Genomic DNA, 70,317 nt, shown 5'->3' with positions numbered 1-70,317 from the left:
TTTCTTTTGCTTTATGTAATAAAACTACTCCTTTATCTTGAGCCTTTGCACTCATTATTAGCATTCTCTGTTTTTTATTTTTCAAATTTGAATCTAATGGAGGTCTTGAATTTTGGTATTTAGAATCTTCAGTTATTCTTACATGAGTAATGTAGTTATCGGGAGGTTCAAAAGTATTTGGGTTTGGTTTGCTAAAACATGTTAGAATAATATTCTTCCTATCTCTTTCATATTGTTCGGCAAGGAAATTCGTAGTAGAACTTTGTGAAGATGTATTTGATATAACTCTTGAATGAGAATAATTTTGGCCTGAAACGGGTGGGGTAGGGCCTGTAGTAGACGTATTAATTGTTGATTTATTCGTTTGATTAATTGGACTTCTTTTTGGGGTAGAAGAATTTGAAGAGTTGATATGAGTGAGAGGGGTAGTATTACAGGCACTTCCAGTAACCTCATTACCAATATTATTGGTAGTGGATATACCCGAATATCGATTATTAATTGGTTTTGTAGATGATGCACTTCCAGTCATTACCGATGCGTTAGTATTCGTACTTGTTCTAAACGCCATAGATTGTGATTCTGCATTTGAAAATCTCATTGCGGGGTTGTTATTAGTAGATACAGGAGTAACAAATTGTTGCTGGGAAGTATTAAAGTTTGGTGTTTTATTTAATGGGTGATTACTCATGATCGGTGGTATAGAGTGTTGGGTATTCATTGCTAAATTGTCTGGACCTGCTGGCAATAATTTCATTTGTTGTGTAGAATTTGGTAATGACTGAAGCACAGGATTAGAAATAGCATTCTTTGGAATCAAATCAGCATGTGTATTCGAAGTAGTGTTTGCATTATTAGAAGAGGCGCTTCTTCGATTGAAAAAGGCATATCTACGCTCCGAATTGGTTGAATCAGCAGTATCTTGGGATTTGTTTTCCCTAGATTTTCTTTTGAACGGAGAGTTGACGCTAACCATTGTTAACTGTACGGTATATTTGTCTGTTTTTTATTATTTAAAGTATATTATATCAATAATATTACTTATCCTATTGGTGAAATCTTTTTAATAAAATAAAACAATGGATATTAATAGAAAGATATTTATATATATATATATAATGTTGTTTTTCTTAAAATTATGAGAAGTTTATTTATATCTTAGTGTATAGTGGAGTATCTTCCTTTCCTTAGTGCAATTTAAATTTTTTGAAATATAAGACAATAGACAAAAGAAATTTCGGATAAGGGAGTCCTTTGGCATTCAAATACATACATATATATATATATATATATATATACATATATAATACAATATAATAAATCTAACAAATATTATCTCCATTATCTAAGATATAGCTTTTCTAAAAATAACAAGAAAAAAAGTCCTATTTCTGCAAATCCCCCTTTAAACGGTTTCGATCCCGCATTCTAATACTGGGAATCTTGTCCTATTTGCCACTTCTAATAACCCTGACAAATTCTCCTGGCAGTCCGTGGAAAGCCTTTTTACTTATAGGCCGACTACCCCCTAAACGCAACCGGCTGTGCATGTGCCGTGGTTCCTTTGTGACTCCGTGGTTTTGCGATGCCTTCTCCAGAATGTTCTGTAGGGAGACCGGAATTATGAGATTGCCGTCGGAGATAGCCTGTAGGGTGAACAGATGGCCCGAAAGGTATATCCGTCGGATATACTTGATTTGGAAAATATATGGGCGGATATGAGGGCAGATTATTATATTACTGTGCTATTATGTTATTATGCTCTCTGAGACTGTTTTTTGCGAAAAGTAGCTTGGAGGTCTTTCAAAGTGGACATGCTAGTGTTGGATTTAGAGTGTTCATTTTTTGCCTGTTGGAAAAGGGCTCTGGAAAGAAGAACAGAGCTAGACTTGTCGTTATTGTTCAAGTCATTAGCTAATTGGTTCATTACTTCCTCATTTACATCAGATATTGATGGGTCAGGTGAAAGATCTTGTTTCATGAGCATGTTAATATCATTAGCAGCTGTACTTTGGGGGTGGCGCGTATCTCCCAGTTTACAAGGTTTCCCATCGGTTTTAAGATCATATAAATACTCTTTATTGGTGCCATATCTTCTACTAGTTGAGAAATAATCATTATCTTTGTTGTAGGGATCGCCCTCTGCTATTTCTTCGTCATATTTCCTTCCATTTTTAGTACTGGAGATAGAATTATCAATAGATCTGAGATTATGGAAAGATTTTTTACTTTCAACAACTTCTCCATTTAACAGGTATTCTGCAGTGTTGACATGACTCAAGGGAATACTATTTGTGTCAATACTTTTGGATTTTCTCTTTTGGACGGATGGAGATCTTCCTAAGGAGCTTGCAGGTAATGTATTGGTTGGTGATACATAATTTTCTTCAGTTGTTTCATCTTCATCGTCACAATCAGAAGTACCCACTGAACGGTAGTCTCTTAAAGCATCTCTTTCTTCAGATTGTCCTCCAGGTATATATTCCATCCCATCAGTATTATTTATTGATTGTTCTTCGTTAGAAAAGTCTTCATTTCCGATTAAAGATTCTGGCTTTTCATAAACATCATAATAAATATCCGGAGAAATATTGGCTTTTTTTATGTTACCTAGCTCAATTCTTTTTTCTGCCTCTATTAATTGTTTTTCAATAACATTTTGTTTTTCAAGCTTTAGTCGTTCGATCTCAATTTGTTGTTTAAGTAATTCTTCTTTTTTTTTCCTTTCTTGTTGAGCATTATATGTCAACTTTTTTTCTTTTAATTTTGTCTCTTCATGCTTTTGAGGCTTCTCTTTCCCTAACTTAGCAAGCTTTCGGTCCTTTTCAATATTGGCTTCTTTTTTCTTTATACGATCAATTCGTTTTAGGTTAGTAAGTTTTTTTTTATTGATTTGCTCTTGATATTTTTTCAATTCTTCTTCAAATTTTTTTTCCTGTATTCGAAGTTTTTGTTGAGCTATAAATTCTTCTTCTAGACTCTTTTTGTCCTTGGGATCATTTTGTTTTTTTCTCTTTGCCATCATTTCAATTTGTTTGGTTTTTCTGGCAATTTCAAGTTCTTCCTGTTTTTGCATCAATTTTAAGGTGGCAAGTTTCTTTTTACATTCTTCTAATTCAATGGCTTCCTTAAAAGTGTCTAACTTCTTGTCATTTTCTTTCTGTTTACTAGTTTTATCTATTAGTCCTAATGATCTATAACCTGTAATCTCCTTTTGAGAAGCAACTTTTGCGGTATATCGAGGTATATCAAGATTTCTAGCATCATTTTCGTCACCATCATCACCATCATCATTCTCTAAAACGGTATTTTCAACAGAATTGGTTAGCAGCGGATCAATAGAAGATGGTATTCTTGATCTATTTATTTGAGCCTCATTAGTAGTCGTAGTAGTAGCACTTGGAAGGAAACTATATGAAGATAACGAGTCATGCTGGTTAGTATCAGTAGGACTCTCAGAGTCTTGTAGGTGTTTGATATAATTACTCCCGCTACTAGAACTGTTTGAATTAGGTATATATGCCGAGGGAATAGGGTTTTTTAAATTAGATGATTCGTTTACTGAGTGCATAATACTTGGAGTTGCCCTTGGAGAATTTTTCTTAATAATTAGTGGAGTTGTCTTTTTCATTATTGGAGAACTATTTTTGGAAGGTTGGATGGTAGAGTTAGTTGAAGAATAATTACTATCACTACCCCCTTTGATCAGAGCTTTTTGGTATGTTCGTTCGTCTAAATAAAATGTGGAAAGATCCCAATTTATTAATTCAGGCACATGGCCATCAAATGCCTGCATATAAATGTTTACTAGAGATTTAACAAATATTGTGCGTTCTCTTGAACTATTTGTTTGCCAATGATAATTTTTAGACAATCTACAAATAAATCTATTTTCTGAGTCGACATCTTTTTCAATTGAAGTTAATTCAGCTAATTTCCAAGTTCTACCAATTCGGAAAACTCCAGATTGGATTTCTTTAGCCTTATGTACTTCTACTATTTTTTTATCATATGGCTTTGTACTTATAATTATTATTCGGTTTTTTCTATATTCAACTCCTAAGTCATGCGGAGGTCTAATATTTGGATAATTTGGGTCTTCCGTGATTCTAACATGTGTAATATATTTGTTGGGTGCTTCAAAGGTCTTTGAATTAGGTTTGCTGAAACAACTTAAAATAATATTTCTTCGATCTCTATCGTATTGGTTGGCTAAAAAGTTAGAACGTCGACGAGGCTCATATGCTTCAGACTTCCTTCTTGGATCAAAATGAAAGTCTCCTATGACCGACGAAGGATATCCCCAAGAGCCTCTATTAGGATTATATTGGATTGATGAGTTTCTAGTTTGAATAGGAGTGCTGCACACGTATGTTATGGGAGTAATACCAGTAGCACTATTAGTTAGTCCAGATATAGAAGCAGTATGTGCCGGAATGTAATACGTAGGTTGTCCATCTAGCGCTGGTGGGCCTTCAATTATTGGTGGTATAATTTGTTGTCCATTCAATGATACAGCTCTTGTGCTTGGTGGAACAAACGAACTTGAATTAGAGGTGGCTCGTGGATTAGGCTTTGTTATCGAATCGCTCGATATCTTTTCATCTTTAGACGAGGTTTTACTTCTTCTTCTAAAAATACTATGTCTAGGTTCTCTTGGATTTACATCATTATTTTTAATTTCATCATTGGATGAATTCTTGGATTTTTTTCTGAAACTAAATTTTCGTCCAAACATAAATATTTATACTTATAAGAGAGTTGCTTTGACTGATATGTCTGTTACTGATTTCTTTTTTAGTTATAAAAGACTAATCAACAGAAAAAACAAATAAATGATAAAGAAAAAAAATTATCATTATGTTAATGGAAGACAAATGAAATTCCAGAATAAACTAAAAATTATCTTTTATAAGAATTACTCTTGCTATTTCAAAACATAACTGAACGTAAATCAGCTTTCCCACACAAGTGAATTTTAAGGTCCCTAATGGTAGTGGAGATGGGTTCCAGAGCCACCCTTAATTTTTTATTTAATTTAAGGATAGATACTAGTTTGATTTCCAAAATTCGTTCCACTTAAGATTCCTCTATAAATTAATACACCTCTCTATATGAGTTAAAGGGAAAGTAAATTTATGAGCAAGAAACATACTCAAATTAGTCTCTTAAAAAATAGAAATCATTTCTGGGAATTTTTTTTTACATTCCAAAGAGGAGAAGAGGATATATTTGTATTGAAATTGTTGCCTTTTCTCGGAGTTTGGTAAATGAAATAAGGTACATTAAAGAAGGCGAATTTCCAAATCAGGATAATAGCTAGCATTCATATTAGGGAATAAAATGTTTAAATTTGACCATCCAAAATCGCCTGGTCAAGTTATTCCTATGATGAATTTAAGGCCATTTTAGCACAAGTACTTATTATTAAACCTATTTGGCATCAATATCGACTTTGAAATTTATAATTTCCCATTGTAGCTATAACCAATTAAAATTATTATATAGATTAACAATTCCGGGTAAATAGCACGCTGTGGCTTTCTGTCAAATATCTACAATAATCACTTATATATTGAACAAAATTATTTTAAAATATTTATTGTTCAGACAATAAGCTAAATGGAATAGTAGCTGATCTAAGTCACGATCATAATATCATATAGCGTATTATATCTAGTTAGATCATATCTTGTTTATGTTATCTATTTAATTACTCTGTGTGCCAAATCACGCACAAATGTTGAGATAATTTGTAGTCGCATAGGCCTCCGAAAATAGTTTGGTCACAAGTTTTAACAAGATATTTTTTATTGAGTAGCATTGCCTGTATCTTATTATAGTAAAATAAATATGCAAATTAACGAAGTCTTTGGCGGTTCATTTTTTTTCACTATTTAGAAAATAGCCGGCTATAATTCCCTCGGATGCCAGATTCAAGAAGGGAAAGTAGGGATAAGAGCGAATAAGTGACAATTAGCAAAACTCTACAGAAAAAAAAGATAAAACCTTAATAATATAAAGAAACTTAGCCTCGCGACCTTTTTTCTCCCTTCCATTGAAATCAATTTTGCAATAGATCTTCCAATACATATCTAACAAATTTTAAAACTGATTCAAAGTTTAAACTTCAATATGTCATCTGAACAAGACGGCACACCATTAAATCAATCAAATACATTGCCAATACCAGATGAGCTAAAAACTCCGGCACCTACCCCTAATGATGGTATAGATTCAGTCCCAGTCATACCTACAAGTCGTCCACATAAGAGACAAACGCTAGCTTCTATACCAGTATCAGAAGCTAAATCGGGAGATAATGTGGAACCACATCCATCTTTACCAAAAGGCAGGCCTGTTAATAGATCCAAAACCTCAGCAGATTTAGAGCCAGAGCAACAAAGAAATCGTTCATTATCTCCAAAACTACCAGCTACTAGGCCAGCAAAAAAAATGTCTACTAAAGACTTGGATATTTTAGTCGATAACGATAGTCAGAAATTAAAGGAAACAAATATTCAAAGGAAACAGACAGGCGATATTAGCCCAGAAACCGAACCAATTGTACCCAGTAGGCCTAAGCACGCAATAACAGAAGTGGAACCAATTCTAGCTAAAGAGCCAGTTGTTCCTCAAAGGCCTAAGCAAACAGTTTCAGAAACTGAGCCAACTTCTATTCCTGAGCGTACTATTCCTAGAAGACCAAAGACAACTTCAGATTCGAACACTATGGATCCTGACACAAATATTGAAATAGAAACTCCACATATTCCATCAAGACCCTCAAGGGAATCAACAACTGTAGTTTCTGAAATAGAACGCCAAATACCAATCGAAGAAAAAGCAGCTCAATCTGAATTACATAACCAAATTAAAGAACCCTATATTCCTCAGAGACCAAAAAGAGAAAATACATCAGTTATTTCCACTGAAGAACTAGAAGAGTCAGTTGCAGAAAAAGTTCAGGAACCAGTTATCCCTACGAGACCAAAAAGTCCAGTTAAACTTAATACACCAGAATCAGGGTTCCAGAAATTGAATAAAACAGTTAATGAATCATCTGGTTCTACACATCAAATATCAGAAAACGTTAATCCAATGGAAGGTAACTTAATAATTGAACAGTTAAAAGGTAAGTTAACGAAAATGCAAAAGCCAGCCTCAGATGTTGAAAATACTATAGAAGATAAGCCAACTGAAGACGACCTAATTATAAGCGCTTTGAAATCTAAGTTAACTAAGCATGAAAAGCATGAGGATACAACAAAGCCTGAAAATGTAGGACGTGAAAAATTAGAGACAAACGAATCGCTGGATGAACAAATTGCAATTGACCAGTTGAAAAATGAACTAGTAGAAACAGAAATGCCTAATATGGAAGAGAATATTGAAAAAAATGTGTCTGAGAAAGTTGAAGCGGCAAATTCTACCAAGGAAAATTCTACTGATGAAGACTTGACCCCCAAGTTAACAGAATTTCAAAAGGCAGAAGTTCAGAATGAGATGTCAATTCCAGAGAATGAAGAAGCAAATCTTGAAACAGATAAGATATCAAATGAATCTAAAAGTACTATTGGAGATAGTATCCCCGATGTACCATCTAGACCATCCCATCGTTTTACCCAGTCAAAAAACTCTGAATTAGATAACGGTTTAGAAATTGACGTGAAGAAAGAATCTCAACCAAAGGCAAGTGCAAGTTCAGAAGAGTTAGAAGTAAAACTTGAGGAAAAAAATAAGGATGACGGAGTAGAATCGCCAAAAGCTGTAAAAAGGGAGGAACTTAAAGACGAGCCAAAAGTCATCGAAATTTCGAAACTAGAACCAAAGGAAGAAGTAGTAACAGAATCTACCCTAAAGGCAGAAAATGTAGGTGAAGAAATTCCAACTACAACTAATAGGCTAGAACCTAAATCTGATAAGTCTGAAGTTGTGAAACCAAAGAAGAAAGGTCCTCCACCACCACCAAAAAAGCCATCATCAAAGATTGCTGCCTTACATGAAATGCTAAAGAGAAAGACATTGCAAGAAATTGATGACACTGACGAAAAGCCTGCTATTAATGAGATAAGTAATGAAGTGGCACCTGATCGTAAAGAAGCTAGTAGGTCACCGGTTAATAAATTTACTGGCGCAAAAGCTCAATTTGCAAATAATTTAAACGGTCTATTTGCCCTTCCAGGTATGACTCCTCAAAACTTGCCACCAGCATTAAGCAAAAAATTAGCGCCTGCATCTGAAAATGCTGGCACTTCAATCGCTACACAAGATGAATCACCTAAAACTGACTCAACAGTTACATTGACTAAGCGTAGAGCCAAAGGGCCACGTGGTCGTAAACTACCAACTAATGTGGCACAAATTGAGAAAGTTGTCGTTGAAAATAATACAAATGAAATTCAAGTGTTTTCTACTTGGAAAGTTACTTGGCCAAGAAGTAAGTCAGAGCCTACAACAATTGAGCCTTCTAATATAGAGGAAGCTACTGAACAGATTACTATTGCTAAGCCCTTAGCGGTTAAAAATCCTCCATTAGAAGCTTCTATTGAAGATGAATCGTTGGCTTCAACTAATATTGAAAAAACTTCGAATTCTATTGATAACTCAAAACAAGAACCATATGCAAAAAGTGATTTGTCTGAAAAAATTCAGGAAGATGAAGTTGAAATTTCGAAGCATAATATTGAAGATGAACAATTTACCATCATCGATAACCAGACTATGAATCCTACAGCAAAAAAACCTATTTTAAATGAGAAATTTGAGACTGCAAATAATAATAAAACACAAGTAGATGATGATCAAGTTGCTGGGGAGAAGGATAATGTAACAAACGATTTAACAAGTAGATTACAAAAAGTTATAAGTCAAGCGGAAGAAGCTAGAGATTCATTGATATCAGAAGAGAATCTTTCAGTATTGGATGCGGTCGATTCCAGAGATCAACAAGGTATTGCAGAAAGATTTGAAAGTGAATTAGAAAAAACAGTTGAAAAGCAAATGGAAGCTGAGTTTATGAAAAGTGATCAAAACCTAGAAAATTTACTCAATGAAATGGAGGATCATTTGTAATTAGTCTTTACATAATATATACATATATATGCATGTATAACGTGTTTTTCTTTTGTGTTATTACTCTTGTTCTCGATTATTATTATTTCCTTATTCTTTTACATCATTTAATATTTTATAATATTAGTTTGCCTATGTTTATTCACTAAATTTTAGATATTATTCCTACCTGAAACATGTCTGTGTCCCAAGGCCTATATTTCATTTTAGAGTAGACGCGCAATTGAAGATCTTAATATGTGCTATTCGCTAAGATTCCCGATTAAGAATTAAAAAAATACGGTCCCGCTGAAGATATTAAAAAAAAACGCCTATCAAAGAGAGGCTTTAAAAAAAAATAAAAAGAGTAATAATTTTTTTTATTTTTTTTTGGCTGTAATTATTAATTGGATATAGAAATTAAGATATTTGTTGAATTTCCACCATATATATATAAAAAAATTTGCATAATAATTCATATAAAACACGATAGCTATGGTGGTAGACACGACTTATTATGATATCCTTGGGATAACACCAACTGCTACTCAAGCAGAAATTAAAAAAGCCTATAGAAAGAAATCTATAAAAGAACACCCTGATAAAAATCCAAATGATCCTACAGCTACAGAAAGGTTTCAACAAATCTCTGAAGCTTACCAAGTGTTGAGTGATGAGCATTTGAGAAATAACTATGATCAATTTGGTAAAGAACAAGCTATACCAAAGGAAGGGTTTGAAGATGCAGGAGACTTATTTTCAGTTATATTTGGTGGCGATGCATTTGAATCATATATTGGTGAATTAAGTCTAATGAAAAATATTCAAAAACAAGAAGAATTAAGTGCAGAAGAGGAAAGAGAAAAGGCAAGAAAAGAAGGACAAGAGAGTTCGGAAAATACAGCAGATAAAGAAAAAGATTCTAAATTAGATAAGAAATCAACAAATCAAAGTAGTACTGGTGGTGGTAGTTATAGTGGCAATAACTATAAAGAAGAAGTTCATGGTGATATCTTCCATCCTGAACTTTCAAAATCTAGCACAAGACCAAACACAGATACTAATTCTACCAATCATAGTAGTGATGAAAAATTACTTCATGGTAGTACGCTAGAATGTTCTTCTTCGAATGTAGATAAATCGGAAGTTGAAGAAGAAAGGAAAAAAACTAAACAAGAAGAATTTGAGGAAGAAAATCGATTACAAACACAAGAAAAGGTAAATAAATTAAGTCAAAATTTGATCGAGAAATTATCTATTTTAACTGAAAGTGTATATGATGACGAGTGTAAAATCTCGTTCGTCAAAAAATTTGAAGCAGAAGCTAATATTTTAAAGATGGAATCATTTGGACAAGAAATATTGCATACAATTGGGGACATATATGTTGAAAGATCTCGAATTTATATTTCTAAACAAAAGATGTTTGGCATTGGTAGTGTTTTCCAATCTATCAAGGCCAAAGGTGGGTTATTTATGGATGGTGTTCGTACAGTGAGTGCTGCTTTAGATGCACAAAATACATTAAAAGAATTAGAGAAGATGAAAGAAGAAAATCAAAGTGAAGTACCTATAATTGGTAAAGATGGTAAAGAGAGAATTAAGCCTACAATGGAGGAAGTTTCTAAAAAAGAGCAAATATTAATGGGGAAAGTGCTATGGGCTGCATGGCATGCCACTAAATTTGAAATCACAGGGATATTAAGGAAAGTATGTGATAAAGTGTTGTATGATGAGAGTCTTGATTTAAATAGCCAATTTAAAAGAGCAGAAAGTTTGAAATTATTGGGTAAAGTATTCCAAAATACTGTGAGAACTAAAGCTGAAGAAGAAGAAGCTCATGTATTTGAAGAATTTGTAGCAGAAGCTATTAAAAAGCATAGTAAGCCTGCACATGCTAATAAATAGGGTGTGCTGTGATATACGGATGTAAATACTTTTGGAGGGTGATTGCAACAATTTTTTTTAAAAGTAAATAAATCCATAAAAAAATATTTATATAACAAGCATAATTTTTTGTAGTATTATATGTGTTTCCCTGTGGTTTCCGATATGTTTCCCAAACCGCCTCGATGGGAAACGGGGGCACGGCAATAAAGGATTCTGGGCCAAAATGCAAACCCTTTTTTCAGTGTGGTACAAAAAGAAACAACGAGAAAATGCGGGGTGACATTAGAGAATTTGAGGGGTAGTATAGAATAAAGGGAATTAAAAAATTTTTCACTGCATAAAAAAAATAATTACAATTAAATATATATTTATAAACGAACTTCATGTAATATACAAACTATTTATTATATTGTAGTACTTCTTTTGAAAGGGAAAAATGTGTATAAGAAAATCAAATCATCAAAAATTTAATAATGCGTAATAAAAGTTTAAAATCTTGTATAATGAGTAAGGCCAGCCTATAAGAAAAAATCAATTATGAGATAAAAATGGGAGAGGGAAGGAAGGATAATTGAAAGTTTCTTAGATCAACATAGCAGCGACAGCTAAGACACCAGCACCCATACCGGCAGCGACCTTACCAGCACCGTTACTGGTTTGTTGAGAGATGGTAGCTTGGATTTGACCGTCAGTAATTTGAGAGACAGCATCAACAGAAGACTTGGCGGAAGTAGCTTGAGTGGTAGCCTTGGAAGTAGTTTCAGCCTTGGTAGTGGAGGCCTTAGATTCAGTCTTGGATTCAGTCTTGGTAGTTTCTGGAGCCTTGGAAGATTCAGTCTTGGATTCAGTCTTGGTAGTTTCTGGAGCCTTGGAAGATTCAGTCTTGGATTCAGTCTTGGTGGTTTCTGGAGCCTTGGAAGAGGTTTCTGGGGCCTTGGTAGAAGTGGTTTCTGGGGCCTTAGAAGAAGCTTCGGCAGCCTTACCACCGTTGATGGTAGCCAATTGTGGTTCCAATCTGGAAGAGTACCATGGTAAAGCAGAGATCAAAGAGTTAACTTGGTTCATGTCCAATTGGTCGTACATGGTGGTGTAGTCCTTGTTACCAGAAGCGTAAGCAGCGTAAACCTTCATGACGGAGTCTGGAATGGTGATATCTGGGTTACCAACCAAACCAGCATAGTCAGTTAAGTGATCATTGATGTCTTGAACAACAACGTTGATTTCAGCGGCATCAGATTCAGAGACAGCGAAGGCAGTGGAGGCAATAGCAGCGGCAGCAACGAAGAATTTAGCGAAAGACATTATTAAAATAGTTGGATTGGTGGAAGATATTTGAGAGAGTGTGAATTGATTTGATTCTGGTTTCTTTGTAATTGAAAACTGAGAGAGAAATGAATATTACTTGGAGTATCCGGACCCTTATATATGAGAGATGGGAGACAATTGGCATGGCACCCACATAAGAATAAAATACAATTGGGCAAAAATACAAAGAAACTAGCAATGTTGGATTGCTTGTTGACAGTTTACTTGTTGACTGTTGATTGTTGATAGGAGGTTCTAGATGATGGGTTGACAGTAGTAGTGGTGGCAGCAATAGAATGTAGTGTGTGGAGACCATATTGCAATGGCAAAAAAGAAAAATGCCCTCCACCAAGAGAGTAAACCAGGCAATTGGCGGCATAGAATTGTTGGGTAATAGCAAATCTGACACTCCCGATGAACAAATAAGCGTACACTAGAAGCATGGCAATAGGCATATCACTTCTACAGCCAAGGACCGCAAACGGCAATAAGGAGCGGGTACAGACAGATACGGGCAGAACTGGGCCGAGATCCACAGAGATCCCCGCAGCAAATGTGACTCCCGTACACCCGCCAGGTGGCAATCACTCTACCGCAAACGGTATCAATACCCGGATGTGTTTATGTGTGTGTTGGTGGGTTTGTTGGGTGGATTAATTGATGCAAGAGTAAACAGCAAGAGTGAATAGCAAGATTATAGTGAAGATTATAGTGAAGATTGAATGCAAGAAGGTTCTAGTAAGATTGGAGAGTAGATAGTCTGGCAGTAAAGAAAGAAAGAGTTTAGCAGTATGGCTGGCCGTCTGCTATCGCTGCTTCAAAGGGAAACTTCTCCGTCGTTCTCTCCTCTTTAAGCCGCATGCTATCCCTTGTGGCAACTTTTGCAGAGGATCTATTTTTGTAGTTATCTATATTGAGAACAATAGACTATCAAACTATCTACATTCATGGTATGAATTCACACCCCATGCATACTCTTGTATATCCTTTGTCTTTTGTGGCATTCGAAAAGCGATGACCTTTTCCCATTTGAATTTTTCAGATTTCAATTTTTCAATTCTTTTTCCATTCAGAATTTCAAGAATGCGGAAAAGTATAAGTAAATAAAAAATCCACCAATTTTAAAAAACCAATTTTTGAAAAAATGCCGATTAAAAGAATAAGTAAGATATATATATCTTCCTATATGTATTTCCTAATGCGTCTATGTGTGCCTACTTGCATGTCCTTGCCATTCCGGTAAATATCTACAAACTAGAAAGAAAAAGTAACAGAAAAAGAGAAAGAAAAGGAAAAAACCAACAAATCCACCTGCTATTGTTTCATTTCTTTTTCGTCTTCAGTTCTTTTTTTCGTCCTGTCTATCAAAGGGTCTACGATTTACCCTGATCCAAGATTTACCAGCATCACACTTGTATCCCTTTTTAAAGTACGATCCGTACAAGGCAAAAAGTGAAACAATAAATATTTAAAGTGTAAAACTATAACTGCTTTGTTTGTCTGTTTGTTACTTGTGCATACTAATTATCTTTTAACAGGTGGCATATTATGGCGCCAGTTAGTGCTTCTATTATAACCTTATCACTCAATACTGTACAAAGAAAGCTCACCTGTTATGTTGTGAGTTCTATTTGGAACGGCATTATGTTATAAGGAAAGGAACAATTGTTTGTTCTTCCACTCTTTGTAGGTATATCTTGGCATTACATAGAAGTAATAGTATTGCGCCTGAATGTGTGTATTGTCTTTGGGTTAGAGATAACAAAACCCTTGGGTATTCCTATATACAATTCTGTGTTGAAGTCTTGTTTTATATTTTATATTAAATTTTTATTTCCTTTTGATTTACTCAATTACCTACAGAAACATAAATAAACAAAACATTGATAGATGAAAGAAACATCAAATAAAGACCATTCCAATTGAATGACAATTTCCAACCATGATAATATCAGCTATTTCGCCTTTTTCACTATCTTGTGACTGCCCAGGCTATTTTCAATTCTTGACATAAGTGTTAAGCAATGCTACTAAGGAAAGAGGCCAAGTTCAAGTCTTTTGTATAAGAGTATCGATTCTAGGTCTATTGTAATAATAAAGTTTTACGATTTCTTCACAGTATTGATGTCAATAGTAGAGGTAAGGCAAAGTCGGAAAGGAACTCGCAGCTATCTTTTCAACTATTCTTCAAAATTTAGCTTTGGTTTATGATTTTGTTTAGCAGCATAAAGAAGTGCCTCAACTTGCGAAGACTCATTAAAATAAGTAGGGAGCCAGGGTATTGTTACTGCTGGGATTATTTCAGCCATTTATGCAAATGTGAGAGAGTTATGCCGAATATTACAAACTAGAAAAGCGTTTACAAGGAGAGAAATAGTGGAAAAAAATTGTTGCAGTTTGTACTAGCTACAAAACTGGATTCGCTAAAAAAGAAAGAGTAATGGAAATTGCTGAATTATAAGGACCATTCCAAGATCCAAGCTAGTCTACCAATGATAAGGCTGCGAGGAAATTTATGTGCAGTGCACACGGCAATATTAGTGGTTAAATAAACTTTTTGTAGAATACGTGAAAACTTGGTGAAAAAATAAGAGACGTAACTGGTATTACACTAGAATAGTCGGGATGAAAGAAAATGAGAACTTTCTTTTTTTTTTACTACTAGATACCGTGGTTCTAGATCATCAAATCTTACAGAGTAGTAGAAGTTGTAGTGATGCTATGGCTTGTCATGGATATATTTTTATTCTAATATATTTAGAAAAAAATAATGTCAGGACTATGTGATAACATTCGTTGTCATATATGCTCTCCCATAGCTAAATAACGAAAAAAGATCTACGTGGGTTCAGTAAAACGGGCTCTATTTATAATCTAAGAAATACAATTTGCATGCAATATCACTTAGTACATACATGTATTCCACTTAGCATACTGTACACAATCTAAATCTTCTTGCTACAAATAATTGATTGTGTTGAATATCCTTTGTCTCACACTTTCTACTTCATTATCTCACCTACCCAACCACCAATGCCAGCACCTCTATTGCATTTTAAAAACTTAAAGACATGTGTCATCTCCTACGAAAACCTATTTTTATCACTTCCCTTAACGTTTTTCTAGGGGGGGAGGTTATAACCTACTATTATTACCCTCTGGCTTCTCCGTTCATCATTATCCGTTTTTGTTCATATACCGAGGAAAACTTTAGAAAAATTCCGTCTTTTTTTTTTTTTTTTTTAATCCTATTTTCTTCTGTTTGTTTGTTTTCAAACTAAGCCGACTTTGTAAACTATTTTTTTTCATATCTTATACGGATAATATACACAACCTGATTCCATCAGATCAGATATTAGCAATTAAAATCACTTCCTTGTATATAACATATTTTAAACTTTAACTACCAAACATTAAAAAAATACAAAGGTCTCTCTTAACATAATCGTTTCCTTATTTTAAGGTTCCATTATTTAAACCCCCTTCCAACAAACTATTACTTGTTGATATTTACACTATTACTTAACACTTACACAAACATTTACCTCCCCTTCTTTAAGCTCTTTTTTAATTTTTTTTTAAAAAGTATTGTGTTTTGTTATAGATATGTATAATCCATATCAACAGCAACAAGGTGGCGGTATGCCGCAACAATGGAACCAACCTCAAAATAGCTTCCAACAGCAACAGGGTGGGTACCCACAGCAACAACCACAGCCACAACAAATGCAAAACCAACAACAGTGGAATCAACAGATGCAAACAGGATATAACAATAATCCACAAATGCAAGGAGGGTTTAGTAATCAACAACAAATGCAACCAAATTACAATACTCAACAATCCATTAATACCAACTCTATGCAATCTGTTCAGCCTCAGAATAGGGACTATTACTCTCAAATGAACACTACAAATTATCAACAATCTCCTAATTACCAATCCCCTCAACCACAAATGCAACAACCATTCACTCAGCCTTTACAACCACAATTAACTCAAGGATTGTTACAACAACAACCACAACAGCAACAACAATTTACCCAACCTTTACAGCCTCAGCTAACTCAAGGCTTACAACAACAACAGTTTGGTCAGCCTTTACAACCTCAATTGACCCAGCCTTTACAACCTTTACAACCTCAACTAACACAAGGATTACAACCTTTACAACCACAATTAACTCAAGGTTTACAGCCTTTACAACCTCAATTGACACAAAAATTATTGCCCCAACAAACTGGGTTTTATGCTTCCCAATTTAGCCAACAAGGTGCCATTGAACCATTAAAACCAACCGCTACCGGGTTTGTAAATTCCTTTGCCAAGAAGGGTGTCAATACTGATTTAAAGATCCCACCAATTAGATTAACTTTTATTACTGCTCATGATCAAGCCAAGTTTGAAACATTGTTCAGATCTCAAGTGAAACAGGGCAACAACACTATCTCTGGTGAAGATTGTAGAAAGATTCTAATGAAATCAGGTTTGAAACCATCTCAATTGGCAAAAATTTGGACTTTATCAGATACAAACAAAGCTGGCCGTCTAATGTTTCCAGAATTTTGTTTAGCTATGCATTTAGTTAATGATGTTTTATTAGGTGGAACGATTCCTTATGATCTGGATACTAAGACTAAAAATGAAGTCTCTAGTTTTATTGATAGAATTAATGTCATGCTCGCTTCAAAAGCTGAGGAAGATTCAAAACCAAAGACTCCCTTTGATAATTTAATTAATGGATTACCAATAATGCAGCCACAACCAACCGGATCAATGCCATTAACAAGTTTCGGTATGCCAGTGCAATCTACTGGTGGTGGTTTCATGATGTCTCAATTAACTGGTGGAGCTTTAAACCCACAGTCTACCGGCTTTATGCCCAAGACCAGTTTTGGTATGCCAATGCAAATGACAGGTGGTCTTCAATCTCAAATAACCGGAGGTTTACTAAATCCTCAATCAACTGGGTTTATGCCACAGACATCCTTTGGTATGTCCATGCAAATGACAGGTGGACTAGCAAATCAAATTACTGGTGGTGCTCTTCAACCTCAATCCACTGGTATCTTTGGCAATAACTTCTTACCTCAAGCCACAGGTGGTATGAATCCACCAACTACTTTCATGCAATCTCAAGCTACCGGTTCAATGATAAATAATACTTTTCCAAATCAGCCACCAATCTCTTTTCCACAAGGAAATCAATTACAATCCCAATTGACCGGAAATATGAATAATAATATGGGAATGAATATCAATATGACAGGGAATATGAATAACAATATGAATAACAATATGACAGGGAATATGAATAACAATATGAATAATAATATGGGGATGAATAACAATATGACTGGAAATATGAATAATAATACTGGTGGTAATACCAACATCAATTCTCAGTCTCCTGTAATGCCATTACAACCAAGTGCTACTGGTGTTTTACCTTCAAGCAATTTCAACGCTACAAAACCTCTTACTGCACAAAAGACAGGGTTTGGTAATAATGAGCTTTATAACAAGGCTAATTTTGGTGGAACTACCCCAAAAGTTGAAGAGGACACTATTTCTGATGAAGAAAAATCCTTATTCTATAAGATTTTTCAAACTTATGATACTAAAAATACTGGTTTACTAGATTCTCCAACTGCTGTTGAAATCTTCAGAAAATCAGGATTGAACCGTGCAGATTTGGAACATATCTGGAACCTCTGTGACACAAATAATAGTGGCTCTTTAAACAAACAAGAATTTGCAGTTGGTATGCATTTAGTTTATGAAAAATTGAATGGTAAGACTTTACCAAATAGATTACCTCCAAGTTTGGTTCCTTCTACAAATAAGATATTAGACAACTTAAAAAATCAATTAATGAATACTGAACAAGAACAAAAACCACAATCAACAAGAATGAATGCATTAAATTACAAAAACAATGACGAACAAAATAGCTTACCAAACTTCCGTAATAGAAGAAGGACAACAACCGAAGATTTATCACAAACCAATACGACCAATAACAATGCACCTACACCAGCTAATAATCCTCCCCCACCTCCTCCACCGCCTCAAGCTGCCCAAGTCTCTCCTGCTTTACCCACTACTCCTGCCCCATCATCCTCTCTATCTCCTGCTCCATCTTCTCAACCTCAATCGTTAAAGGATAATGGATCTCCAGGCTTGAAAAGTGTTCCTCAACCAGCTCCTGTACAACCTATTGCTATTGAATCAGAGAGAACCAAAACTGAGAATTTGAAATCTGTTGATCGTATCAAGAGTGAGATCTTAAGTCTCCCCGTTACTTATTTAGTGCCATCGACTTCTCTTTCCTCAGATCTTCAAAATAGAATAGAAGAGATTGTTAAACGAATTCCAAACTTGTTTGCTGAAATATCTGACATTGAGAATGCCATTAGTGAATCAAAAATTAAATTATACCGCGCTAAAAACCCAACCTCTATTGTCGGTACTGGGCCTAAAGGTCAAATCACAGAAGAGGATAGAAAAAAGGCTAAAAGTAGAGCTGTACTAAAAAGTAGAATGGCAGCCCTAACAGGGAAGGGCTCAGCTTCTAGCGATTCATCAGAAGAAGATGAAAGACGTTACAATGCAGCTATTAACCAGATTAATTTGGAAGCACAAAAAAATATTGACATTATTAGCGATGTAAGAAGCTCCATTTCTGAAATTTGTGCATCCTTAGTATCCACATTAACAAATGGAAATATTGGTAAGAACAAGGCAGATTTTGAAAAATGGGAATTTGGTATTGGTTTAGAATCTGAAATTCACAACTTCATTGCTACTTTGAAATCCCAAAATAGCTTATTCGCGAAACCTTCTAATTTGCAGGATGGAAGAGCAGAACTCTTGAAACAACAAGCTCATAAAAAGATGGACCAAAGGCTGGCAGAATTGGGTATGACTACTAATAGCACCACAAGAACTGATAACCAATCACACTCTCTAGATAATGTTCGTGACATTACTAGACATGAAGCTCCAACTAGTACTTCACAACAATACGAAAGCAATACTGTACCATCTAATCTACAAGATAGTGATGAAGATGACGAAGAGGAGAGGAAATTACGGGAGGAGTTAGATAGAATAAAGTCCCAGAAGAAGAGTGCAAAAGAAAAAAGATTAGCTGAATTGCGTCGACAAGTTGAACAGGCTCAATCAGAAAGTGGTGAAGATAGCAATGACCCATTAAATAAAGAAATTCAAAGCACCACAACCCCTGTACATACTCAAAATAGGGTTGACACACCTGCAACTCATAATCAAATGATGATGCCGCCTTCAAATCCAGGTTATCATTCTAATGCATCAACACCAGTCACCCATCCGCCTCCAATGGCGTCTAATAGTGCTAATAACTATGCAAGTCCAAATGTTAATAAATCTACGAGCACCTCATACTTTGGTTCTCAGTCTTCGGGATCAAGTTTTAACAAACAAGCTGCTGAAGCTCAAAGAAGATCTCAACGTGGGCTAGACGATAGTGATAGTGAAAGTGACGGGTGGTCTGATGCCGAAGAAGAAACATCTAGTAATAAGGCTCCTTCTGCAACTACGTACGTCTCATCTTCTACTAGTGGCCAAATCCACAGTTCAAACACTCCAACGATCCCATCGAGTAGGCCAAGCACAAAAAATAATGTTACACCACTTAATTCCCCATCTATCCCAGTCTCATCTCCAATAGCACAAGTTAACTCTAATAACCCATCACCTGCTGCAACTATACCTAGCAACTCAAATGAACAGGTTGCACTCCCACCTATTCCTATTGCTCCACTATTACCGGAGGTTCATGAAGAAACAGTTACATCGCCTCCAATTCCAATAGCTCCACCTTTACCTGAAGTACATGATGAGAATATTACATCCCCTCCAATCCCAGTTGCACCTCCATTACCCCAAATTCAAAATGCTATCAACTCTGCTCCACCGATTCCGGTTGCTGCCCCTATTCCTCAAATACATGATACTGAGCCTGCATTGCCTGCTCCAATGGAACCACCTCTACCATCTTCTCACACTGAAATAAGCTCACCTTCTGGTATTCCTCCTCCCCCCCTCTTCAGCCCTTTCAAACGAAAGTACATATTTAGACGCTAATTACGATAATGATGATGTGCTATCAATTCCTGATTCTGTTGACTCTTTTGACAATTCATGTTTCGCTGAAGAGCATTCTGAACAGGCTGCTATCTCACTACCACCACCTCCTCCACCACCTCCCCCATCTGCACCTGGTGGAATCCCACCCCCTCCTCCTTTACCTGGTATGTAGACTAGAAGCATTCTGACCTGTTTAAGTAGAAACAATTTTATATAAATATCATTTTATATAGTGTGTCTACTATTGCCTCTAATTTTTTGACAGAATATTTAACAATTATATATCGCCCTGCTTAACTGCATTAATTGAATCATTATCAGGCCATAGAAAATGCAAAATAAAAATGGGAAAATTCTTCTAAAATTTGGGAATCTTCAAAGCTCATCATATGATTAATAAAGTATATATATAAATATAAAGTACCTAAGAAAAAATAAATCAAGTCTTACTTTAGGTACAGTATCTATAATTATAAAAAGAAATATTTAAGTAGATTATAATAACAATGCAACTACACCCAAAATACAAGCACCCAGATCAACCACATCTTTGGCAACACTATTTGCAGTTTTTAGTTCAACAGAAACAGATGGGAAAGTAGAGTTCGGAGTCTGTTCAATTATTGGAGAGCGACTAGTTTTTACAGATGTAGAAGTAGTTAATGTACTGGTGAAATATACTGTCTTGGTAGTAGGTTTAGTAGAAATACTATTAAAACTAGCTGAAGATATAGTAGATTCAATTCTAGTTGAAAATACTTCAGTACTGGCGGTAGAAGTTGAAGTTTTATCACTTTCACAAGATGTAATAGTTTTTAAAATAGTATCAACTTCAGTAATGTAAATAGTTTGGTTCCCTGCATATTGTGATGTCTCACTGATATGCCTTTGTCCAGAAGAGGTGCTAGTTCTAACAGTTGTGATATTAGGAACAAATTGTGAATTTGAGGTATGACAACCTTCTTCACATGATGTAATAGTTTCCCAAGCTGTAGATAAGTTTGTAGTGTAAGAAGTAGTAGCATTTGAAAAGTAAGTTGTCTTGGGAGTAGAAATAGTCAAAGAAGAAATGACTGAAGCTAAGGAGGAAGAACGAGTGCAACTATTTGAGCAGATAGTAATAGTTTCATTTCTAGTGGTTAAGCTTGTGTATGTGACGGTTGATGAGTTTCCAATTTCACTTTCAACATCAAAAGAATGAAAACCGGAAGAAGATCTCAATGAAGTAGCAGTAGTGGAGAATTGAGAAGCAGAAGCAGAAGCAGAAGCAGAAACAGAAGCAGAAACAGAAGCAGAAGCAGAAGCAGAAGCAGAAGCAGAAGCAGAAGCAGAAGCAGAAGCAGAAGCAGAAGCAGAAGCAGAAGCAGAAGCAGAAGCAGAATAATCTAGAGTAGACGACGGTGCTGTAGCTTCCGTGGTAAAAATTGAGGTTAGAGGGGAGTTAGTAAATGTTGAAGATGCAGAAGAACCAGGATATGGATCAGCTAAAGAAAAAGTAGAAGTAGAAGAAGTAGTTAAAGGAGAAGACTTATCAGCCCATGGAGTAACATCATTAAATGACCAGACATTTAAGATTTGAGTCTTTAATCTGGTTGTAAACCAAGGAACCCCAGTAATAATAAACTCGATTTCACTTAAAGGTACAGTTGAGAAATGGGTTGTATATGCAGCAGTTGGATGCAACATCATATCCATCATTGCTTTTGTGACAGCTGGAGGAACAGATTGGTCCGGAGATTCTTTTTGTAAAGACATATATTGGGCAATATTGTTACGAATATCAGTCATATACACTTGAAGAGCCAACATAGCGGCCCTTGTTGGGTCAACTGTAGCAGCATTAATCAGAACCGCAACAGTACTTGCTGTAGCGATTAAAGTAGCAATCTTCATAATTAGCGAATGGAGTTAAGGTTGTTAATGCTATTTTTTTTCTTGAAGATAAATAAATCCAGTGGTTCAAAGGTAAGGTAAATATTTGCAAGAGTGCTTTTATATGAATTGGTTTACAAATTATTTACTTATACAGCGTACCAAACTCCATTGATAAACTTAATTTTGCATTCTTAACAAATTGCCTGTAAGAAACTCAAAATAATACTTTATTACAATTTATATTAAAATTCATATCTAAGTTGTTCATATTTTAATAGCTTTGTACAAGTTACATTTATTGTTGCCTTTTCTTTTATTATGTTGATATAATACAAATCAATATTTTTTTGTCATCGGCGGATATCATATATTAATTTTCCTTTTCGTTTAAATCTCGCGCACCAAAAAGGGTTCAAAACGAATATTGATGTAAATTTAAGTATAGATGCCTATTCTTTGTTGAACGGCTGAATATTTCCTAAATTGGTATCTAACATTTAAGAATGTTAGAAATGACTGTATAAGAAATTTGGTAAGGTTCTAGCTAAATCAACAGATAATTGGCTTGGAACCCGAAATTATTAAATCTGATTTTTTTCATGTATTTAATGTTTACTATTATCGTTTGGTTTACAAAGTAGTATCGACAATACCCCACATATTCAAATTGTATAGCGGAGAGTTGGTAACATACACCTTTACCCCCAAATTTTACTGAAAAAAACATCCAACAATATTTTCACGATAATTTTGGAATGTCTTGAATAATATACTAGCCAATTGAATTTCTACAAGTAAAATTAGAGATACCTTATAGTGAACAAAAATTTGTTTATATATGATGATTTACTGATTGAAATTAAACTATTAAATTAATACTGTTTAATAAGTATAGGTTAAAATACTAGTTTCCAGAAAAATATTACCATGGATCTTTTGGCAATTATGTCCGTCTTACTACAATACTTCTATTAATGTTTATGAAACGAGTGTGATATTTTACTAACTTTTTAAAGTTGTTCATAAAACAATAACAAATGAATACTCAGTTATCATTAAAACTTATAGATATGCTATAAAAAAATGTCTTCATAGAATAGGTATCAGATAGGCGAGAAAACCGTGGTAAATTATTTAAGTTTATTTTTTCGTCTTAATTGAACTGTTATATTAAATCTATTTTTCGGATTCGAAACGTAATGCCATAGTTATTTGCATTTTTACAATAATATTCCAATACTAGCTTCATTAACATCTTCTCAGTATCCCCTTCCCTCAATATTTATTTCATTCTTTTAGAGGGAAATTTTCTGAATCATCCATTTCTGTTTTTCTGTTTTGAACATTCCACATTAAAGAATGTAGAGGTGGACTAGGAATACGAACAAATGGCTACTCTTTACAGCTTCCTTCCTCTTAGTAAGTATGACTTGTACATCACCTGTTCGAGCTTAATAAAATTGAAATTACAAACGATGTAAAATTATTTGACAGGTGTCTATTAAGGTTGTAATGAGTAGCACATGCTCTCCAAAACTTCCTGCCGCTCTTAATAATCTTAGTCCTCTTAGCTTCCAGAATTATGGACATGTGCCATGCTGCCAAAGAATACTTTTGCAAACGAGATCACGGCTTCCGTCAATTAAACGAACTGGATCGATCACCAGATCTCGGGGCTTCTGATCTGCTTAATTTGGCCTCGTTTACTATCGCCAAACTACATTCCTAAAACGGATCATCTAAGACACGAGATGCCAAGTGTAAATAGCAGAGTGTCAAAACAGGAAATTAGTTTCCGTGTCATCGTCGATCTTTTTATCCTGAAAAGGTTAACGCGGTTTTTCCATAGATCTAATGAACGCGAAATTTTAGTTTAAAAAAGATATCAGTTTCTAAAGTGGAATAGCTATTTCGTGTTAGATGGCTTAATTGTTCAGTAAGATCCAAAGATTAATATACGAGACAGTAAAGTAGTTCAAATATTTGCTAATCCATTTTCGAAAACTTAAGCTTCAATAATAACTGCTTACCTGTTAAATGAGTAAGCAAAACAAGAACAATGGTTGCGAGTTTAATTTGGGATGCCAGTTACATACGTCGTATAGAATTGTCTTAGAATCTAACTTACTGGATACAAAATCTAGAGACATAATTAATGTAAATCCTAATTTTGTGAGTAAATCATTGACAATATCACATACTTGCTTGCTTTTCTGCATTCCTTTGGGGATACTTTTTTTTGATTTAGCTTGCATACCCCACTTTTTAATAACAGAGCAGTACTTTATTCTAAATCAAAATTGAGCAATTAAAAAAACAAAAACAAAAAAATGCTCAGCAAAACATGCCTGCTTACAGTTGCGTAGTAACTTAACTCGATGTAAGAATTTATCATTGCTAATACATTTCCAAAATTCAAGTATAAAAAGATGTGGTATGCTTGTTTCATTTTGAAATATTAGTCTTTTCCTTTTTTATCTTATAATTTATAATATAATCATCTAACACATTATACCTAAACTCAAATAATTATGTCTTTCGCTAAAATTGCCGCCATTATTGCCGCCGCCGCCGCTATTGCCAAGGCTGATAGAGAAGCCGCCATGATTTCCATGGAAGTCTACATGAACGATATTGGTTCTCATATGAAAGACTACCTTTCTATGGAAAAGGCTCACCCAGAACAATCTATTCCACCTGGTGTTTTGTCTGCTTACGCTGCTAAGTTAACTGACAAGACTGACTCTTACACCAGTTTCTTTGCTGACATTGGTGATGAACAAATTCACTACATGATCACTGGTGTTCCATGGTACTCTACCAGATTAGCTCCAGCTATCTCTCAAGCTTTAGAAGCTGCTGGTTTAGGTGAAGCTGCTCCAGCTACCTCTTCTTCCAAGGCTGTTGAAACCACTTCTTCCAAGGCTGTTGAAACCACTTCTTCCAAGGCTGTTGAAACCACTTCTTCCAAGGCTGTTGAAACCACTTCTTCCAAGGCTGTTGAAACCTCTTCTTCCAAGGCTGTTGAAACCTCTTCTTCCAAGGCTGTTGAAACCTCTTCTTCCAAGGCTGTTGAAACCTCTTCTTCCAAGGCTGTTGAAACCTCTTCTTCCAAGGCTGTTAGAAACCTCTTCTTACCAAGGCTGCTGAAACCTCTTCCAAGACTGAAGAATCTTCCAAGACCACTGAAGCCACTACCAAGGTTGAATCTACTACTGCTACTCCAGATGCTAAGACCACCCAAACTACTGTTGATGCTATCTCTCAAATCACTGATGGTCAAATTCAAGCTACCGTTGAACAACAAACTGAAAACGGTGCTGTTAGAGCTGCTGCCGGTTTAGGTGCTGGTGTCATCGCTGCTGCTGCTTTATTGTTATAAGCTAATCAACTTACATAAATTCTTTTCTTTATTTATTTTTAGGTTATAGGATAGTTATACAATTATTAAAATATCATTAGTGTTAAAAAATATTTTTTCTATGAAATAAAAATAGGAAGTTCATAATTTTTTGATTGAATACTATATCATAATTACTTTTTGGAAGAAAAGTAATACAAATTTATACTTCTGAGACACATTTTGTAAAATTGTGTCACAAAATCAATATTCTTTTCCATAGGTGATAGTGCTTTACTTGCCTCTAAATTAGGAAGAAATTAAATTTTTTTTCAATTATACGACACTTCTATTTTAGTCCATGAAGTTACAAATTTAAAAACTGGATGAATAGCTATTCCATAAAATAGCTATAATTTAAAGATCATATAATCAAAGTAATTTAAGCTTTTCCTTCTGTTGTAACTGTGATTTTTGGTTTTTATTAAAACATTGTTTTTTAGTTCAAGATTAATTCTGAAATAGTTAGCTTTAAGTGGTTAATGCATCATGTTTAACATGGAGCCCTTATCTTACATTAAAATCTAACAAAAATGTTTTTGTTTTTGTTCTTTTACTTCAACTAATTATTAAAAAAATCTTCTAAGCATGATGGCATTAAATATTAATATCAGCGTGAAATTAACCTACTCTATCCAAAAAAATTCTTTAACCTTATTCAAAATTAATAATTCATTAAATAATAAATGTATTCAATAACTTTTAATTATACTTCTTGTGCTGTTTCATTTTTTTTGAATTTTATAAAAGTGCTTTCTTATAATGCAATAAGAAAAAATAATATATTTTATTTCTTAGTTTATATATTGACAAAAGTTTCTTTATCACTTATACTTATAAACTAAATATAACACTGAACTATATTTACTGAATGGTTGAAGTTAAAGGATAAATGTTTTTACTATTGCCATTTTTATGTGAATTATCCTTAAAATTATAAAAAGAAGTTGAATCCTATTTTTGGTAATAACCTAAGAAGTTTTCTTTTTCTCATTATTTTCACCACTGCAACAATTAATTCCTACTTATTCTCTCATCTTTGTATTAACCGGGTCTATTATATTCAACTATTTTTCCTTAGTTATAAATAATATGCCTTACCTTTATACAAAATAAAGTATTTAAATATATACTTTAGTAATTAAGTTTTCTTATTAGATATATACGTGATATTAAATTGATATCGATATGGTTCGCCTTTTATTTTAAAAAAAATATTGTTCTAATTTATACTTTACTCACTTACAATTATATTTGCTATGCCAAAAAAACCTACTACACTTAGTTTTGTTAGTAAAAATATTGTATATTTACCTTCAAAAGTAAACGCATAGTATATTTTAATATTATTATTTCACCTAAATTTCTTATATACTAAGAAAAGTATGTATGCCATAGTTGTTAAAATAAAGAAAGAGCGTATTAATTCCAATATATTATTTCTAGGCCCTATTAAAATTGGAAATTCAAAAAAGTTAAGAACCATTAGCGTGTTAAAAAGTAAGGTATTTTAATTTATATAATAATATTTTTTTTCTATTTAAGTAATAATTTTATTTATCTTTGTTATGTACAAAACAGTAAAAGAAGAAACTAATTGAGTATACATTTTGATTTATTAAAAATTGAAGGGGTATGTATTAAAAAGTCAGAAATAAAACAATGTATGATTAACTTATAACAGTAAAGCAACTGCAGCAGCAACAACACCAACACCTAAACCAGCAACACCTTTAGCGGCACCGTTTTCGGTTTGAACAGCAATACCGGCCTTAGCAGTGTTAACTGGACCGCTACTAGCTTGTTTGAAAGTAGTTTGGCTTGGGACTGAAGCACCGTTAGAGTTCATTTCGAAATTTGGAACTGAAAAGGTGCATGGAACAACAACAGTCTTTAGACAGCTAGTAGTGCATGAGCTTGAAGCAACAGCTACAGCAGCCATGGTAGCAACTGGAGTTGGAGCAACTTCAGTTTCCTTACCACAAGTACTACATGGAGTAGCTGGGGCTGGAACTGGAGCCATAGTGTTAGCAGCTGGAGTTGGAGCAACTTCAGTTTCCTTACCACAAGTACTACATGGAGTAGCTGGGGCTGGAACTGGAGCCATAGTGTTAGCAGCTGGAGTTGGAGCAACTTCAGTTTCCTTACCACAAGTACTGCATGGAGTAGCAGCAACTGGAGCAACAGTGTTAGCAGCTGGTGTATTCATTACTGGAGCAGCAGCTGGGGTATTTTCATTTTGAACAGCAACACTTTCTGGAGCGACAATAACACTAGTCATGTTTTCAACGATGGTTTCAGTGGTACATGGAGTAGTAGTAGAAGTGGTTTCTGATGTTAAAGTAGCAGTAGCAGTAGTCATTTGTGTACCAACAAAGGTTTCAACAGCAGTAGCGGTAGCGGTAGCGGTAGCAGTCTTGTTAGAAGTTTGTGTTAAAGTTTCGGTACAAGTTTCAGTAGTTGTTTGAGTATTAGTAGCATAAGCAATAGCAGTGGCAGTAGTTGTAGCAGTGGCATAAGCAGTTGCAAGAGAAGTTTGAGTTAAAGTTTCAGCAACGGTTTCGGTAGCTTGAACAGTTTCTTGAACAGTGGCCATGTTAGTGAAAAATACAGTATTTTCGTTAGTCTTAACTAAGGTTTCGGTAGCTTGAACAGTTTCGTTAATTGTAGCAAAGTTTGTAGTTTCAACAGTGTTAACATTAGTCTTAACAAGAGTAACAGTAGCTGAGAAGGTTTCTTCGACAGTAGCTTGGGTGGTTTGTTCAACAGTTGCAGTGTTGGTTTGTTCAAGAGTAGCAGTGTTTGTCTTGACAATAGTAGCTGTAGCTTGTGTAGTTTCTTCAACAGTAGCTTGAGTAGTTTCTTCAATAGTAGCAGTGTTGGTTTGTTCAACAGTGTTAACATTAGTCTTGACAATAGTGGCAGTAGCTTGTGTAACTTCAGTGGCAGTAGATTGAACAGTTTCCAAAACAGTAGCAACATTAGTTTGTTCAATGGTAGCAACATTAGTCTTAACAACAGTAGCAGTTGATTGAACGGTTTCTTCCACAGTAGCTAAGTTGGTTTTTTCGACAGTAGCGACATTGGTCTTAACAATAGTAGCAGTAGCGTTAGCAGTTTCACTAACAGTAGCCAAACTAGTTTCTTCAACGGTAGCAACGTTAGTCTTAACGACAGTAGCAGTAGCTTGAACAGTTTCTTCGATAGTAGCTAAGCTAGTTTGTTCGATAGTGTTAACGTTGGTCTTGACAACAGTAGCAGTAGCTTGAGTAGTTTCTTCAACAGTAGCTTGAGTAGTTTCTTCAACGGTAGCCAAACTAGTCTTTTCAACGGTAGCAACATTAGTCTTAACTAATGTAGCAGTAGAAACGTTAGTTTGAGTTGAGGTTTCAGTACATGATTCAGTGACTTCAGTAGTTTGTTGAACAGTAGCGACATTGGTTGTTAAAACAGTAGAAGTAGAGGTAGTTGGAGAAGTAGCTTGAACTGTAGCGTAGTTAGTTTCTTCAATGGTATTAATGTTGGTCTTGTATACAGTGTTTGTAGATTCAACAGTCTTTGGAGCAGTAGCGTTACCACAAGTACTGCATGGGGTATTTTTAGTAGTAGCTGGAGCTGGAGCTGGAGCTGGAGCAACTGAAGAAGTTGGAGCTGGAGCTGGAGCTGGGGCAGCAGTAGTAGTTGGAACTGGAGCTGGAGCGGGAGCTAGAGGGGGGACCATACCTGGGGTAGTTTGGACTAAAGTGGCTTGTACTTGACCATCATTGATCTGTGAAACAGCATCAGCAGCTAAGACAGAACTGACGATAGTCAAAGCAGTCACGAATTTAGTGATAGACATTATTAAAATTAAGCGGGCGTGGGTATTTAAGTGAGTGAATACAGATTTATCTAAATCTTGTTTAACGATCTATCCTGATTTTACAGGAGAGAGGAAGGTAAAGTAAACAAGAGGGGAGAGACATGAAACGCAAGTAAAATTATTGAAAGAACTTAGGGTATTTATATGTTTTTTTGTCTTTTTTTCGAAACAGAATTGACCCAGAATCAAATGAATAGTCTTTTGTTTATTTATTTACTTACTAGATGGGTTAATTTGTTTATTTTAAATTTCTTATTCATTTGTTTATTTGAATGTATCTGAGTAATTCGCGTAATTGGGTAAATAGATCAAAGTTGTAATAATAAGTAATAGCGGTGTCGCATCTATAAGATAATAAGTATCAATAATGGGCAGTCTTGATCTGGAATAAAAGCTTCAATAATCATTCTGTTTGCTTAAAGGATATCATAGGCGCGTTTGTTGTCTTTTCTTGGCATTTACCCCTGTTTTTAGCTAACTGTATTTTAATGTTAAACTTATCAATTGGTAAAAATGCGTCCTAAACAGATGTTAGGAAACAACCTAAATAGTTTATTATCGCTGAAGTTAGTCCCTGATCTGTCTTACAAAACCTGAATATGGTAATGACCCCAGAAATGTGCGTGTCGGTCTCTTGGATAGATAGATCTGGTATTGTAGAGATTTTGAGACATCTGACACTTGGACGACACAAACCTAAATTTTAAGGGCCTAGCCGCAGAAACGCGAAAAAACTCCTAATAGGTCATATCGCTCGGCCGGATCTGGAAATAGATCAGCATTGTCCCTGGCACGAGATTTCAAATTTCGCGATTTGGATGCGATGCCTTTTCCTTATTTAGCCATCTGGTGAGAAAAGATCAGACGGGATCTTACAAGAGATATAGACTTACTGTAAGTGTTCCGTAGTAGTTTGTTAGAGTCGTTAGGGCTGAAGGCCTGAATCCATTGGAGACTGTCCTGAAAAAGATATCGACAACATTAACCGGAGTGGACACGACTATCAATCTTAGAGTTATGCCAAGCTTTTTTTTAAGTTTACCTAGATTTCTGGATCTTTTATTGCAATAGATTTTTGCTAATTTAGGGGCGTGCTTATATCTTGTTTTTCCGAGTATTTTTTAAAGCAACAAATAGAGGCCTTCTGGGAAATAAGCCTAAGCCGAGAAATATCAAGTGTTGAAGAAGGACATGAATCACAGTAAAATTAATGCAATGGATTCAAGTTAAAGAGTATTTCGTTTACAAGTAAAGAGCCATATACAATACGTAAGATATTACAGCGTGCCACAGAACAAATAGGTATCGATAACCTGTACTAATTTCCCAAGGCACTATATCAAAGGTGCTATTTAGTCTTCCAGTACTACTTTTCTGTGCTTTTGTTGCTGTTCTTTTTTTCACTTGTTATTATTATTACTGCAATTGTCCTAGTTGTAGCTATTCTTAAGTGTGCTTTTACTTTATTTGTCCCATATATTTATTGATAATACCTCAAGAGTTAATTGACGAGAAAATACATACAAATTATTCAAGCAATGTCACAATATAAAAAAATCCAGCAATTAAATGATACAGAATTACAAAATAATATTTTGTCTATTGAGAAATCGTGGCACTACAACTACATCGATTATGGATATATTTTTATTGGTAATCTGAATAAAAATTTAACTGAAGGTGATATTCTCACTGTGTTTTCACAATTCGGTAATCCAATTGATTTGAAATTAATTAGGAATAAACAGACTAATCATTCAATGGGGTTTGCTTATTTAAAATATGAAGATTCAAGGTCTTGTATTTTAGCTATTGATAATTTAAATGGCTCGAAAGTTGCTGGAAATACCCTTAAAATTGATCATTTTTGGCATGACCCTAATAAAAATAAAAACGATGAAGAATATTATCAAGATTATGTAAAATTGGTTAAAGAAGAACTAAAAAGAGATTTTATATAGAATTCATACTGAAAAGTTTGTATTATAATACCCATCATACGATGAGACACGCTATAACCGTGAATGGGACATTTTTCTAGTATATATTAGTCGTGTGGCAGAAGTGTAATTGAATCAGAGTATATATTTTAATATTAAATTTACTAGAGCAAAATATGGTTGAGAAATTAAAATGATGATATATTATGTTGGCATATAGTATCTTTTTTTAGCCTCATTTTGAATTATTTTTGAGCATATGTGTGTTTACAAATAGTCTAATATGGCATAAATATATATATGTTACTTAAATTAAAGGCCGAGAGGGAAAAAATATTCTTGCGGTGTGAACATTTTTATAATTTTATTTATATTTTTCTTCTTTATTTCATTAGTAAACAAAATTTCGTGTAACTGTTTATTATAATAAAAAAAAAATATTGGTAACTAATTTAAATTGCATATTCTTGAATTTTATTCTATTTAATTAAATACTGCTTAATAAAATAACTTTTTTTCTGGTAAGTAACGCTCTGTTTACAAATAAATAAAAAAAATAAATAAATAAAAAAATAGTAATAGATAAACTATCGGTAATAATTTACTATAGAAATATCAGTTATTCATGATTCAAAATACTTTTTCTTGTCAAGGCAGAAGAGTATAAAATCAAATGTAGTATTTGTTTCACTTATTCTTGTAAAAGATTATTCCTAAATATTGGAATCGTCATCCTAAAAGTTTACCAAAAGATTATGTCCTATATTAAAATTTTTGAAACAAATCTTAACTCTTGTCATAACTAGCATTTAGTGCAAAATTTTAAGTACGAATCTTAAGGATAGGGAAGCTATGGTAGTAGTTATATAAATGTCCACGGTTAGACTATCACGAGTACCATATAAGGAATTTTTAAAAAAATAGAGTACAACACAGTTATATTGATTGTAAACAAAAAATTAATTGAAGTTATATGCTATTTAATATACATAGATAGATATATATTATAAACCATACAATTATTTCTTGCACTTTTACTTGAGTTTTTCCACCCTCAAATTGATTTATACACAGTTGAACTGAAACATTAGTTATTAAGTTTTTTAGTTAATTTAAAGAATAGTTAAAGTTAATACACCTAAAATAAATGTATTCTCAGCATAGAAATAAAATATAGCAGATATTGACTTTTGTCATTTAGAAGCAGAAGCTTTAGCCTCCTCGACTTGTTTACGTAGTCTGGCTATTCTTTCTTCTTTTTCGACTCTCTTTTGTAGCTGTAATCTCGCTAATTCCTCTTCTAATCTCTTCTCTTCGTCATCCATATCATCAGTAGTTGTATTTTGTGGTAAAGTTGATGAGATATTATGTGAGTTCGATATGTTAGAATTACTTGAATTCATATTGGAAGTACTTGGATGTGTGATTAAAACTTTAGGGGCTGTAGAGGAACTGTTGTGTCTGATTATATGATCATTATGTTTAACATTGGAAACATATTGACGAACTTGGGGTTCAAGATCCAACCCAAACTCCCACCTACCAAATTCACCAGAATTTTTGCCAATTCTTTCATTTGTTACAGATGACAGTAATAAAGAAGATAACTCAGATACTGATTTTTGAATCTCGACAATATTTTGCTTATTTTTTTGGTTTTCGGCATTAATTCTATCTATTTCGTCAGACTCATTATTACTAAATGGATTTTTAGCATGATACAATTGGAGCTTTGTAGCTGTAATAGATTCTTCAATATCATTAATTCTTGTAAATAAAACTGGAACATTTTTGATAATATTTTCCACTCTATTGCAATAATTGTCAGGTAAGCTACTATTTGCAGGAATTTGAATGGCTTGAATATTAGATAATTGTCTTTTGACTTCTTCAATTCTTGCAGTATTTTCACTTTTTCTTTGGGTATTGGAAGCATATTGGGATACCTTCTTTTGTTCAACATCCAATAATCTTTTCTTTTCCTTAATAGCATTTTGTAGAGTCATAATTTTCGCATTTAGACTATTTTGAATTGCATCGTGTAATTTATTATTTGTTGACACAGGTTGCGTACCTGTAGATTGAGTCGGCTTTTGATCTTGAGGAGAAGTTTTAGAAATTGAAATTGACGAACTAGAGTTTCTGTTACGGAAATTTGGTAAGGATGTATCTTGATCATTATTTTTATAAGCTGGTGCATTAATATTCAAATTGTTTGTATTTTGATTTTGAGACGATGTATTCATTAGCTGGTCTCTCACATTATTTAGGATAGCAGTGTGTTTAGGGATTAAATTTGGGGAAAGTCTTTGAGGCAAAGGCTTTCCGTTCAAAGTTTGATATACTAAATGCATACCAACAATAAACTCAGACCTCTCTAATTGGCCATTATTATTCGTATCACATAAATTCCAAATATGCTCTAAATCTTCTCGGCGTAAACCTGATTTTCTAAAAATTTCTACTGCTGTTGGCGAATTGATGTAACCGCTTCTGCTCGTATCATAAGTGTCAAAAATTTTATTATACAATGCTTTTTCTTGGTCTGAAATAGTGTCTTCTTTCGAATTGCTTACTGGTGCAACAAAATTCGATTTGTTATAAATTTCATTATTACCAAAACCAGTTTTCTGAGCTGTTAATGGCTTCATTGGGGCAAGGTTGCCTTGTTGTTGCATACCTGTAGTATTAGATATCATCATTCCGGTACCTTGAGGAGCAATTCCATATCCCCCGGTAGGTTGAGATTGTAAAGACATAGGTTGATTCTGAATCATAGCATTCAAAGATCCTGTTGATTGTGGTTTTATATAGCCGGGGTTGAGGATTGTGGATGCACTTCCAGTTAATTGAGGTTGTATTATACCACCCCCTGTTGCTTGGGTTTGCATAGGGACATTAAACTGTCCTGAACCTGTTCGCTGTGCCTGTAACATTGATCCGGTACGCTGTGGTTGCATCATACCACCAGTGGGCTGCATAGGCATGCCAAATGTTGTTGAAGGAATATAGCCAGTTATCTGAGGACTACCTAAAGTTCCAGTCGTTTGGTTTTGAATGTTGAAATTAAAAGGGGATAAAGGCCCCGAAGGTTGTGGTTGAATGTTCTGTGGTGGTTGCTGTGGTTGAGGTTGGATGTTTTGTGGTGGTTGCTGTGGTTGGGGTTGTTGTAGATCAGATTGTTGCATAGGCTGCAAATTAGTATTTTGTTGAGATCCATTTAGTGGGCCTTGTTGTTTATAATTTGGTATAAGTGCAGGTTGGGCAGGACCAGTTGGTCTAAAATACATATCTTGAGGATTTGTTGCTGAGGTTTGTGAAGTCACGTTAATATTGCCTTGCATGGTTTGATATGTTTGTTGTTGGGAGGTAATACCAGGTAATGTTTGCCCTCCCATTTGAACATTAGGTGATGAATGAACTCTATTAGGAGAAGATATGCCTGGACGATTTGGTGATATTTGGGGTGGTAAATTTTGTAAACCTGAATGTTGTTGGCTCTGAGTTGGAATTTGAGAGCTAGGCAGTCTTGAAGGGACAGGTGGATTAGACATACTGATAGACTGACTTGGTGGAGAAGTAGCTCTTTGAGTTGCGTTTGAACCAAAGGGATTTGTAGTTGGCATTGGATCATCAGAATCAGCTTCAGTTGCTATCATAACACTAATTGCATCAATAAATGCATCAACTTCTGTCTTAATATTCTTATCTAAAACATAAGGAATTGGGTTACCTTTTAAGGTTGTATTAACTAAATACATAGCTAAACAAAATTCTGGGAATAGTAATGCGCCAGCTCTGTTGGTATCTGATAGAGTCCAAATTTGCGCTAACTGAGAGGGAATTAAACCTGATTTCATGAGGATTTTCCTACAATCTGGACCTTCAATGGCATTTGCACCCTTCTGGACTTGAGATCTAAATAAGGTTTCAAATTTACTTTGGTCATTAGCTGTAATAAAAGATAATCTCATAGGTGGGATCTTTAAATCATTATTAATCCCTTCTGCCGCAACTTGTTGAATAAATCCTGTTTCAGTTGGAGCTAAAGGTTTAGTAGGGGGGGGCTGATTGTTATAATATCCTGAGTGTTGAGGTTGAATTAAGTTAGGTGCATTCTGAGATGTGTGGCTAACTAAAGAAGGATGTAAGGGAGGAGGTCTAGAGAGATTTACTGAATTAGTTGGATGGAAATCCATAGGTTGAGGCTGACCTGAAGGTTGAAAATTAGAATTAGAATTTTGGTTAGGGTATCCATTATTGGGAGGAGGGCTATAGGTCCCTTGGATGTTGTTCCCGTAGGATCCAGTTGGTTGCAATTGAAATCCGCCAATATCTACCGAAGCTCTATGGTGTTGGTTAAAAGTTGGAGGAGCCGGGTTCCCTTGGGGGTTATTTTGATAATTTGCGTTTGACCCTTGATAATAATTTAACCTAGGATTCGAGCCTTGGGACGAATAATTATCCTGGTTTTGAAACGGATTATACATTGTTGAGATATAATATCGTACTTCTGAAAGATCCTAAGTTACTATAATAGTCCCCTTAGTTTGTTTGATCTCACTTTGTGCTTCTCTTTCTTTTCAATCTACAAAAAACAAAGTCAAGATACAGGCATATTAAATTCTTGCAACAACCAAATACCTCTGAGGATTCTCCGTAGAAAAGTCCAGAAGTCATGTGACTTCAGAAAACCTTTTTTCCCGACGTTATTCCCGCGAAGAAAAGGTCATATCGAAGTGAAAATTACATGATTGGTGCAATATAAAGGTGGTATTTTGAAGGATAACGGCACCTTGCTAACCTCACTCAAAACGGAATTATATAAAGAAGTAACAATCTTTAGACAATATAATGATTTACTACTGAACGATTTTAAAATACACTGTCTTTCGTGGAATATGCCTATAATATAAACAAATTACCTTAGTTGATGATATTAACAAATGGAGCATACTGAGAATTATCTTTAAAATATATATATATATTATACAGAATAAAAGAGAATTATTAATTGAATAATAGAGACACTAAAATTAAAACCGGTTCTCGCATTGGTCAGATTCGAGAGTAAATGGGTTTCGCACTTTTTACTAACCAATGGCAATTTATAAATGAACAGTTAAATGAAGAAAAGTAAATACGAAAGTTTGTGGATGTTTAATTGTTACATGACGAAAATTGTTATAAGATCAGAAGATCTAGTTCCGTAATAGTCCTTTAGAAAATTATGTTTATTAGATGAAATCAAAATATCTTATAATAACATAGCAATGGCAGCGGCGACACCGGCACCCATACCGATAGCAAATCTGTTAGCACCATTTTGGGTTTGTTGTTCAACAGTAACGGTAGCAGAGCTAGATTCTTGGACCTTGATTGTTGGAGAAACAGTGTTCATCTTGGTAGTAACAGTAGTCTTCAAAGTAGAAATTTGAGTAATGTAGGTAGTTTCATCCTTTGAAGCAGTAGGAGCAGTGTTGGTACAGTCACCTTCACAAGAGGTAATAGTCTTGTCAACTGTAGAAACATCGGAAGTGTATGTAGTTAATTCAGATTCTGGACAGTAAGTGGTAGTACCAGTGATAGTGTCTACGGCAGTGACATAGGTGGTGTATTCAGGGTTTGGACCGCTGCAGCCATCTTCACAAGAAGTAACAGTTTCGTAAACAGTAGACAATTGAGTAGTATAAGAGGTGGTATTAGCAAATTGTGAAGTAGTAGTGGTATTGTTGATTGGAGCAACAGAGGTAGTAGTTTCTGGAGCAATAGAGGTAGTAGTTTCTGGAGCAACAGAAGAAATAACAACGGTAGTAGAGTTGTTAATTGGAGCAATGGAAGTAGCGGTTTCTGGGGCAACAGATGATTCAACAACAGAGGTAACAGTAGTGGATTCAACAGCAGAACCAGAAGAAGCAGCAGCTGAGGAAGCAATAGAAGTACTGGTAACAGTAGTAGATTCAACAGCAGAATCAGAAGAAGCAGCAGCTGAGGAAGCAATAGAAGTACTGGTAACAGTAGTAGATTCAACAGCAGAAGCAGAAGAAGCAGCAGCTGAGGAAGCAATAGAAGTACTGGTAACAGCAGTAGATTCAACAGCAGAAGCAGAAGAAGCAGCAGCTGAGGTAGAGGTAGAGGTAGAGGTAGAGGTGGAGGTAGAGGTGGTAGAAGTAGAAGTAGAGGTAGAGGTAGAAGATGGAATGTGAGTGATACTGTATAATGGTTGTTCCAATCTAGAGGAATACCATGGTAAAGCAGTTAACATGGCAGTGATTTGGGCCATGTCTAAGTTATCATACATGGTGGTCCAAGAATCATCAGTAGCAGCATCCATAGCACCGTAGATATCGAATAAAGCGTCAGGAATTTCGATTTTACCTAATAAATTGGCATATTCAACCAAATTTTCGTTAACATCAGCCATAATTAAGTTCATTTCATCGACATCTCTTTGACTAGCCTTGGCATTGGCAATAGCAGCAATAGCAGCCATAACAGCGGCTTTTTTGGTGTATTTAGTAGCAGACATTTAAATTTAGTAGTTATTAGCGAAAGTAGGACGATAGTAATTATCTGAGGTTCTAAGTTAACAAGAAAGTTAAAAAAGAAGAAAGACGATATATCACAAGTATGGTATTTGATTTAGTAGTGAGATCCTTTTATATGTGATGTTTTTGTTTTCTTTCATGTTATTATGCTATCTAAAGAAGAAGAAGAAGAAAAATACAACAAAATTCTTTGGCGTACCATAGTAAATTCCTGAATGGTTTGTTCTACTTTGTTTTGTTTACATTAGCTCCTACTAGATTATTGTCAAGTCCCTTAACAGATCTTACATAGGTTATGACAATGCCATCTGTTGGTAAATTCTAATCTGCTGGGTTTCTAATGCTTTGATTAGTAGGAACGAGTCCTAAAAATATGGAAATAGCGTAGCTTCTTCAGATTCTACTAGAATTGTTGTTCTAAACTTTCCTATACTTTGGGGTCGTTAATTAGCGTGGTTGGTGAATTATATTAAACACGAATTCTTAACATTATTTATGGCTTTCCAATTTGGGATAAACGCCAGCATTTTCGCGTTCTCGTCATCGTTTAGAACAGAAAATCCGTGTTTTCGAATACCAAATTCTAGTATTCGTACTTCGGAATCCTGTGAAAATTACTTAAATACGCAAATAGTGGAGATTTAAAAAATTAAAAGCGGACTTCAAAAACTAAGAAGATGTCTTGAATGGAGTCCTATGCTTGCAAATAATACAGCTTTAATGTTCTAGGTAAAATATTCAGGCCAATCTCTGTTGATCTTTTCTTTAATTCCCTCAGACTGGAAATGCAAGTAATAAATGAGATCTGGTTAGAAATAGATATTTGTAAATAGGAGAAACCTTCATCATTCTTTTTCCCAACTTAGGGATTACGAATGTCTGGGGAACAGCTAGAGTATATTCAGTCTAGCAGCCTTAGAAGGCAAACTTGTCTTGAAAATATGCCAATTTCCCAAATTAGATTCATAATATCTATGTTTTGAAAACTACCCTGAACAAGAAAAATTTTAGTGTAAATGTTTTTTGTTGATTCAAGCTTCATATCCTGAAGGCAAACATTAAACGTGATACTGTTTCATTTGGTATTTTCGATAATCTGTCACAAAAAAACTGAGAGCAAGTAATCATGACACGTAAAATCAAGATATAATGTTGGCAAATGGTATTTAGCAAGATACATGTTTTGTAAGATACAAAACTCTCTTCAAGTATATTGCTTATAGCCATTTAAATTCTATTACAATTGGGATAACTAATAGCAAAATTTACTGGTAAAAACATCAATATATTTGAAAAAAAAGAGGGGAGTAAAATACTTGTCTTTGATTAACTAGTCTTTAATTCAATAAATAGAGGTTACTTGATTATAATATTTAGTAAAACTATGTAAATTAATATTTCTAAATTTTTGAATTTTTTGTTCAGGAAGTTATTTTTGTTTTTTCTTTATTTACAATTTGTTTTAACCGAAATAAATCTCTACAAAATATAAATTTCTTTAATGAAAAAAATACTCAATGTTCAATAAACAGAAAGTAACAACACAAGAAAAAAACTTCAATCCCTCTGTAGAAAAAACATTCAATACTAAGAAACAAGTCGTTTGAATATTTGTCAAATTTAGTCTATTTAAAGTAAAATCGTATCACAGAAGAGATACGGACATCTCTGTTTAAGAAATTCTAATTAAGTACTTGTTGATATTAACCAATCTAAGGCACAGTTATGGTTGCAGTTACGATAGCAGAAAAATAATCGAGAAGAATTTGCATTCTATGTCTAAGAGCGAAAGGAAAGTAAAAATGCTCATCTCGTACATGAGATATGAGATATGCGGACCATGACTACACCTTCAAGCTAGTGATTCGTTTTCTTGCTCGTTTATAGGCCCTTCCATAAGAAGTTAGCAGCTAATTGAACGAATTCAAAACCAGTAGGATCGTTTTTTGTAAATTCCCTAATAGTGAAGATTGGGAAAGCCATTATAGAGTAACCAAGGTTGGTCATTACCAATCCATAGTGCATTCTATAATAAAGAAAACTTATTTTCCCAATATTTTTTCTAACATCATCCCCATTCTTTCTTGCCCGCGTTTTTTGACAACATTGCCTTGTCGTTTAAAGCAAACTTGGAAAAGCGCGTCTGAAGATAGAAACTCACTACGATAACATTCTGCACTAAACCCTCACAGGAAAGCGTCAAAGATGCCTAATTAGGTACACATTGGTGATATGACGCAGAAGCTACAATTGTGTCTGGGCAAACGTAGATCCACAGTGTAATTAAATATAACTCAAAGTATAGGACAAAGACTTCAGTGGCAACAAAATAAATAGAAAAACAGTACACGAAAACAGCTGCAGACTTGACCAAGCTCAATTCTTACTATCATGTACAAACATGGATTGAGGTATAAGCAAAAATGAACATACTTCGTTAAAGACACAGAAAATAGCCACACTCTTTCAGTAGTATTAGAAAAAAATGGGTAAACAAAGATATAGCCTAGGACTGTAGCCAGTTGTTCTTATTTATTTTCAATCCGTGGTATCTTTCACATAAGTATTGAGAAATAAATGATATAAAAAGATATAGTATTTTAATTCAATTGTAAAAACGGATAAAATTATTTCTTTTCTTTTATTTACAAACGAAGCACACACATACATCTTGTTGTCCAACTTTAATTATAATAATTAGAAATGTCTTTCGCTAAAATTGCCGCCATTATTGCCGCCGCCGCCGCTATTGCCAAGGCTGATAGAGAAGCCGCCATGATTTCCATGGAAGTCTACATGAACGATATTGGTTCTCATATGAAAGACTACCTTTCTATGGAAAAGGCTCACCCAGAACAATCTATTCCACCTGGTGTTTTGTCTGCTTACGCTGCTAAGTTAACTGACAAGACTGACTCTTACACCAGTTTCTTTGCTGACATTGGTGATGAACAAATTCACTACATGATCACTGGTGTTCCATGGTACTCTACCAGATTAGCTCCAGCTATCTCTCAAGCTTTAGAAGCTGCTGGTTTAGGTGAAGCTGCTCCAGCTACCTCTTCTCCAAGGCTGTTGAAACCACTTCTTCCAAGGCTGTTGAAACCACTTCTTCCAAGGCTGTTGAAACCTCTTCTTCCAAGGCTGCTGAAACCTCTTCTTCCAAGGCTGCTGAAACCTCTTCCTCCAAGGCTGCTGAAACCACTTCTTCCAAGACTGAAGAATCTTCCAAGACCACTGAAGCCACTACCAAGGTTGAATCTACTACTGCTACTCCAGATGCTAAGACCACCCAAACTACTGTTGATGCTATCTCTCAAATCACTGATGGTCAAATTCAAGCTACCGTTGAACAACAAACTGAAAACGGTGCTGTTAGAGCTGCTGCCGGTTTAGGTGCTGGTGTCATCGCTGCTGCTGCTTTATTATTATAAGTTTATTAACTGTTACTATAAAAAATCAATTATTTATTCTTATTTAATACATCATCTTAGGATTCAAGTAATTTATACATATTTTTATATTTATAAATTGTTTACGACTATTATACATACCCTTAATATATTATTAACAAATTCGGTGATGGAGTTATACAAGGTTCCCTTCAAACTAACATCTAAAAAAGTATCTTGCAATTTGCGAAGGATTAGCAGCATTTGAAGGTCCTTCTGATAATATTTAAAGATAGAAACATAAGCTGATACAGAGTTTTTCACGAAAAAAACACATTTGACTAGAATTTTTATTTTTGCTTTAAATATTCGTTAGGGGAAAGAGGTAGAATAATAAGTTGTAGTGTATGACAGCTTATATCGGGGAGTATGCTACTAGTACGAATATACGAACAATTTGATCAACTATTTAGAATAGTGTATAAATAATAGCAGTAGATTGATACATTTCTACCACAAGTGTACTACCTTTCTAAGGTTTACATTTTTGGAAGGGGTTTCTTCATTCAAAATAACAGTTCAACAATTAGAGAAAAAGAATTTTATTATATTTTACAAATTTAGCATTAAATTAATCCCAATATAACCTTATCAACTAAATCTTTGGCTAAATATCCATATCTTATGACAACCAAGTTCCATAGCTTTTTTCTACTGTATTAACAATCACACTGAAATTAATGCAGCACAAGTGTCGAATGACACAAGAATTTTTTGAATAATATTCAACTTACTTAAATTATTTCCAATCTTAAGTACGTTACACAATATTAGGTGATTCGAATTGCCTTTTTTCTAATCTATTATATTACCCCTACAAATGTAAAATTTCTGTTGTGATTGTCTTAAGACACTGATAGTAATATACTGATGGACTTATGGTTTACACTAAACTTGAAAGCTTATGAGTTATTAAAGTCTGCCTTAAAATTTTGAGGGCCATGTATATTGTACTGATAGCCCGCTTCCCCTAAAGTATAGACATAGTACTGGAAAATTATTATATTAATTTACTGGGGTTCAAGAGAGTTAGACATTGTTATACAGTGTTTAAGATGTAAAGACTATTATTTTTTTTAGAAATATATAGTAAATACTATAATTAAAATGAATATATTTCTTAAATAGTGTTTTTCGATATAAACAGAAAAACACATTTTAAATAATAAGTCACGTGATAAAAAGTCTTTTACCACTTAATAGAAAATGATATAATCATATTCCAGCATAATTTTCTTATTATACTTTAAACACATTCTTATCAAGCAGCCAATTTTCGTTTGCTTATGTTAGTTCATGTTTGTGTGATTTATTTGCTGGAAAATAATATAATTATTTTCCAGCGAATAATTAATTGGCTTAGTGACGTTGCCAAGAAGTTTATTCCTGGCTGTGTCTCAAAAGTGACAACAATATTGACTTACTGTTGCCAACAAAGAAAGATATTAGGTAAAAGGGAAAATATTGAGCAATAGTAACAGCAATAAGAGAGTATGCCAGAATTGTCAATATTAAACATATAATGAAGTCAAAGTGACGCAAACAAAATAGAGATGAGGATGTTAAAAGTGTAAATAGAATAGATAGTGTATAATGTAGAGAGAAGATCCTTGCTTCTTTTCTTGGTGGTTTCTTTTTCTTTCTATATAAAAGAAATCTAAGAGAAGTTCACGATGAAACAAAGAAAATCTTGTCCCTTTATATACGTTTTATTTTCATGGGTAGACACGTTTATAATTGTAATTGGCTATTAGCAATTGGTCAATTACTTATCAGTTTTTGTATTAATTAGGAGTGTAATGTCCTTAGATTGGCATTAATGACTCATTAATTTATTTCATATGTGGCTTTAATTGCATGTGTTGATATGTTTAGTATTGTTTATGGTTTATAGTAGCGATATCGGAGATCGTTAAGGTTAATCAGTTGGCATAGTTGCTGGTGTTTTGTAATTGGGTTAGTGACGTTGGATCCAAGAAGTTAATTCTTGGTTCTATGTCAACATCAACAACATGTGACATAGTGATACTGTCAGTACACTGTGTCAAGGGTTAGGAGCTTACAAGCCCTAACTAAATCAGAGACGTTAGCGTCAACATGTTGCGACGCGTAAATTCGCTTGTATATAAAGCGATGTCCATGAGGCATCTATATAGAATCATACAGAATAAGATAAGTAAGTTATAGTTATAAGAATAATCAGGGTTATAGTCATCTGCAAAATACCAGCCATATCACTATATAATACAACAATATTGTTGTAATACGAGACTGACAGGACAAGGATGGTGTTTCAGAGTTCGGATGGTAGTGAGATCAGTAGTTACAGGTTGTATTACACAAGATTATTGTATCTCCCCTTGGTCCTTCTCTATATAGTATATAATAGTATATTGATCTATACATGCTCCTTATATACTTCTTTAGAGCTGGACAGTTCTGGGTGCATAGTTACAAGATGCGGTATACTCATTGAAACCTGGGTGTCATTCTTACTAATAGGTGTCCGAGATGAACCAGAAGTGGGTACAGATTCAGTGGTTACAGTTGATGTTCCACGCTTGCTGAATAGTTGTTTCTCAGCTGTGGTCACCTGATCTGTCCTCGAGGCTTCTCTTGTACTGATTTCTTGCAAGTATTACGTGAAAGGCGACGACATTTAGACGGTTTTACAACAATAACAAATGTCAAATGGTCCGATATAGTGTAACGGCTATCACATCACGCTTTCACCGTGGAGACCGGGGTTCGACTCCCCGTATCGGAGTATTTATGTTGCGTAGCTAGTCTTTCTTGCTAGCAAATTTTTTACATTCTGTAACAATTTTTGTGATTCCAGTCTGTCTGTCCTCTAAATTCCTCCTCCTTCTTCTATTGCAGCAGGTCGGAGTTCAACTATATTATACTTGGTATAAAGATTCTATTTATCTAACTGTGTATGTATGGTAATTAAGATATTATTATTTTTCTCTAGACTTAGAAACTCAACCCTTTCGTTGCTTTCTTTGCTCTGAGCTTTCTTCATTTGTTCTTCGTGTAAAATTGTTCCTTTTTATATTCACATTCTCGAGTTCTTGTTCTATATTTGTTTTTTTGTATCACGTGATTTGTGCCTGACCTTGATAAATATATACACAATTATTAATCCTTGAAATCACGTGTTACATATTCTTAGAATATGTGACACATACCGTATATTTTTCGATGAGCAAGAAGATATGAATAAAGTTAAGTGAAAAGAATGAGAAAATAAAGAGAAAAAAGTTATCATCAGTAAGAAAAGCACAGAACAGCAGGATACACGAAACTAAATACCGAAAGAAATAATTTTTTTTTATGTTTTACCTTTTATGTTTTACTTTTATTGTTACCTTTAATTTTATTAATTTTCTTATCATCAGTTATTTTGTTATCAACAGTTAATCTTTTATTCTGTTATTTAGCTTATTAAGTGTCATTAATTTCAAATATAGAACTATTCATTCAAGTATCAAATAATATATATTAAGTTATTTGCATTTATCAATAAGATAGCAAAAAATTTATAACAACCCACTCATATATCACGTGATTTAATTTTATGGTAAAATATAGAGATAGATTGGTATTTAAGATGACCATGCCTGTAAAACCTATATATGTTTATATATTCCATATCATATAAGTTCAATAGTTCTTCAGACAAAATAACGTTGTTTTAGTCTTTCTTCAGACTCAATTCAAGGTAAAGAAATATTTGAAGACTTCGAAATCAAAAAAAAGGGAACTTACAAAATATGCACAGGCCACAAGAAAACTAACTACATTTTATAATGCTGTATACCATTTTGTAAGATTATATTCAGTTTCTAGCTATCATATTAATAGAAGAGTTGCTTCCAAGTTGCACTTAAAATATTATTTTTGAGATATATCCTGGATGACCTCAATGGATATCTCATCGCAATTAATATAAATTATTGAAGTGATATAGTAAATTAAGGAAAAAGTAAATAATTTTGGGTTTTGGTTCATTTATTTCTAAAGTATTTTCTCCCAGGGATATTTTGGAATAATATGTACCCTTTAACCCGGACCCAATTTCGACAATACCTATATATCACCATCTATTAAGTACATTAAATCTATGCATTATAACAACAAGAAAACCATTTGCTCAAAGCGGTGAGTTCCATACCCTATACCTTTAATTGACTTAGCAATGAAATTATTTTCTTTTGTTACACTAATATTTTTGTATCTCTCTATCTTATACCATATCAAAAACAGTAACTTCAAAGCCTCTTACTACATATTATCCGTGCTCTTTTTCCAAGTATAGGAGCCCCACATCAGTTTCAATAAGTGCCTTCCATTTCGAAATCTTGAACATTGTCTCGAGAATAAAAAATATCTAGGAATGAAATTGACATGCCTATAAACAAGTTTACTGTATCTGACAATGCCACTTCGTTTATCGGAAACGCGACGCGACATTCCTCGAATAAATTGGCCCGTAGATTAAAGAGAAGAAGAAAAAATAACAGTTTTTAAGATCTCGCACCTACATTCTTCTATATTGGTAGATAGTGCGTAGTGATCTGTGCACGTATTGAGAATTTTTGCAACTGTAATCAGAACAACCGTAAAACTTGTAGCGTCATATGCAAAGCTTCATCGTCTATTTCTAATGAAAGGGTGTTCCAAAACATGGTACCTGACCAAGATAGAGGAGTGGAGTTATCTCTTTCTGGTGTATAAGAGACTCATCATTAATTCACTAATACCGAAAAGATTAACTTTAAATTTGTTGTTCGTTTAGGAAGTGGAATATTTGTTTATTAGGTTGTAATTAACTATCATTCGTACATGACAAGCACATGATATTGGATGGAAATATGGTAAACCTGTTACCGAAACTAGCAGAAAGAATTTTGAGGATCATCAGATAAGGCCATTGCTAGCAATTTCGCGTCTCTGGTTAACTCAGATGAAAGGTAACCTACATTTGTCTATTTTTTCCACATTCTTCTCTTTTCTTATTCTAGGACAGGTAGAAAAATACATACACATTCTTGGAAAATGTATTGTTGTGTTACTGATAAATCCATTGGTTAGTAAACAAATTAAGTTTCTCAATTATAGTCTTCACAATATATAAATACCATATATTTAGCATTAAGGATTTAATCGTTGGTAATTCAGTAATTTTTTATTCTAATTCTGGGTTACGAAGTAAACAAAGTAATTTTTCATCACAAACATCCATATACCATTAAGAATGTCTTTCACTAAATACGCTATCATTTTGGCTGCTGTTGCCTCTTATGTCGCTGCTCAAGATAAAGCTGAAGTTATTGAATTCAACGCCATCTTAACTGATGTTGTCAACAATTTAAACGATTATATGTCTATTGCTGAAAACCAAGAAGGTTTCGTTTTACCAGACGGTGTCTTAGATGTCTACACTCAAATGACCACTTACACTGATGACAGTTACACAACCTTATTCTCTATCTTAGATTTCAGTGAAATTGACTCTGTTATGGCTGGTTTACCATGGTATTCTACCAGATTAGCTCCAGCTATTGCTAGTGCTTATTCTAGTGCCGGTATCACTAACTCCATCTACAACTATGGTGCTGGTGCCGCTGCCGTTTCTGGTACCACTAACACTCAATCTTCTACCTCTGCTTCTGCTTCTACTACTTCAAGAGCTATTGCTTCTAATGGTACTAACTCTACCAATCCAAGTAATGTTTCTGTTGATCCATCCGCCATTGCATCTTTAAAGAGTGCTGCTTCTTCTGCTGAATCTTCCGCTACCTCTGCTACCTCTTCCTCAAGCTCAATTGCTTCTAACTCTTCTACTTCTAGCAAAAATGGTGCCATGAAATTCGAATTAGGTGTTGGTGCTGCTTTAGCTGGTGCCGCTGCTTTATTATTATGATTATACCTTCCATTTTAATTCGCAACAATTTTTGTATCTTATCCCTTTTTAAAGAAAAATATTCAACCATCAATATTATAATAATAAACATTTATGATAAACATCCTGGGCTCCGGAAATAATTATTTTCATGAATTTTGTAACTGACTTATAAAAAATATCTGTATTTTAACAAATTTTTTGTTTAATCAACGTATTTATTAGGCTTAGAAGTCAACTGATTTATAGCTAGCTTCTTTTAGTAATAATTTTGGGTACATTTCTAAAGAAGCATATCTTCTAAGTACCTCAGAAAATCAGAGAATAATAATGATCCATTTCTATGAGGTCATACGAAAAATTGTTGATAGATTTTATTCGTATATTTTATAGCAATTTGTAAATTTTTAGTGGAAATTATCTTACTGGTTGGTATATCAAAAAACTGATATTACCTTAGCAGTTCCCGACAATATATGTCACACGATGCAAGTAATAGAGTCACCGATACTAAGGAAAACGTGAACTCAGTTTAAATACACTCCTTGACAATCTTTTCCCGAAAGTAAATAGACTAGTTCATGTGACTTCTCAAACTTTTTATTTTTAGGTAATATCTATAAGCTATTGCCATAGAATAGTAACCGAAATAGCATATATATATTTTTTATTTTTTCTAGCTTACTTGCCACTTATGAATGAACCTTTTATTAGTTTACCAATTAAGTTTAAGCTTCATAATAAAAAATATTTAAGAAGTTACAAAATTCTAAATAAAAATGGTATAATTCTAATTCAAATATATGGGAAGTTAACATATTATTTTACTGTTAAAGTCAGGGTTATAAGTAAGAATATTGTATAATATTAATTTGGTTTTAGATAGTTGTTCGGATACATTATCTGGATCAGTAACAGGGATAAAATTGTGTGATAATTATTATAAAAGTACCAAACTTAAATTCGTTCATCTCATTGTCTCGTTCTATACGAGTTAATCCATGAAAAAAAATACCTTCTATTAAATAAAAGACAATGTACCTAATCTTAGTAAGATGACCGAAATAAGCACGCCCCAAATCTACAGAAAAGATTAACTAATTATGTAGCATATATTACTAGATTAGTATTCGAGCATTGATGCAGATAATTAATAATCTTCAAAACTTTAAAAGTGCTAGCAAGTTGGCCTCCAAATTGAGTGTTGTCGTGATCACTATCAGCCATTCTATGATCTGTGTTGTTTCATAAAGATGAGGTAATTATCCAGTAAACTTGGAATCCTTTATATTCATCGATAATACCGCGTGTCTAGCTTTAGCCACTAGTCAAATTTTCTACGCCATATAAAAAGAAATAGTTCTAAACTTAAGAAATTTTATTAAGATATGCTATTAATCAGGAAAGAAAGTGTCAGCAGGATACACAAACTAAATTCATTAAGAAATAACAGACTTTTTATATCATTATTTATATTATTAAGAGCCACAATTCAAAATATAGGATTATATTGTTCAATATCCATTAGTTTAAACTAGGTTGTGGTAGATCCAGACGAGGCCTGTGACGGACAGTTGGTCAGGTCATGTGATCTAGAGGATATAAATAGGATAATATACTTGTGAATAAGTTTATACTAAAAGGTGCACGAAAGAATATATTCAGAGACAAAAGGAAGACTTAAGAGATACAGAGATACAGAGATATCTGAGGAGTCGGAGATTATAGGAGATCTAAGATAATCGAAGGAGTGAGGCTGCAGGCTCACAACTGAAGAATAGGCAGGGTAGCTTTTAGAAGCTTACCCCCAAAAGTGGGATGATAGGTAAATATTTAGGTACCATACTACTATCATCAGCAGAAACTATGCTGAAGGCGTAGTCTACGAATTGGAACAGCTATTACAATTCGGCTCGTAAGAGTCATCTTCCAGAATGCTGGTTCTGATGAGAACATATGTATTATGTCCGGGAAGCTTGTATCTGGCGGGACATCGGTCTTATATAAGAGGAACGTTCTGTGAAGATGGATATTCAGAAGGAATATTCTGTTTAACGAAACAGTCTATTTTATATTAGTTCCTGGCTCTAGCCAAACCCGGGTAACATCTACAGATCTATAGAGAGAATTATTAATTACCGTAGCTAAATCCACGACAGGGTGTAATTTCATCAATGCTAATTAAATGCTTAATGTTCAATTTAAAGGCCATCACGTGATTGTAGTTAAAATATTTAAAATAAAATGCTTTCAACCAGATTCGAACTGATGATCTCCACATTACTAGTGTGGCGCCTTACCAACTTGGCCATGAAAGCTGTTTTTCTTGTGTGGTCGATACAGAAACAAGAATTAACTTCTTGGATCCAACGTCACTAACCCAATTACAAAACACCAGCAACTATGCCCACTAATTAACCTTATCGATCTCCGATATCGCTACTATAAACCATAAACAATACTAAACATATCAACACATGCAATTAAAGCCACATATGAAATAAATTAATGAGTCATTAATGCCAATCTAAGGATAAGATTTTCTTTGTTTCATCGTGAACTTCTCTTAGATTTCTTTTATATAGAAAGAAAAAGAAACCACCAAGCAAAGAAGCGAGGATCTTCTCTCTACATTATATACTATCTATTCTATTTGCACTTTTAACACCCTCATCTCTATTTTTTTGTGCTACTTTAACTTCATTATATGTTTAATATTGACAATTCTGGCATACTCTCTCTTATTGCTGTTACTATTGCTCAATATTTTCCCTTTTACCTAATATCTTTCTTTGTTGGCAACAGTAAGTCAATAGTGTTTTGCTGTATTTGTAATGGAACACTGGATAATTTTGGACTTAGTTAGCTTGCATTAGTTGCTTGCCTTTCACTAAAGCTGGAGCACCACTTTGCTGGAAAATGCTGGAAAATAATATAATTATTTTCTAATTATTTGCTAATTATTTTGTAAAAAGACATTTTTATGAAGTGTTTAATTTTCACATGCCTGGTTTGGTTCATAATTAAGGTATTTGTTAAATAAGGGAAATGTTATTTAAGGTTAAAGAACATGTATGAATGGAGCTTGTTTTAACTTACTATATAAAGAGCATATTTTGTAAATGAATATAGATGTTTATAGAGTATGTAAAAGAAGTAATCCAAATTGCATCAAAAATAATTATTTAATAATGTCAGACTCTCTACAATTCCAGTAAATTTTTATATTTATTTAGTATAGAAATATCTCCTTACTTCTCTCAAAAAGGGAATATATATAATATACAGTATATACAATGAATAGTTGGAACTACTGGGATAATTTCGAGGTAATTTATACTTCAAAGAATGGACAGATATTTCATCAAGACATTTGCTGGCTGACACTAAGATAGCGTCCAGTACATTCTAATACGTTCTCAATACTAGTAACTGGGTATTTTTAGTAGTGAGGTTACGTATGATTAGTGCATATTGGGTTATTTCTCATATTAAGTCGTAAGTAGTTGCTGTATAAACCCACAATTATGACAATATTCCACCTCCATTAGTCATTATCATAAAGCTACAGCTCTGATAGTATTCCAATGAGCAAGCTCATAAATAGTAGTAACATACTTCTTACCACCTTCTAATTGTTTCTAATATGGACTTTACTATGAACTTCTCTACTTTTTGCTGTAGGGTTATTATATTTTGACACATTTTGTCACCTCTTAGGTTACTTAATAACCAGTTTTTTTTAGTTTACTGAACAGAATGAGAAATTTTTAAGTTTAGATATATCTTCAAAAACCAAGTTCATTTCAGAATGTTTTTGTTTGTTTTGACCTGAGACTTTTCTAAAAAAAAATTCATTCAACAATCATAACTGTTGAAAATGGATGTTAATAAATATAACAGGTCGTTGTGCGTAAACAAGTAATATTTACTAGTTTAGGAATAATAGAAGAGTATGATGTACAAATAATAATACTAATAAAATCCCAATTAGGTAATTCATGTTTAATAAGATTAACTATTAAAGTAATTAGTGTGTCATAATATTATATATCTAATTATAATTATCATGATACACTAAACTGGTAAACTACGTGAATATATTTTCATTAGGTAATTCATGTTTAATAAGATTAACTATTAAAGTAATTAGTGTGTCATAATATTATATATCTAATTATAATTATCATGATACACTAAACTGGTAAACTACGTGAATATATTTTCATTAGGTATAGGACATGAGTTGGCTCTTCTCGTCCAAAATTGAAACGTATAAATAGCCTGCATAAATTCGTTTATAAGTTTGTATTTCTTATATTTATTTTTATACATTTTATTCATACCCACAAGGGTAGGAGGTTTCTATGTTATTAAATACTCACTGAAAAAGAATTATTCTTTAAATTATGTATTCTAATGTCGTACAACTCTTTCTAAACAAAATGTGTTAAACCAGTAAAAATAAAAGTCTAGATAATTTACTTTTTACAATAATCTTACAACAAAACCAAACAAAAATGACAATAACCATTGATCTTATATATTCCAATTAGTAGTTTATAATAAATATAAAACAAATCATCTTTTGGATACTTCTGAATTGGCAGTTTTGGTACTGAACTTTCAAAAGAAGTAGTATTAAAGTGATCAAATAAAATTAGTAATTTAAATGTATAAAGCGTACAAAAAAATAGCTAGGTAACTCCTACACCCTGGATTTTTGCTACAAAGTTATTCATCTATTTGCTGTTTTCATCATAGAAGGTGCTAAACTGAAGAACAGAATCTCTTTTTCATATATCTACATTAAAAATACTTTTAACCTATAAGAGACAAATATATGGGAACATGACTACTTTTCTATATGTAATATCACTTACAGCATTTTACAAAATTCTCTGAATATTAACTCAGCATATTCTACCCAAGAGTTAACAAAATTTGGACAATCTGAAAACTGCATAAAAAGCATGGTTTATAAAATAATTATTAATAAGGATTACCGCCAGTAATTATTAGTTAAAACAAACTTAAGTTACCTGACTGAGTAATCTACATATACAGAATCTGAAGAGTAATATATAATTGTATCCCTATCTAGATTTACATCACTGTATAATTTTATATTGAAAAAAATACTTCTGGAAGATTTTAATTTTCTCAAAAATACTCGTACTAGGTGACAAAGTATCCTCTTTCAGCAAATTACGGAGATCTGAGAAAGATTCTAGGTACAAGAATTTACCGTAAAGGACAAGAAATGGAAAATTGAATAATTGGCATTTTGACGCTAAGACGGTTCAGTTGTAAACGCGTTAATTGTCAATCAGTGGAGATTTAAACAAATATGCATATTAAAAATACTATAAAGAATTTATACTTTTTTGAGCTATTAAAACTTATTATTTAATAACCACGCAGATCATCAGGATACTATTTCAAATATGAAATTTGCTAAGTTTGCAGCATTTGCTTTATTAAACTCTTTTTTGGTTTTTGCTCAAGAAGATGTTGAAATTAACAAAGACATTGACGTTGATTCTTCATTACCAGCCGAAGAAGTGGAAGCTGTTGAAAAACCAAAATATATCAACTTAAATGTCACCTATAACGTCCGTGAAAAGCCAGATGAAAGTGTATACTCTTTCTTGGACTTCTACAACGGTGACGTCATGCACTTGGACTATGAAGTAGTAAGTAATGAAGATGAACTTTTGACTATTACAGGTGTTCAAGGCCAACTTTTATCTTACCCAGATGGTAACTTAGCTGCTAACATATCTGCTGGTAAAATTGGGCCATTTGAGTTAAATTTAAATGATACAGCCGAATTCAATCAATTAGTTCAATTAAGATTAGAAGAAGGCCGTTACTATTTGGCACCAAGTCTATTGGTTGTTAAGAATCAAGAAGTTATGAGAGTTGGCACAAGACCAACCTTAATTAACGTCGAAGCTCCTCCGATGTCAATTTTCAACCCTCAATTCTTATCCATCCTAATTACTATTTCTGCTTTATTTGGAGGTGCTTATTACTATGTTTGCTATATCAAGACACCAAGCAAAGCAACAAAGAAACAAGCTGCAAAAACTGCAAAAAATTTGAAAGGTGCGGCAACAGTTGATAAAAGTTGGTTACCAGATACCTACACTTCTAAAAAATAAAACACACTAAGTAATTAGTTAAACCTAGTTTAATTGGTTGTTTTTTATTTTTTTTGAAACACCTAATGACAGGGGATGAGCCAATTTTCATCATTAATTTATATCAAATTTGCTTGTTTTAAAGTCACAGAATTATTTATTCCCTATGTATTATTTATATATATTTTAATAGAGAAATCCCATATTTTAATTTTTTGCTTAAGAATTCAAAAAAAGAAAGAATCATCAACGTTCAGAGAATAAATTCAAGGAAGTTAATAAATCTTCCAATAGTCTAATATCATTTTTATAATCTAAGAAACCAGAAGATTTTTGAAAATCTAAATCTAATTCGTTGAAATAATCTACATCTTCTAATTCAAGAGAATACTTCTCCAACAGATAGTATTTAATATCATCAACCAATTCAATAGTATCAGTTTCCTGCCTACTTGAAATTCGTTTAGAACTTAGTAGTATCGCATCTTTAAACTCTTGCAGCTTTATAAAGTTTGAAAGATTCATTGCTAAATATTTCGCACAAAAATGTTCCAATCTTTCCATCTTTACAGCCCAAGAAATGAGTAGGAGGTCCAATATAGAATAATTATCTAATATTTCTTTTGATTTCGTGATACAAACCGTAGCCATTGATTTCAATCTGTTATCTTGTAAATAATCGGCTAGTATTAAAACATCTATTGAGTGGTTCCATAGAATATCAACTTCATCATAATAAAAATATCTCAATATAATATCAAATACAGAGAAATCGCAAGGGGGTAGTGAAATAATTGGACAATAATTTCTATTATCTTTATAAGACAAACTATTGTCATAATAATAATACTGAAATTCTTGAAAACCATTTTCGAACATTAATTTAAAATAATCAGATCGTAATAATATTGATAAATGACATGGGTAGAGTCTTTGCTCTCCTAATTTATTTGTAATTAATATATAGATATCTGGATAAATTCCTTTAGTTTTAAAATCAGAAACAACCTTTCGAAGTACATGTTGTTCCATTCCAGTGGATGGTAGCAACACCGAATTTAAAATAATTTTGTCATTCACAAATAGTCTCAAATCTTCTCTTGCCATATCATTAAATTTAACCTGAAATTCAACAATTAGATTTGCTCTTTCATCAGGTCTAGCTAAATGTTTCAATTTATCAAGGCTAGCAGATAAAAGTGACAGATTTAGCCAATTAGCAATCTGGATAACATCATCATATAAATTAGTACCAATTTCGTGTAACACCGGTATTAAATAAAAATATTTCAATATGATAATCAATATTTTATCAGATACCATATATATGGGGAATGGTACAGATTCTAACGCAGACCATTCATTTGCCAATAGACTTTTCAGTTTCTGACTTCTTGCAGACAAAAGAAATCTATGGAGTTTAAAACAAGAAAATTCTTTTCCTGCACTGACTGATTCATGTCCAGTTACAGTTAAATCATCAGTGGCAACGAATGGATCTCTGAATAGAGATGACAGATGAGTGGCGAAAGGCTGTGCTAAATCTACTGCTTTAGAAACATCATGTTGTATCAACAGATCCCTAATAGAATCTGTTAGAGCTCCATATATACACCTAGCACCTTCATATCTATCTCTATCACATGATGCACCACTCCTCAATAAGAGTCTGACCACAGACTCATGCCCACATAGACTGGCAAGAAATAAAGGTGTATTATCGAAAGAATCTACTGCATTAGGGTTTACACCCGCTGTTATTAGCCTCTGGGCGTCCTCTAAATCACCAACACGACACGCATAACAAAGATCCTCAAACTTCTGATTCATTTGTAGGAATCACTTCCAAACAATGTGATACTTATAACAAATTTTCTTGAGTGTTACAAGTACCTTTTAACTAACCGCTGTCAAAATTTTCTTGGCTTAGGAATTTTTCAGATCCTGTCCATATTTTTCCAACCTCACAACAATGCTTGAACGGTTTTTCTCGGTGTTTTTCCCTTTCGAATAATAATTAGTTGCTTTCGCAGGAAACTTTCACTTTCCGAACATCCCAAAATCTGCGATGGCTAAAAAAGCTCCGAAAATTGAAAAAGTTTAACAAAGGGTCTTGCTTATTCTGGTAATGAAGTGGTACACACTATTAAAAAAACGACTGTGAAAGTTAATCAACCTGTGACATAAAAAACAAGATCTAAGATTCGAATATCGCATTTTCATTTGGCCATCATATTTTTTCTCAAGTGTTACATTCTATTGATACATTTTGGTCTGTCATTTTGTAAAACTTTTCCTTTCACAGTGGGGTAATAAACTAGCAGTAAATAGTGAGCCAAAAGTTGAAAGGAAACATACAGATAGATACACATTAGGGCTTATTATTATTATTTTAAATAATTACTGTATAACTGGACACACACACACACGAAGTGTTTAATTAGTCAACAGACCTTCAGGGCAGAGCTTAGTTTTGGCTTTATTAAATAATAATATCAATTTTGACTTAAAAAAACAAAACACAAAACTAATAATAATGCATCTGTTTATCGGTAGAAACCCCAGATGTATTGTAATATCTTCCAATGGCTACAATTTGATGTTTAAAAGATTCCATAGAAGTTCTCGGTCTAATGTTAAGGATAGCCAATATTTGAAAACCCCAACAGTCGTAATAGGTAGTGTCACAGATGAGGATTTGATGGATGCCAATCATTTCATTGAGGTGAAAAATAGAATCTTGAACGGCCTGCTAGGCCTAATCACAGTAGACGGTGGTATTTATATTGTAGTCATTTCTGGTGTGCAGAAAGTCGGTTTTCCTCGATGGAAGTATCAGGATGGCCAGGTATTACCCAGTGAAAATATCTATAAGATTCTAGATGTCGACTTTTATAGTTTGGATGTAAATGTCTTTGATCACCTATTCTATGAACTATCAGAAATCAATTATGAAAAATTAATTAATGAACACCCATGTGGTTCTTTGAAGAAATTATTTAATGATGGTAGTTTTTTTTATTCAAGAGAATTTGATATTTCAAATTCAATAAAAAACCATACTTGGTCGAAAAATTTAGATTATACAATTGATAATCAAGATACAAATTATATTTGGAATAAAAATTTAACAAGTGAAATTATTCAATGGCGAAATAGGATGAATGATATCGAGAAAGTAACTTTTGATCTCGGCGGATTTTTAATATTTATAATGAGAGGTTTCTGTAAAACAACTTTAATCGAAACACCGACTTCAGTTTCATCAATCACTTTAATATCTAGAATATCAATTGAAAATAAACCAAACATTTTTGATCTGAAAGGTATCAATGATGATGGGAAGATATCAAATTTTATTGAGACAGAAATTATTGTAACAACAGAAAGATTTATCTTTTCTTATACTCAAATATCATGTAATATACCATTATTTTGGGAAATTGTGGATAATCAACTCATTGGTGGCAAAAGACCAAAATTAACAAAAAGTCCCGAACACGCTCAAGTAGCTTTTGATAGACATTTTGATAATCTAGAATCAAAATACGGTATCGTAACAATTGTTAATCTAATCAAACCAAGAAGTGAATCCCAACGTTTATTGTCAATGTCATATAAGACATGTGCAGATGCAAAGAAAATTAAGCTTATAAATTTTGATTGTAGTTCAGATTCACTTTTGAAAAGTTCCCACAAGTTGTTATATTTTTTAGAATCGGATATTTATGAATTTGGTGCATTCGTATATGATACAAATAAGGGAATTTACATAGGGAAGCAGACAGGCATTTTAAGAATTAGTTCTTTTGATTCTTTGAAAAAAGTTAATAGTATCGAAAAATTGGTTTGCCAAGAAGTGCTAGAATTAGCAACAAAAGAACTAAAAGATTTTGAATTGACAAATATCTTTGCTGAATCATATGAAAGGATTTGGTCTGAAAATTATTATTGGCTAAATAGAACATATTCTAAAAATGTTAAAAATAATATAAAAATGAAAAGAACTTATATCAAATTATTTGGGTCAAGAGTAAAATTATATGATCCATTAAATTCATTCTTAAATAAAAATATGAAAAATTTACGAAATAAATATACTTTTGAAAAGAAAATAAAAATTTTTGCAGGCACTTTTAACATCAGTGGTAAAATTTCACAAGATAGCATCCATGATTGGATATTTCCTAAAAGATTCTTCCCAATCACTCCACCAAGCTCTAAATCAAAGAAAAGTTCCTACGCAACCTGTAGCAATATTGCAGATATTTATGTCATTGGTCTTGAAGAAGTAATTGAACTAACCCCTGGTCATATGCTATATACTGATCCTTACATTAAACAATATTGGGAAAAGAAGATTTTACATGTTTTAAATAGTAATACCCATGGTAATGGTAAGAAATTTGTTTGTCTTTGGAGCAATCAACTAGGTGGCATTCTATTAATGGTATTTATGAACGAAGATGAATATATTAAAGTAAAACATATAGAAGGTGATGTAAAAAAGACAGGGTTAGGAGGTATGGCTTCTAATAAGGGTGCTGTTGCTGTGAGCTTTAAATATTCAGCAACAAAGTTCTGTGTTATTGCCTCTCATTTAGCAGCGGGGCTAGATAATGTGGAACAAAGACATATCGATTATAAAACGATCAATAAAAATATTCGATTTTCGAGGGGTCTAAGAATTAAAGATCACGATGCTGTAATATGGATGGGTGATTTTAATTATCGTATATTAATGACAAATGATCAGGTACGTAAGCTAATCATCAAAAAAGAGTATAATAAATTATTGGAACGTGATCAATTGAATCAACAAATGATTGCAGGTGCTACTTTTCCATATTATCATGAAATGGAAATTAAATTTCCACCTACTTACAAATTTGATCCTGGCACCAAAAATTATGATACAAGTGAAAAATTGAGAATCCCGGCATGGACTGATCGTATTTTATCAAGAGGTGAAGTATTAAAACAACTAAGCTATGGCTGTGCTGAAGATATTCTTTTTTCTGATCACAGGCCGGTATATGCAATATTTAAGGCAAGAGTTACAGTTGTCGATGAGAAGAAAAAAGAAGCTATTTCAAAAGAGGTATATGAGCGTATTATGGATAAGCTAGATAGAGCTACCGACGAAGAAAGATTAGAATTTCTAAATGAAGGTATATCAGTCATGAATGAATTTGAAGATAGCGATGATAATACAAGAATAGATGAAGGCGGTGATATGACAATATTTGACATTAATGACCCAAATAATAACCTTGGTAATCTAGGTAACAATACTAATAATGGTAATGATATTACTAGCAATAATAATACAAACAGTGCTGATCGGATATATTTACAGACTAATCAAGAAACCAAGAAGACGAAGCGTCTACCGCCGCCTAGCTCTGATTTAAAGAAATGGTGGATTGGTGGAGGAAAACAAGTTAAAGTCAGTTTAAATATTGACGCTGAAGATTATATGCTAAATCCAAAAAGGAGCGTAAATCCTTTTGTGGAAGATGATGAAGAACCGATATTTATAAGGCGTGTTCCAGAAGATACCGCAGAAAATGAAGTTGATAAAGGACGGGAAGGTGGGGATGAAGAGCAATATACCCAAGAAGGAAGAAAGCAAGAAGATTAGATTGCAAAGTACCGGGATATTCTCTTTGTGTAATACTAATATATATTCGATTTATTTTGCCAGACAATTCAGCAAGTGACGAACTACTGCGTATTCTCATTTAACTATAATATAATAGATATATCTAGATAATGTAACAAATACAGATATTCTAGTTCCCAATAATAACAGTAATTACAACAATAACAATATTATACACTTTGTAGTTATTTAATGGTATGGACAGAGGTTTACATAATGATATTTAATGATTTTCTAATAATTTTGTAACGACTTCCCATTTATATTTAAGAATGAAAATATTAATATATCTGCGAATAAAAAAAACTGATTGAATATGACGATATTTACTTATTGTGAAACAGATGCCAATACTCATCATTTTTGTTCTGTAGAAGGTGTTGAGTCTGAAATACCCGCTGAAGGATTCATAGAATCTAATTGCTTTAAAAATTCATCCATTTGACTTTCTATTAAATCTAATTTTCTTTCTAGTTCATCGGCTTGTAATTCACCTTTCTGTATATCTTTCCAAGCTTGAGCAAAGTTTTGTGGGGATGAAATATCACTAATATCAGCACTTTTGTTTTCTACCTTCTTATCACTGTCCTGTGTCATTTCCTTATTAGTATATGGCTATGAGGTGATAAAGTATAGTATTGATAGAGTATGATAAGTGATAAGCAGTTTATTTAATTAATTAGTAGCGATGTCTAATCAATAGCTCCATTTTCAAAAAAGGAATATAAAATCCGTACACCGTAGTATTTGAAAGTACTGTTACAAATTTTTGTGTCTGCTAGATACAATATTGATCTGCTATGTTTTATTTAAATATTATTATAGTCTTGATAATGCATTTTTCGTTTCACCCATAATAAAATATTGGGATTCGACATATCTTTGAATTGCTTGTTAACATCTGTTATCGATGGAATTACCAAAAGTGAAATTCCTAAGTTAGTGTCGCCAAATATCTTGCTATCAATATGTGGGCTATAATATTGCTACATTTTGTAAACCAAAGAATTATCTAATAGTTTCATAAAATGATCCCTAGCTATAATATGGGCATTATTCTTTATTGGATCCATTAAATGAATTTTCGGTCAAAGAACATTGTTGCTTTGGTACAAAGCTATAAAGACGTATAACTCTCGAACAGAAAGAATGACAATATTTATGTTTTTGAGCTAAATACTCTCTATTTTATTGTTATCTAGTAGATGGGGTGTGTGTGTGGTAGATCCAGACGAGGCACGTGATGGACAGCGGGCCAGGTCATGTGACCGAGAGGATATAAATAAGATAATATACTTGTGAATAAGTTTATACTAAAAGGTGCACGAAAGAATATATTCAGAGACAAAAGGAAGACTTAAGAGATACAGAGATACAGAGATATCTGAGGAGTCGGAGATTATAGGAGATCTAAGATAATCGAAGGAGTGAGGCTGCAGGCTCACAACTGAAGAATAGGCAGGGTAGCTTTTAGAAGCTTACCCCCAAAAGTGGGATGATAGGTAAATATTTAGGTACCATACTACTATCATCAGCAGAAACTATGCTGAAGGCGTAGTCTACGAATTGGAACAGCTATTACAATTCGGCTCGTTAAGAGTCATCTTCCAGAATGCTGGTTCTGATGAGAACATATGTATTATGTCCGGGAAGCTTGTATCTGGCGGGACATCGGTCTTATATAAGAGGAACGTTCTGTGAAGATGGATATTCAGAAGGAATATTCTGTTTAACGAAACAGTCTAATTTTATATTAGTTCCTGGCTCTAGCCAAAACCCGGGTAACATCTACAGATCTATAGAGAGAATTATTAATTACCGTAGCTAAATCTACGACAGGGTGTAATTTCATCAATGCTAATTAAATGCTTAATGTTCAATTTAAAGGCCATCACGTGATTGTAGTTAAAATATTTAAAAATAAAATGCTTTCAACCAGATTCGAACTGATGATCTCCACATTACTAGTGTGGCGCCTTACCAACTTGGCCATGAAAGCTGTTTTTCTTGTGAAATGTCGTAAACCAACGTAGAAATACAATACACTGAAATAGTAACTACAAAAAACTTAACTTAACAATCTTATTAACTTAACACCAGTTATCTTTTGAACTTACGAATAAAATTGTTGTTCTTCTTAAACTAAATAACTATATAAAAGAACTATATATTTATGTCTTAAGTCTGAAAAGCTGGCCTTTAAATACTTTTCAAAGGTCAACGCCAGCTTTTCCATTTTACTTTAATTGGTCTGTTTATAAACATACTTACAAGGGTAGGGGTGCTCAGTTTGAGTAATGCTGGCTAACTAGTAGAGATTATGCATCGAACAGATATCCACAGGTATGCAACTATCAGTTGTTCAGTGTTGTGGATATTTTCTAGTTAGCAACTTGTAGATGAGTATAAGGTCGATCTCGTCTATAACATTTTTTGCTTAGTGTTGATTTACCGGAGCCAACAAAGAAAGATATTGTGTAAGGGAAGATATTGAGTAATAGTAACAGCAGTAAGAGGGTATGTTGGAATTGTCCATATTGGGTGTAAAATAAAGCTAAGGTGACACAAACAAAATAGAGATGAGAATGTTAGAGATATAAACAGAGTAGATAATATAAGGTATAGAGAGGACCTTGGTTCTTTGCTTGGTGGTGTTTTTTTCTTTCTATATAAAAGAAGTCCAGGAGAAGTTCACGACAAGACAGAGAAATCTTGTTCCTTTATATACGATTAATTTGGTGTGCAGAAACTTGCTAATTGTAATTGGTAATTAGCAACTGGTCAATTAATTATCAGGTAGTTGTATTAATTGGGAGATTAATGTTTTTAAATTAGCATTAATAACTTATTAATTCATCTCATACATGGCCTTTGATATCTGGTAGTGTGTTTTTTTGTTTTTTGTTTTTTGTTTTATAGATGATAGTTTTCAATTTGTACTGTAGCGTAGTATTTCTACAGGTAGAGCAGTGATATCGGATTTGATAAAGCTTAGCTTGTGTTAGTGTGTGTAAGTGGTTGTACTTTGGAATTGGATTAGTGACGTTGGATCCAAGAAGTTAATTCTTGGTTCTATGTCAACATTAGGATGATAATGGAGTTATTCTCACCTACAAATCTCTGACGATGAATTATACATAATGCTAAGCAATTGCTAGTTGCGTACTTGTTAATATTATATCGATGTATAATTCATACTAACCAGTAATATGTTCTCATAATCACGAAAGTCGTCTAAATTGGTTAAAGTTAAGTTTGCTTAAGTTTGAAATCTCATTTTCAGTTGTTATTATTTTGTATTGAATTCCTAAGTTGGTTGACAATACCTTTGTTAACAAAGGCTGTCATTAAAGAAAAGAAATAAATAAGAAATTAGATATAGAACAATGACACAAGAAATACCTTAGCCATCCTCTTTCATATTTTAATTAAATAATTGCAGAAGAAGAATTTTGGTAGACTTTAGATGTAATCAAGACCTTTATATATTTGTTAAACAGAGAGCACTTATGTGGGCATTGCAGAATGATGAAGTCATGCAATTCAATTCTATGTTGGAGTATTATTGTAGAATTAAAGTATTGAATTATGGGAGATAAACAATGCTATTGTTATCTGAAGTAACTATGATGCAATGCGTTTGATATAGACTCTGTTGGAGACAGCATTTATTAACCTTTTGTATTTCTTACATCATGACCATATCAAAGAAATTAATTTTTGCCTATATGCAAACACTTTCTGGTGAAAAACAGAGGCTAGAAATAATATAACCAGGTAAAACAATAGAATCCACACTATAGAAGATACTAATAATAGTTAAATAACAGCTAGTGAGTAGTGGTTTAGAGAAAAGAAATTGACAGAAGTAGTTTGATAAATGCTCCTAGAGTTTAACGGTAATAAAAAATGAAAAGATGTGGTTTGAATATATAGTTTGTAAATACTGCTATGCTTCTTGTTTCACGAATTGCTATTTCTTTCATATTAACTAAAAAGATAAGCAACAATAGGAGTTCTTGGAAAATTAAAGACCAACCTAAATATTATATATACATAACAAACAAAGATATAATATACATATGTGAAATGCGTAAAAAGCCGGATCTATACAATAAAATGAAATGTTGGAGACACTTTGTTTTAGTGCCATTGTATACTTTTAACGAAGTTACTTTATATAGATATTACCTATTAAATTTGAGAAATTATAAATGCATTATCGATGTGTGGAGGAGATTTAGTCTCTATATTGTATTAGAGTCTTATGACTTAGAAATAGTTGATGATATATACTTTAGTGTGATGGGAGTGATTAGTAAGTGTTGATTTTAACTTTATATACCCCTAATATTGGGGTTAGATCCTAGTGGCTTATTCGTGATTATACAAAAGTTACTGGAAGTTATTACCTGCTGAGCTTATTTTGGTATGCCGCCCATATTCGGCACCCAACAACTTACATGACAGATGGAATATACAAAAGAAACCTTATTAACTTGAGATGTAAGTAATTACTACTGTCCTTATGGTACCAAGTAGTTTTCGTTAGATTATTGTAATACTGGACTGTTATCCTTTTATACTTATTACTGTCCTTATCATATTATCTAACCTGCCAGTAATATATCTAATTTCATTTTAAATGCATCTCAATTTATAGTTAGCTCTAACAAAAGAAACTAAAGATCACTACTGCTTTCAAAATATATTTAAAAAACTATACTTAAATTTTAAAACGGTACAGTGATATGCCTGTAAACAAACATTAATTCACCTTATACCAACAGCCAAGTATATAGAGGTTCTTTAGAGATTATCCTCAATAATTCAAGAAAATTGAAAAAAATAACATCATAACTACTAAATTACCGAAAGCTATTTTATATTTATCCGGTTATAGATAGAATTGGTTTCTTGGACAACTTATTTATAACTTTAAAAGTCTACTATAATAATTTGAAGACTAAGAAAACAAGAAATATAGATTAGTCCTTAAATTATTGAATATGGTTAAGATCTCCTTCTAAGCCATTCTCAACAATAAATTATATCAATAAGTTGGCCTGCTACAAAAAAATCAGCTTTTATACCAACTATGTTAGTTTAATGACGGTGACACAAATTGTGTCCGCTTTTACCATGCTCTCTCGGACAATTAATTACATCCTTAGAATTCCGGAAATGTGGAAAAATAAACAAAATTTTGAAATATTCAATACGCCATATTTTCTAAGAACTGGAAATTTATTGAATAAATTTTAAGACACCGCATTTTAACCTAAGGGTGAAATGCTGATAATCGATTAACTCAACACAACATATATACAATCACTCTAAACTTCATTTCCGAGAAATAATGTTCTTATTACAAGGAGTGTTTCACTTAATAGCGTTTGTTGCTGTTGTGTTTTCAATGGCACCAGAAGGTTCCAGTACTCTTATAGTCTATGACCCAAAATTAACTGAATTATCTGAATATTCAAAATTCATCGAAGGATTAACCACCCGTTCACATGATATCACTTATTTACCTATTAATAATGAAACAAAAAACATTGACTTATTCATTCATGATAATGATAAGAAGTATAATCATTTAGTTTTATTACCTGTTAAAGGTAAAAAAGTTACAAGAATGCTTACAGATAAATTATTATTAAGATTTGTTGAAGACGGGGGTGATATCTTAGCTGTCACTTCTCCAATTACTCAAACAGACTCAATTCGTTTATTTTTAAATCAACTGGGCATCTTTACAGCCCCCCGTGGTTCTATTTTAAAAAATCCATTACAAGGAGAAAATGACGAATTAATTAAAGTTGGTGGCAAACATATATTAAATAAATATGTATTAGGCTATGACTTTAATGATGATGATGAATTTATCTTTTCTAAAGACACATCCGCTTGCTTAGTCGGTGAAGGTTCCCAATTGATACCTTTAATTAACGCTCCCAGAACTTCATTTACACAAGTTAAAAATGCTGAACATTGGACTGATAGCACTCAAGGATTCTTATCTGTTGGTTTCCAAAGTCTTAATAATGCTCGTGTTTCATGGATTGGTTCTCAAGAATTTTTGAGTGATAAATTCAACAATAAAAATGGTTATTTGGTTGATGAACTAACTAAATGGACTTTTAAAGAAAAATCTATATTAAAGAGTTTTGGTGCCAAACATACTCATGCTGATTTAACTACTTATGAATCTTTACCATATAAGGTTGGCGATAAAATTATTTATGAAATTGGAATCTCTGAATGGAATGGAGAAAATTGGGTTCCATTTAAAACAGATGATTTGCAATTCGAATTAAAGTTAGTCGATCCTTATTATAGATTTAATTTAAAACAAAAAGAAATTACAAATAACGTTTGTGTCTATACTTCTGGCGAATTTAAATTACCAGATCATCATGGTGTTTTCACTTTCGTAACTGATTATAAGAGATCTGGCCTATCCTTTATCAAAGAGTCAGACGTTAAAGCCATTCGCCATTTAGCAAATGATGAATACCCAAGATCTTTTGAGATTTCAAACGCTTGGGTTTATCTATCCGGCATATTCACTGTCATTAGCTCTTGGGTTATTTTTGTCATATTATTCTTAATAACCGGTAAGAGAAATGTAAATCTTGAAAAAAAGATGAATTAAGAACAATCTCGCATATGCTTTTTTTAATCTACAATTTTATAAATATATCACTATATATGTAATAACTAAATTCTGTATTGCACTTTTTTTTATAAGAATATCTATTTACTCGAGTTGTACTCAAAAACATTGCAAAATTGTCAAATAAGACGTAAAAAGAGTAATATATTTTTATTCATTAGAGCAAAAGATATTTCAAGAACATTAACTATATCAGGGCAATTGAGCAAAATACCACTATTGTTGAACAACTTGGATCTTATTGTCTTTTTTCCATTTTTCAAAATCTTGTGCAGTTTTAACTAGTTGCATCTTTAACTGTTCAATAGTTTTATTTAAATTATCCTTTTTTGTAGTTAATATTGGAATTGAATCTTTTACGTTAGTTTCTACCAATGCACCACCAACCATTCTATAAACTTTTCTATCAGATTCTGAGTCTTTCAATGTTTTTAAGACAACTTCATGCTCTTCTTTTTCATGACCCAACTGGATCACTCGCTCTTGTAATTCTTCAAGTGAGTTCTTAAAATTGTTATATTTTATTTGGAAAACTATATTAAGATAAGCAATACAAGGTATTGTAGTCATCAAAATGTTAGTAAATTTATCATTAATATTCTTGCAGTTTAAATAAGGCTATCATCATACCATTATTTCTTTGATCCATTGTATAATATTCAAGGTGTTATTTGTGCTAAAATAATCTTTATTCTAGTATCTTTTTGGTCACTATGTTTCTGATGGCGTTAATATTTTCTTTTGAATATAGCATAGCATATTTTTTTAATATTCGGAAATTTCTAATAATGACGGAAATTTCGAGGCTTCACGATATACTCAAATGTTAGGTAATGTACTAAACGCTTAAAATAATTTGGATTATTTATTTAATGCTTCATGCCTTAACATGAGTAGAATATTGTGCAAAACTAGAAAAAATATATATTTCCTTAATACATACAATCTATCTCGAATATTTTCTGTTTATAATTTGGATATTTAGACAACGCTAATTTAAAAAAAATAGCCTTAATTTTTAATAAAACCAAAAAAACAACATAAATACCCTAACCGAGCTTTAAAACTATTTCAGTATCTACATGTCCACCAATATATGAAGTAGTCAAATATTCAAATTAAATATAATCTTCAATAGTTCTGAGCTCATACAAGTAGGCTGAGACATAGCAAAAATAATCAATAAAATTACTCATCTTGTAAAGTTAAACCCCAAAGAGGTACTAATCTTTGGTAGATAATAGAGAAAAAGGACCGAAAAATCTAGGTACAATATGTACCCGAAACGAAACTTGCAAAAATGAATAATGCTAACAATGCTTAGACAAGAAAAGGTTAGCTTGCCTACAATTGTCTCTAAAGATTCTTTTATTCTAATTGATAGTAACGTTCATTTATAGACTAACGAAGAAATTTCGTAAAAGTGGAAAACAGGACAAGATTGCTTTCCAACTAGCCTAACAATCGCCTAATTTGTGATGAACTGTTTTTCATCTTAAAGAAGAATTACATTTTAAAAAAAATTTTCATTATTAAAATTGAAATATCACAAAAAATGGAGGTAAGTATTGAGTCAAGAGGACTAACTCTATATTTAATATGTAATCCTAAATTAGTGGGGCAATGGTATTTAGCCTAAATTATAAACTTTCTAAAGTATGTACATACATATAAGAACTAAAAAAATCCTATTCAGAAATTAAAATTCTTCGTTCTTCGCATTTGAAAGTTAACACATACAATAATACTACCCCTTGAAATCTTGAGAAAAAATTCCTTTAATATATAACACAATGGACACTTTAATGTGATTTATCGGATACTTTAGTAGAACTATTTCAATTGCATTCTACCAGGAACTCTGAAACTTTCGGACTCTCTATCTATTTTTGTTACTTTTGTGTGAAACAAATTCGCAATTTCAATGACTATTTTTGATTTTGCTTAATCGGAATTGCAACCATGAAGGGCTTATAGAATGTAGAATAAAAAAATATCTTTATATGCAAAATTTAAATTTATAATAAATTTACCTGTTCTTTTCATACCTTCTTGAGATATAAGTTAATGGAGAAACTTTTATAATACTGTTAAGCAAAAGACAAAATAACAACGACTAGAATAGTAAATCTCTAATCTGAAATAAGGGAAATCAGGTGGGAAATGAGTCAAACAAGCAAAGAACAACCATTTCAAATTCAATTCAGAACCATAGAATCATCTAAAATATATGCAGAGTATAAGAATATCCCACAAATATCGAAATCTAAGGACTTAACTGTTCATAAAATTCTAACTGCTGTTGAACCAGAAGTTCGAACTGTATTGAAAGATATCGCTTCCGTTTATAAGGTTGTCATGATAGACATTAATGAAGAAGTTAGTCAAATGGACAAAATTGATTCTAGAATTAAAAAGACCATTCGGAAAGTTGATAAACAATATCAAAAATCGCTAAAACTACGCCAATATTATTCCAAGTATTTAAATGGTTCTAAAAATATTGATGTCTTGGGAAAAGAATTAGAAGAGATCCAAGTAAATATTCGTAAACTTTATGATTCTGTTGATTCAATTGCTTCAGATTTGGGTGCAATTGATGCTTGTATGGATTCAAATGATAGATTACTAACTGAAAATATTGTAAATCAGCAACATTATCCTTTATTATTTGATATGTTGAAACAAAATCCAATAACATATGACAGAAAAGCGAGTCATTCTCCCATTCATACCATTCAAAATTCCACCATTAGTAATTATAATATGAGCAAAGAAGAAACATATAATGTTCATTATCAATATCCCGAAATTGCCTCTCAAAAGAGTTCAAAGGAATTACTACAAGAATACTTACAAGATCCAGCAATATCAATAAATGCATCCACAACTAATAAAAAATTACTTCAAAATGATAATGAGAATAAAATTGAAAATTATCAAGATAACACAATAGGAAGTACTAATGAAATATGCCAAACAAAAAAGACTCAAATATCTAATATTCGAATAGATACTGAGTCAATTACAATAAGTGATCAAGATAATAACAGTTTGGTGAATAATGAAGTATGTACAACTCTTAAAGATAATAAAAATCAAACTAGCCTCAGACAAGATTCGCAGAAAAGATTAGAAAATATCTTACTATTACCAATACAAGAGATTTCAGAAAATCCATCAAATTCAGATAAGGATATACGCAATTCAACAATTATAACTTCTAAAACTAATGGTGATATTTCATGCATCTCAAATTTTGAAATATCGCCTGATGTAAACATCGCTCGACTTATAAATAACCAAAATAACAAAGAGTATAGCTTTGGAGATTCCTATATTCCGAATGGAATTAATAAACAACAACTACCATTAAAAACTGAAATAAAAGAGGATGAATTGCAAGATAAATTATCAGATGATGATGATGATGAATTTCATGAAGCATTAGAAAATCCACAAATTGATGCTAGTTTGAATAAATCTATGAGCTCTACTCAAATATCACAACATCATTCAATGAAAACCGAATCATATAGCAAGAAACATCATGGTAATATGAAAGAGATCGAATATTTGATATCTAAATATCATATATCAAAAGCAAGACAATCCGTTAATACACCAGTGACCAACATGATTATACCACCATCATTACGATTAACTAGCTCACCATCTACCTCAACTAATTTAGATAACATTAATGCAAAGGGACTTACAAAGTTTGAAGTAACTGAATAATTACATTTTGAACTCATAAGTGTTCTTTTTTTTCCAAATTTTACAATTTGAATAATTTTAAAGTAGCGTTTTTAGTCATATATGTGTGTAAATAAATATATATATATATATACATATACATATATATATATGTGTGTGTGTGTTCATATCACTCTCTTTTCATAAGGATACCTGTATAATGATAATTTTAAATATTCATCATTTTATAGAAAGTAAAAATTTAAATTGTCTATTTCTCTGTTAGTCGGAAAAATTACGCTTGTCATTTCTTCTGCCTAACAAACCTAATGAATCTTTTCTTTTGAAATGTTTCTTTTTGTTTGTAAATTTATAAATTTTTTAAATTTCCATAATAATATAATCAAACAGAATATCATTAAATAAAAGAGAATACTAAATCTAGGAATGATATTCACTAATGGTGAATTTAAGGAGTTTCCTTTTAAAGAAGAAGTAGGTAATTGTAAAACAACATCTTTAAGACCATCTAATAACTGTGTAGGATTATAAGGATTAAATGCATTATTATTTATATCAGCGGTATAATAATTTTTGGTTTTTCTATTAATAATTATCACATCTCCAATTTTTGGTTTTTTATTTAAATAAATCCCCAATCTTTGTAATAATTTAGGTTGTAATGCTAAATCGATATATGTGGTTAAAAAATGTTCATTAAAAAATTCTTCTAAATAACTTTGTGAAGATAATGGGGAATT

General features: G+C 32.9%; 22 protein-coding genes and 3 non-coding genes across 25 annotated transcripts in view; 12 read left to right on the top strand and 13 right to left on the bottom strand.

The window, feature by feature from the left end:
• TBLA0J01910 (uncharacterized protein) overlaps nt 1-976 on the bottom strand; it is a gene marked incomplete at both ends in the record, with an annotated part of 5,853 nt that extends 4,877 nt beyond the window's left edge. Inside the window, one exon of the mRNA XM_004182657.1 lies at nt 1-976. This exon is cut by the window's left edge and continues 4,877 nt beyond it. Coding sequence (XP_004182705.1) covers nt 1-976 — 976 coding nt within the window.
• Nucleotides 977-1,756: 780 nt separating this feature from the next.
• On the bottom strand, nt 1,757-4,738 carry TBLA0J01890 (uncharacterized protein; the record flags this gene model as incomplete). The annotated part of the gene is made up of 1 exon (XM_004182656.1): nt 1,757-4,738. One exon carries the CDS (start codon nt 4,736-4,738, stop codon nt 1,757-1,759), a length of 2,982 nt encoding a protein of 993 aa, XP_004182704.1.
• A 1,397-nt stretch (nt 4,739-6,135) lies between these two features.
• AIM21 (Aim21p) lies at nt 6,136-9,075 on the top strand (the record flags this gene model as incomplete). Its single annotated transcript, XM_004182655.1, has 1 exon — nt 6,136-9,075. The coding sequence occupies one exon, from the start codon at nt 6,136-6,138 to the stop codon at nt 9,073-9,075; it is 2,940 nt and encodes a 979-aa protein (XP_004182703.1).
• A 474-nt stretch (nt 9,076-9,549) lies between these two features.
• DJP1 (Djp1p) lies at nt 9,550-10,962 on the top strand (the record flags this gene model as incomplete). Its single annotated transcript, XM_004182654.1, has 1 exon — nt 9,550-10,962. The coding sequence occupies one exon, from the start codon at nt 9,550-9,552 to the stop codon at nt 10,960-10,962; it is 1,413 nt and encodes a 470-aa protein (XP_004182702.1).
• Nucleotides 10,963-11,526: 564 nt separating this feature from the next.
• TBLA0J01865 (uncharacterized protein) lies at nt 11,527-12,246 on the bottom strand (the record flags this gene model as incomplete). Its single annotated transcript, XM_004182653.1, has 1 exon — nt 11,527-12,246. The coding sequence occupies one exon, from the start codon at nt 12,244-12,246 to the stop codon at nt 11,527-11,529; it is 720 nt and encodes a 239-aa protein (XP_004182701.1).
• A 3,609-nt stretch (nt 12,247-15,855) lies between these two features.
• Nucleotides 15,856-20,379, top strand: PAN1 (actin cytoskeleton-regulatory complex protein PAN1; the record flags this gene model as incomplete). The annotated part of the gene is made up of 1 exon (XM_004182652.1): nt 15,856-20,379. The coding sequence occupies one exon, from the start codon at nt 15,856-15,858 to the stop codon at nt 20,377-20,379; it is 4,524 nt and encodes a 1,507-aa protein (XP_004182700.1).
• A 498-nt stretch (nt 20,380-20,877) lies between these two features.
• On the bottom strand, nt 20,878-22,275 carry TBLA0J01850 (SRP1/TIP1 family protein; the record flags this gene model as incomplete). The annotated part of the gene is made up of 1 exon (XM_004182651.1): nt 20,878-22,275. One exon carries the CDS (start codon nt 22,273-22,275, stop codon nt 20,878-20,880), a length of 1,398 nt encoding a protein of 465 aa, XP_004182699.1.
• A 2,513-nt stretch (nt 22,276-24,788) lies between these two features.
• Nucleotides 24,789-25,601, top strand: TBLA0J01845 (uncharacterized protein; the record flags this gene model as incomplete). Its single annotated transcript, XM_004182650.1, has 1 exon — nt 24,789-25,601. One exon carries the CDS (start codon nt 24,789-24,791, stop codon nt 25,599-25,601), a length of 813 nt encoding a protein of 270 aa, XP_004182698.1.
• Nucleotides 25,602-27,332: 1,731 nt separating this feature from the next.
• On the bottom strand, nt 27,333-29,498 carry TBLA0J01840 (uncharacterized protein; the record flags this gene model as incomplete). The annotated part of the gene is made up of 1 exon (XM_004182649.1): nt 27,333-29,498. The coding sequence occupies one exon, from the start codon at nt 29,496-29,498 to the stop codon at nt 27,333-27,335; it is 2,166 nt and encodes a 721-aa protein (XP_004182697.1).
• Nucleotides 29,499-31,057: 1,559 nt separating this feature from the next.
• Nucleotides 31,058-31,480, top strand: IST3 (U2 snRNP complex subunit IST3; the record flags this gene model as incomplete). Its single annotated transcript, XM_004182648.1, has 1 exon — nt 31,058-31,480. The coding sequence occupies one exon, from the start codon at nt 31,058-31,060 to the stop codon at nt 31,478-31,480; it is 423 nt and encodes a 140-aa protein (XP_004182696.1).
• Nucleotides 31,481-32,652: 1,172 nt separating this feature from the next.
• On the bottom strand, nt 32,653-35,949 carry TBLA0J01820 (uncharacterized protein; the record flags this gene model as incomplete). The annotated part of the gene is made up of 1 exon (XM_004182647.1): nt 32,653-35,949. The coding sequence occupies one exon, from the start codon at nt 35,947-35,949 to the stop codon at nt 32,653-32,655; it is 3,297 nt and encodes a 1,098-aa protein (XP_004182695.1).
• A 767-nt stretch (nt 35,950-36,716) lies between these two features.
• TBLA0J01810 (SRP1/TIP1 family protein) lies at nt 36,717-37,988 on the bottom strand (the record flags this gene model as incomplete). The annotated part of the gene is made up of 1 exon (XM_004182646.1): nt 36,717-37,988. The coding sequence occupies one exon, from the start codon at nt 37,986-37,988 to the stop codon at nt 36,717-36,719; it is 1,272 nt and encodes a 423-aa protein (XP_004182694.1).
• A 2,722-nt stretch (nt 37,989-40,710) lies between these two features.
• On the top strand, nt 40,711-41,403 carry TBLA0J01800 (SRP1/TIP1 family protein; the record flags this gene model as incomplete). Its single annotated transcript, XM_004182645.1, has 1 exon — nt 40,711-41,403. One exon carries the CDS (start codon nt 40,711-40,713, stop codon nt 41,401-41,403), a length of 693 nt encoding a protein of 230 aa, XP_004182693.1.
• A 2,751-nt stretch (nt 41,404-44,154) lies between these two features.
• Nucleotides 44,155-44,226, top strand: TBLA0Jtrna9E. The gene has a single exon. It is a non-coding gene; the product is annotated as a tRNA-Glu (tRNA).
• A 2,493-nt stretch (nt 44,227-46,719) lies between these two features.
• On the top strand, nt 46,720-47,388 carry TBLA0J01790 (SRP1/TIP1 family protein; the record flags this gene model as incomplete). The annotated part of the gene is made up of 1 exon (XM_004182644.1): nt 46,720-47,388. One exon carries the CDS (start codon nt 46,720-46,722, stop codon nt 47,386-47,388), a length of 669 nt encoding a protein of 222 aa, XP_004182692.1.
• Nucleotides 47,389-49,612: 2,224 nt separating this feature from the next.
• TBLA0Jtrna9T lies at nt 49,613-49,685 on the bottom strand. Its single transcript has one exon. It is a non-coding gene; the product is annotated as a tRNA-Thr (tRNA).
• A 3,129-nt stretch (nt 49,686-52,814) lies between these two features.
• On the top strand, nt 52,815-53,534 carry IRC22 (Irc22p; the record flags this gene model as incomplete). Its single annotated transcript, XM_004182643.1, has 1 exon — nt 52,815-53,534. One exon carries the CDS (start codon nt 52,815-52,817, stop codon nt 53,532-53,534), a length of 720 nt encoding a protein of 239 aa, XP_004182691.1.
• A 225-nt stretch (nt 53,535-53,759) lies between these two features.
• On the bottom strand, nt 53,760-55,343 carry TBLA0J01770 (uncharacterized protein; the record flags this gene model as incomplete). Its single annotated transcript, XM_004182642.1, has 1 exon — nt 53,760-55,343. The coding sequence occupies one exon, from the start codon at nt 55,341-55,343 to the stop codon at nt 53,760-53,762; it is 1,584 nt and encodes a 527-aa protein (XP_004182690.1).
• A 706-nt stretch (nt 55,344-56,049) lies between these two features.
• Nucleotides 56,050-59,157, top strand: INP51 (phosphoinositide 5-phosphatase INP51; the record flags this gene model as incomplete). Its single annotated transcript, XM_004182641.1, has 1 exon — nt 56,050-59,157. The coding sequence occupies one exon, from the start codon at nt 56,050-56,052 to the stop codon at nt 59,155-59,157; it is 3,108 nt and encodes a 1,035-aa protein (XP_004182689.1).
• Nucleotides 59,158-59,535: 378 nt separating this feature from the next.
• On the bottom strand, nt 59,536-59,775 carry TBLA0J01750 (uncharacterized protein; the record flags this gene model as incomplete). Its single annotated transcript, XM_004182640.1, has 1 exon — nt 59,536-59,775. The coding sequence occupies one exon, from the start codon at nt 59,773-59,775 to the stop codon at nt 59,536-59,538; it is 240 nt and encodes a 79-aa protein (XP_004182688.1).
• A 1,329-nt stretch (nt 59,776-61,104) lies between these two features.
• Nucleotides 61,105-61,177, bottom strand: TBLA0Jtrna8T. The gene has a single exon. It is a non-coding gene; the product is annotated as a tRNA-Thr (tRNA).
• Nucleotides 61,178-64,537: 3,360 nt separating this feature from the next.
• On the top strand, nt 64,538-65,836 carry WBP1 (dolichyl-diphosphooligosaccharide-protein glycotransferase; the record flags this gene model as incomplete). The annotated part of the gene is made up of 1 exon (XM_004182639.1): nt 64,538-65,836. The coding sequence occupies one exon, from the start codon at nt 64,538-64,540 to the stop codon at nt 65,834-65,836; it is 1,299 nt and encodes a 432-aa protein (XP_004182687.1).
• Nucleotides 65,837-66,073: 237 nt separating this feature from the next.
• GIM4 (tubulin-binding prefolding complex subunit GIM4) lies at nt 66,074-66,506 on the bottom strand (the record flags this gene model as incomplete). Its single annotated transcript, XM_004182638.1, has 2 exons — nt 66,074-66,390; nt 66,488-66,506. The coding sequence occupies 2 exons, from the start codon at nt 66,504-66,506 to the stop codon at nt 66,074-66,076; spliced, it is 336 nt and encodes a 111-aa protein (XP_004182686.1).
• Nucleotides 66,507-68,020: 1,514 nt separating this feature from the next.
• On the top strand, nt 68,021-69,598 carry VAB2 (Vab2p; the record flags this gene model as incomplete). The annotated part of the gene is made up of 1 exon (XM_004182637.1): nt 68,021-69,598. One exon carries the CDS (start codon nt 68,021-68,023, stop codon nt 69,596-69,598), a length of 1,578 nt encoding a protein of 525 aa, XP_004182685.1.
• Nucleotides 69,599-69,882: 284 nt separating this feature from the next.
• The window catches only part of TBLA0J01710 (protein disulfide isomerase family protein), a gene marked incomplete at both ends in the record, with an annotated part of 2,007 nt that continues 1,572 nt past the window's right edge, over nt 69,883-70,317 (bottom strand). Inside the window, one exon of the mRNA XM_004182636.1 lies at nt 69,883-70,317. This exon is cut by the window's right edge and continues 1,572 nt beyond it. Within this exon, the coding sequence (XP_004182684.1) occupies nt 69,883-70,317 (435 nt within the window).

Source organism: Henningerozyma blattae, chromosome 10 (genome assembly GCF_000315915.1).
Source record: "Henningerozyma blattae CBS 6284 chromosome 10, complete genome".
NCBI lineage: Eukaryota > Fungi > Ascomycota > Saccharomycetes > Saccharomycetales > Saccharomycetaceae > Henningerozyma > Henningerozyma blattae.
Note: the sequence above shows the minus strand (reverse complement) of the source record. Positions and strands in the feature narration are given on the sequence as shown.